The 72,089-nt window shown below is 38.3% G+C and overlaps 1 pseudogene; it reads left to right on the top strand.

Annotated features, from left to right (window-relative positions):
- The first annotated feature begins 39,947 nt into the window (after positions 1–39,947).
- On the top strand, positions 39,948–60,343 carry LOC149142668 (cationic amino acid transporter 9, chloroplastic-like; annotated as a pseudogene).
- The last annotated feature ends 11,746 nt before the right edge of the window (positions 60,344–72,089 follow it).

Below are 72,089 nucleotides of genomic sequence, written 5' to 3'. Positions count from 1 at the left end.
TTCCGGGAATCATCCAGGCACCAGCCGCCGGCCCGGCTGGTGGCTCTGCCCAGCTGGTGGCAGGTTGATTCCTGGAATCAACCTGCCACTAGCCGGGCAGCCAGCTGGTGGTTGGTTGATTCTGGGAATCAACTAGCCACCAACCGGTCTAACCAGCCACCAATCGGGCGACTGGTTGGTGGCTGGTTGATTCCTGGAATCAACTAGCCATCAATCGGGTGGCCGGTTGGTGGCTGGTTGATTCCGGGAATCAACCAGCCAACCAGAGCCACCAGCCGGGTGGGCGGCTAATGGCTGGTTGTTTCCGGGAATCAACTAGCCACCAGATGGCTGCCCGATCTGTGTCTGGTTGATTCCCGAAATCAACCAGCCACGAGCTGCCCGCCCGGCTGGTGGCTCGTTGATTTCCGGAATCATCCAGCCACCAGCCGGGCGGGGGAATCAATCAGCCACCCGGTTGGTGGCTGGTTGATTCTGGGAATCAACCAGCCACCAGCTGGCCGCCCGGCTGGTGCCTGGTTGATTCCGGGAATCAACCAGCCACCAGCCGGGCGGAGCCACCAGCCAGGAGGGTGGCTGGTGGCTAGTTGATTCCGGGAATCAACCAGCCACCAGCTGGCCGGCCGGCTGGTCCACCAGCCGCCCGCCTGGCCGGTGGCTGGTTGATTCCGGGAATCACCCAGCCACCAGCAGCCCGCTGGGCGGTGGCTGGTTGATTCCGGGATCACCCAGCCACCAGCGGCCCGCTGGCCGGTGGCTGGTTGATTCCGGGATCACCGAGCCACCAGCCAGGTGGGCGGCTGGTGGCTGGTGGTTAGTTGATTCCGGGAATCAACGAGCCACCAGTTGGGCGCCCAGCTGGTGGCTGATTGATTCCGGGAATCAGCGAGCCACCAGCTGGGCGCCCGGCTGGTGGCTTGTTGATTCCGTGAATCAACAAGCCACCAGCCACCCGCCCGGCTGGTGGCTGGTTGATTCCGTGAATCAACAAGCCACCAGCCACACGCCCGGCCGGTGGCTAGTGGCTCGTTGATTCCCAGAATCAACCAGCCACCAGCAGGGTGGCCAGCTTGTGGCTCGTTGATTCCCAGAATCAGCCAGCCACCAGCCACCAGCCCCCCGCTACGCTAGTGGCTGGGTGATTCCCAGAATCAACCAGCCAATGGCTGGGCGGGCGGCTGGTGGCTCGTTGATTCCCGGAATCAACCAACCACCAGCCGGGCGGATGGCTGGTGGCTCGTTGATTCCCGGAATCAACTAGCCACCGGCCACCCGCCCGGCTGGTGGCTCGTTGATTCCTGGAATCAACGAGCCACCAGCCGCCCGCCCAGCCGGTGGCTGGTTGATTCCGGGAATCACCTAGCCACCAGCCTGGCGGGACGCTGGTGGCTGGTGGCTGGTTGATTTCGAGAATCAACGAGCCACAAGCTGGCCACCCTGCTGGTGGCTGGTTGATTCTCGGAATCAACGAGCCACTAACCACCGACCGGGCGGGTGGCTAGTGGCTCGTTGATTCCCGGAATCAACCAGCCACCACCTGGGCACCCAGCTGGTGGCTCGTTGATTCCCGGAATCAACCACCCAGGTGGTGGCTGGTTGATTCCGGGAATCAACCAGCCACCAGCTGGGCAGCCAGCTGGTGGCTGGTTGATTCCCGGAATCAACCAGCCACCAGCTGGGCGCCCAACTGGTGGCTCGTTGATTCCCGGAATCAACTAGCCACCAGCCGCCCACCCGGCTGGTGGCTGGGTGATCCCAGAATCAACCAGCCACCGGCCAGCGAGCCGCTGGTGGCTGGGTGATTCCCGGAATCAACCAGCCACCGGCCAGGCGGGCGGCTGGTGGACCTGTCGACCGGTCAGCTAGTGGCTGGTTGATTCCCGGAATCAAACAGCCACCAGCCACCCTCCCGGCTGGTGGCTCCGCCCGGCTGGTGGCTTGTTGATTCCCGGAATCAACCACGCACCAGCCGGGCGGCCAGTTGGTGGCTGGTTGATTCACAGAATCAACCAGCCAACAACCGGGTGGCTGATTGATTCCCCCGCCCGGCTGATGGCCGGATGATTCCGGAAATCAACGAGCCACCGGCCGGGCGGGTAGCTCGTGGCTGGCTGATTCTGGGAATCAACCAGCAACCGATCGGGCAGCCATCTGGTGGCTGGTTGATTCGCGGAATCAACCAGCCATCAGTCGCCCACCCGGCTGGTGGCTCTGCCGGGCTGGTTGGCCGGTTGATTCCCGGAATTAACCAGCCACCAACCGGCCACCCGGTTGATGGCTAGTTGATTCCCGAAATCAACCAGCCACCAACCGGTCGCCCGATTGGTGGCTGGTTAGACCGGTTGGTGGCTAGTTGATTCCTAGAATCAACCAACCACCAGCTGGCTGCCCGGCTAGTGGCAGGTTGATTCCGGGAATCAACCAGCCACCAGCTGGGCAGAGCCACCAGCCGGGTGGGCGGCTGGTGCCTGGTTGATTCCCGGAATCAACCAGCCACCAGCTGCCCGCCCGGCTGGTGGCTGGTTGATTCCGGGAATCAATTAGCCACCAACCGGGCAGCCAACTAGTGGTTATTGATTCTCGAAATCAACTAGCCACCAGCCGCCCACCCGGCTGGTGGCTCCGCCTAGCTGGTGCTCGGTTGATTCCCGGAATCAACCTGCCACTAGCCGGGTGGCCAGCTGGTGGCTAGTTGAATCCCGGAATCAACCAGCCACCAACCGGGCGACCGGTTGGTGGCTGGATGATTCCAGGAATCAACCAGCCATCAACCGGGTGACCGGTTGGTGGCTGGTTGATTCCTGGAATCATCCAGCCACCAACCGGTCGCCCGGTTGGTGGCTAGTTGAATACCGACCGGTTGGTGGCTGGTTGATTCCGGGAATCAACCAGCCACCAGCCGGGCGGGTGGCAGGTGGCTGGTTGATTCCGGGAATCAACAAGCCACCTGCTGGCCGCCTGGCTGGTGGCTGGTTGATTCCGGGAATCAACGAGCCACCACCCGCCCGCCCGGCCGGTGGCTGGTTGATTCCGGGAATCAACGAGCCACCACCCGCCCGCCCGGCCGGTGGCTGGTTGATTCCGGGAATCACCCAGCAACCAGCCGCCCGCCCGATATGTGGTTGGTTGATTCCGGGAATCACCCAGCCACTAGCCGCCCGCCCAACTGGTGGCTGGGTGATTCCCGGAATGAACCAGCCACCGGCCGGGCGGGCGGCTGGTGGCTGGTTGATTCCGAGAATCAACCAGCCACCGGCCGGGGAGGTGGCTGGTGGCTGGTTGATTCCCAAAATTAACCAGCCACCAGCGGGGCGGCCAGCTGGTGGCTGGTTGCTTCCCGGAATCAACCAGCCACCCTCCCGGCCGGTGGCTCCACCCAGCTGGTGCCTAGTTGGTTCCCGGAATCAACCAGCCACCAGCCGGGCGGCCAGCTGGTGGCTGGTTGATTCCCGGAATCAACCAGCCACTAACTGGGCGGCTGATTGATTCCCCCCCCCAGCTGGTGGCTGGATGATTCCGGGAATCAACGAGCCACCGTCCGGGCGGGCGGCTGGTGGCTGGTTGATTCCGAAAATCAACCAGCCACCGGCCAGGTCGGCAGCTGATGGCTGGATGATTCCGGGAATCAACCAGCCACCAGATGGCCCATCTAGTGGCTGGTTGATTCCTGGAATCAACCAGCCACTAGCCGCCCGCCCGGCTGGTGGCTCTACCCGGATGGTGGGGAATCAACCAGCCACCAACCGGCCACCCAGTTGATGGCTGGTTGATTCCTAGAATCAACCAGCAACTAGCCACCAATCGGTCGCGCCACCCAACTGGTGGCTAGGTGATTCCAGGAATCAACCATCCATCGGCCGGCCGCCCAGCTGGTGGCTGGTTGATTCCTGAAATCAACCAGCCACTGGCGGCCTGGCTGGTGGCTCGTTGATTCTCTGAATAACCCAGCCACCTGCCAGGCGGAGCCACCAATTAGGCGGGCGGCTGGTCGCTAGTTGATTCCTGGAGTCACCCAGCCAGTAGCCGGGCAGGCGGCTGGTGGTTGGGTTATTCCGGGAATCAACCAGCCACCAGCCAAACGGGTTGTCAGGGCAGGGCAGCCCAAAATCTCCCAACCACCAGCCGGGCGGGCGGGCGGTCCACCGGGGTGGTGCCCCGCTAGGATACGCCACCCCGGCGGCCCACCCGCCCGCCCGGCCTATGGCTGGGTAATTCTGGGAATCACCCAACCACCAGTCCCCTGCCCGGCTGGTGGCTGGGTGATTCTGGGAATCACCCAGGCACCAGCCATGCAAAGGGAATCTCCCAGCCACCAATCAGGCGGGCGAGCGGGCCGCTGAGTTGGCGCGGCATGGGCTGGTGCCACCCTGGTGGCCGGCTCACCCGCCCGGCTGGTGGCTGGGCGATTCCGGGAATCACCCAGCCACCAGCCAGACGGGCTGTTGGTGGCTGGGTTATTCCAGTCGCCTGGGTGATTCCCGGAATCACCCAGCCACGAGTTGGGCGGGCGCGGGCGGCTGGTGCCGGGGCGATTCTCGAAATCACCCAGCGACCAACCAGCAGGGCAGGAGGGTTGGCGCGCCCTGGGCTGGCGCCACCCTGGTCGCCCGCCCGCCCGCCCTGCTAGTCACTGGGCGATTCCAGGAATAACCCAACCACCAGCTGAGCAGGCGGGCAGGCCACTGGGGTGGCACAGCTTGGTCTGGCGCCACGCCGACGGCCCGCTTGCCCACCTGGCTGTTGGCTGGGCGATTTCGGGAATTGCCCGGCAACCAGTCGCTCACCTGGCTGGTGGATGGGTGATTCCGGGAATCACCCGGCCAATGGGCAGGCGGGCCGCCCAGGTGGCGCGGCCTAGGCTGGCGCCACATCAGCCGCCCGCCAGCCTGCTCGGCTGGTGGCTGGGGGATTTCGGGAAACAGCCAGTCCCGAGCCGTGCCACCCCGGCGATTTGCTCGCCCGCCTAGCTAGTGGTTGGTCGATTCCCGGAATTGCCAAGCCACCAACCGGGTGGGTAGGCTGACCGCCGGGGTGGTGTGGCTGTGCTGGCGCCACCCCAGCGGCCCGCCCGCCCACCCGGCTGGTGGCTGGGCAATTCTTGGAATCATTTTTCTTTTGTATCTAGCATGTTATGGTTGAAAACATGTTGAATTTATACTTAGGAAAGAAAAATGATATCCTACCAAAAACATTAATGTGTTTTTTTCCTCATAAACAACTTTGTTTGGCACATAAAAATTTGGTTTTACTAGCATTTTTTTAAAAATTTGATAATTGACCCTAAAAAAAAAGTCATTGTTCCAGTATCATCACTTTCGTTTTTAAGCTATATTTTGCATGAAAATTTCGTAGTAAATTTCGTAGTCACTGCCATTTTTAAAACATGTTCAAAATTGACCCCTAAAAAATAAAATCATCGTTCCAGTATACACACTTTTCATTTTTAGCACTGTTTTTGATGTTTTTTCGGGGTTTTTTGGCCAGAGTTCCCATTTTGAGTTTATAGTTCCCGTTTCAAAGTTTACATTGTTATTGATACAAAAAATATTTACATAGAGGTGGCAGCCTCGAGATTTCTAGCCCAGAGAGGCGGCATACTCACATTACATAGCTGAAAATTGACCAAAAAGACTTGTTGTAGACTGACTAGAAGAGCTTCTAGGACCAGGACCATGATTAGTGCATGGACACAGAATACAACATTGTCAAAACTGTAGATTGACTGGAGGTAATTCAGGGACCAAAACGGATTGTCTGGGCTTATGCATATAAGCAAGGAAGCACTACCCAGGTCAAAACTGTAATCTGATCCAAAATGCAACTGTACCCGTAACTTTGAGCAACAGGGAAACAAAAACCAAAGAGCGCAGACCTGTTTATGCTTCATGAGTGGTGGAAGGCGACTCTTCAATGATACAACACCCATAATTGAAGGGGTCATCATCATCAGAGGGATGGCCCTCTTTGCCTAAAGAACCTCCAACAGTTGGGACACTCGGACCAGCTTGAGTTTGCGTTTCCTAGGTAGCAGTACCACCTTGTTATAGACATTTTTGTGCCTTACAGCTCTAAGCATGAAATGTCCATAAACCAAGGGATCCTAAGTCCCTAAAAGTGTTGTTCTGACCCCTAAAGGAACAAGGTCAACAAATTACAGCTTCTCCCAGAAGTTTTGCACCAGAAACTGCTCAGAATCAGTCAAATCAGGATCATATCAGCTGCTCCACTGGCTAGCTGCGTTGCATAGCACCCAAATACACTAGCTAGGTGCGTTGCAACGCACCTAAATGCACTACCAGGGTGCGTTGAGCGGGGAATGACAAATGGCAGTGTCATTCCGCGAGGTGGACAGACAATGGAAGCTTCCAGAATCTTCCCCAATGACACTTGCCTCACTGAGTTCGACCAAGGATGAGTAAGAGGCTCTCAGTCTCCAAGTGGAAGCAAGAACTGACAGAGAAAAGGCAATAGTCAAATCATAAGCTGACTCATCCTCTTTACATACATCTATATATGGATCCCTCATCCCAGAGATCCAGAGGCTGGAATTTTGTACATTGCAGAGAATTGTTGTGGGTTTTGAGATAGATATCAGAGTATTGGGTGATTTATGCTTTGTTGGAGGTGAAGAGGGGCTTCTTTGCTGGGAGGTTGATGCTGGATCAGGAATCATGGGTTGTAATTCCTCCTGGATCTTCTTGTTATATCAATAAAACTATTTGAGTTTCTCCTACATGCTTGTGTATCATTGATGTTTGTTACATTTGTATGTTTAGCTTAAATCTGATCCTAAGCTACTTATGAATATAAATCCATGTCTTTGTGTAGTTTTCTTCTTCTGTGATCTTACAGGAACTTGGTGAAGCTGGGCAAGTAAGGGAGCAGGTAGCTGGAAGCTGTCAAAGAGGAGAGAGATTGGATCAAAGGACTAGCGCAAGACACAGGTTGGTTCATCCTATTCCTCTTCGTTTATAGTTCATAAAGAAGAATACGAAAGTAGTTTTCTCTGTTTGTTTCTAAGGTCACTGTCACACCTTAGTGGGATAGGGTCGTTCTGAATAGACACTTTTCCCGTTAACAAAATGGCGACTCCGCTGGGGATCGTGTCTAATTAGTTTGTTTGTGTTTCTCTTGTTGTTTGTTTCATAAACTTAGAAGTAGCAATCGAACTGCATTTGCCATTAACAAATGCAAAGTAGACATCTGCTACTTCAATCCATTCACTGGATCTGTTTATGATTTGAATAGCTGATTCACAAATGATCTGATTGCCCTTTGTGATAGCTCTTACACCTCCTTTAAATCTACCCTCTGATTGTGCATTACTGATTTCTTTTACTCGGCCAAAAACCATAGATTAAACTGCAAACCGTGACCCAGAACCCGGATAGAATTCTCGTTTCTGCCCCAGTGCAGGCTCTGTGAAGAGGTTCTGCATTTCAACGCACTTCCCGAGAGGGCTACCTACGCTGAAATGCAGTTTCTCTGTGTAACAGGTGCACTGATCAGCGTAGCCTTGTGCAGCTGAGGTTCTGTGCTTCATTTTTTTTCAGTTTTGTCTCTGATTTTTGCAGCCTGTGATCAGTATATGTGTCTGTTTAAAAACCCCTTTTCTTTGCCTTAATTCCGCCTCCTTTGTACAAAAAGACTGTAGATGTTTTTGTGTGTTTGTTACATCATTTACAGTTTTCCATTGCAAAAGTAGAATAGTCATACTGTCGTCCTTTGATTTAGATCTGTCGTAACTGTCGATTTTGATCTTAGGAGAAAGTTTATTTGTTGTTGACAGTTGATTATACTTTTACTTTTGCCTTTGGTTTGAATTTGTGACTTTCTAGTGTCGAAACGAGTATTTATTTCAAAATCATAAAGTGTCATAATCATCTCTACCTTTTGATTTCGAAAAGAAGCTTGTTTGTGTTTGTCACTTGAAAGCAAATTCAAATTTGTACATCAACTTTCTTTTAGGCATCAATATTAAGAAAGTGAAAAACAAATACATGCACATGTGCATTTGCATATTGACAGTCTGTTTGGCTTGATTTAGGAAAGTGCATTTACAGTGTGCTCTTTGCTCTTTGTGAAAAGATTGTGTCTTTCTTTTCCCCTTGTAGCTAGGATTTTCATTGCTGAAAAGAGATAAAAGTTTGCTTATCATCTTTAGATTGCATTTTAGGAATTACATCTACATCTCGTGGTGAACCCAAAAGGCAAACTTCATAAGAAATATCAACTTAAAATAAATTGAATGAATCTAACAACACTTTGGAACTTAACGCACAACATTTAGAGGTCTAGGCTAGAGACGTATTCCGGCGTCGTAAAGCCTGGTAACTGTTGTCCTCACTGATGGTTGGGTGATTCCTCCACTTTGAGACGATAAGTGCCAGTACGGACTTGTGCTCCCACGTACCGTCGAGTATATATTGGGAGACCCCTATAGGCTTAAAACCTTTTATCCATAGGAAGCCATGTCAGCCGCCCTACTGATCGCAATGCACCGAACACAACATTCGGGAAGATTGACTGCCGTACCGTAAAAAGTATTCTGCAATTTTGCGATTGGTTTGGTACTCCCTCTACCTAGATCTCCAGAGCAGTCCCTTTCATTCCTTTTCAGACTCCTTAACGGAAAAGGTCCATCTGAGCACTTGTCACTTCAGGCTCATTAAAAATCGAATGAGACTAGAGTCATCTTTTGTTTTTTCTCGACTCTTAAAAATTGAAAAAACAAGTTGTGTCAAAGCGTCTAAAAATTTATTTTAAACGGAATATTCATACCCTTTTTCTACGTTGATCTTAGGTTGAGAAAATGGAGTCTACCAACCAAGGAATTCCCCTTGGTGGAAATCCTAGTCCCTTCTCCTCTTGGGGAGATGTTGGTGCACCCCATATGGCCACATTGTCGCTTCCAGGACTGACAATTGGCTTGCCGGTATGGCTCTTCTCAACCAATGTCGTTCAGAACACCACCATCCCTGAACAATCGAATCAAAAATTAGGCGAGTCCAGAGTTGCCCACCAACCTTCTACTTCCTCTAATTCTTCCTCTCCTCCTTCCTCTTTGCTTGATGGGGCTGGCAAAGCCAAAAGTCATGTTCCTAAGGAGAAGAAGGAAAAGAAGAAGAAAGAGAAGAAGAAGAAGGACCCAAAGACAAATGGGGGAAAACGAGTGTTGTCTAACGAAAATCCACACACTGCACCGACCAGGCCTAAATCGCCATGTGTCATTTGCAAAGGAGACCACTTTCACAGAGATTTTCCTTGCATCCCCGGATACTAAGGGACTGGTCTCCTCATTTGCACAATCCGGTGTCATCAACCTCTGATGATCATGTTGAAAGCACACCATCAACTAGCGAAAGTGAAGCCCCAGGACAAAAAGGGAAAGCTAGATTTCCTTGTAAACTGTGCAAAGGCAGTCATGCCATCCACCGTTGTCCCTTCTTAGACGAAGCTAAAAGAGTTTTGAATGATCGTCCGGTTTCACCCTTACGACTTCCTCCTGGATATAAAAAACTCTTGCCGAGTCCGTCGTTAGTTGAGAATCCAGCTGGCCTACTCAGGTGGTCGGCTGAAGCGCCTATCATTGAAGATAAACCAACTGAATCCATACTAGACGAAAGTCAAAAGGTCGAGGCGGCAGTTGACCTGGTCTTGCCTTCAGAGGTTTTATCTTCGAATGATACAGTCACTGAAGAGAACAAGGATGACACCATCCAGATTCTCTTCATCAACACAGACTCCGACGAACATGGGGGCAATCTACCCATTCCCTTACCACAGGAGGGAAGTTCGTCAGAGCCGTACCCGGCCGTCTACTCGGTCCCACCTCCAAGCAACCTAGTTGTCTCCTTCGACTGGAATCAACTAGGCAGACCCCATTTACCAGCAAGTGTACCATTCCGAATTATCGTTCAAATATATAGAATGGTCATGGCTAGTACCATCATAGATGAGGGGGCTTTTGTGAGTATCCTTTCGTCTATTGCTTGGAAAGCACTTGGTTCGCCATCGCTTTTGCCTGAGATGAGAAATCTGACAGGCTTTGATAAAGGAACCAGTCGACCTTTAGGGATCCTTCCCGATGTGCCCATAACATTGAGAAGGAAGACAGTTCGCATGAACGTAATGGTAGTTCAAGGACCCTTGGATTATAACCTACTCCTTGGACGAGACTATATTTATTGCATGGGAGCCATCGTCTCCTCACTCTTTAGAGTAATGTGTTTTCCGCACGAAGGAAGAGTGGTCAAGCTCGTGGACCAGCTTTCATTTCTCGGATCATGCATAGCAAATAGTCATATACCATCCCTAAATGGTCTCTTCACGCAAGAAATGTCTCAATCCCCAGTCCGTCCTCCCGATGAGCGCGAGTAATTCAGAGGGATATGACTGAAACCCAGGGGGCATGCGTCCTGGTCTGCTTCAGCAGGAAAACTTCAGGTATAGGGTAGGTTTCCGCGGGAGAATATGACTAGTCTGTACCCCGTCCATCGGTGGAAGAGGGGTTATTCTAGAATAAGATTCTCTTGTCAAAGTTATGTGAGTTGGCGGACGTCATCACTCACCATTGTTTATCTCGGTAGACATCGCCGAAGAAGTGTTTTGTTTGCACCGCGAATAGAACAATCTTTGGGTAACCTGTAAGAGGTAGGCCTTTCCTGATAGAACAAATGTTTTGTCTGCAAATTGAGGGGTAACCATGAAACCATATTTTATACCTGGGGGCATGCAAACCTTTTGGAGTGCAAGCGAGGGATGGCTATTTATTTTTTAAATTTTTAGGACCTCTAACCCTTTAAACTCGTAGGATTAGTCGTCACCTAACTTGCATAAAGAAAGGATGTGGGGAAAAAATCTAAAAATTGCCATTTTCATATGAGAGTTTCTTATCATATGACTGGATTAATCAAGCAGTTTTAGCACATAGTTCAAGCTCGTTAAAAAATAAACATAAGACATGAGCAAATGTTTCCACCCGCGTTTAAGCTCGTTAAAAAATGAACTATTCCCCGATAAATAACCACCATGAATGTAGCATTTCAGCCATTAAAGCCTTGGTCGTGTTTGCACCGTCACCTCCACTTTTCCATTGGCCGATCATTCACCTCCATTTGATTGTTTACCCATTTTGAGGAACAGCTGCGAAGAATGATTTCACTAGCCATCCTTGTGACACTGCCGTGATTGGAAAATTCCAACCCTTACCTAGAATCAGCTGCTACCCATTTTATCACTCGTTCCTCAAAAGACGAGTCTTCTTTAAGCTCTTTTCAACTGACTCGTAAAATATGAAAAGATTGCCGAGTTTTGGCCTTCCAGCTCGTTAAAGCGACCGGAAGTGCTATCCCTCCTCTAGATTTTAATCTTTTTGGACCTGAGGGATTATTGCACAAAAAGATCGAGCGCTTGTTTTGTTCGGCTCGTTAAAACTATCGAAAATTCATCCCTTCTGTATTGTTTTATACTTTTCCGGACTTAAGGGATTAGATGACGAAAAAGGAATTTTGGAGTTAACTTTACATACCTTTTCAGACTCTCTAAAAATGAAAAGGACTGAGTTATCTTTGTCGTTAGACTCGTTAAAAAGATTAATAGCGACAAACTTGTCTTTAGACGAGAACAAGTTTCACTATCGCTAGGCTCGTCAAAACATAGCGATGGGTTTGCCCGAAGGTCAAATTATAGAACAAGCGTATGTTATCCTCCTCAAGCTTGAAAAATATAAAGAGGTACTGGTCAGCAATAACTGGGGAAAAATTGGGAAGAAAACTCAAAGAATCTTTATTGGTAGCAAGTCGCTCTTGAACATGACACTTCCACTCCGTGTCCAAATCGGGTTGGGTTGTTTCATTCACCGGTCACATCACCATGGTCACGCCATACCATCCACATTTGGGGTAAATGCTACCAATCTATCACATAAGTGTCACCGACATGTTCAAGAGAAGTCATCCAGAGAAGTCACCTGTGTCCCATCCACTACCATACATTATACTTCATTCTTTCATGACCGCCATCCTGAACCGTATATCATCAGATTGTTTTCACCTCCATCAAAATCATTTGCTCCGTTCCATGTCATTGATGTGGGATTCATTAAGGCCCTCCTTTGACGGATCGCTTCTTGTCAACATCAGCTCATTATCCAAGAAGTTGATCTAGGAACACCCCATTCAGTACATTGAAGCTTGCATGCCTCAATGGCAAGTTTCTCACTTCCAGTGACAGGTATACATCAATGACCTTCGACCGGAATATTTTGCGTGGTGTTCGACGCCAAGTCCTTTATTCACACCACGTGAATTGTACTGCAGTACCTTGAGGGTCATCATCATTATCGGTGATACCTCTCGTGCTTGTTAACGGTTTACATCATTGACTGGTAATCAAGCGATGTCTTTCCATGTTCGACTTCAAAACATTTCTCAAATGGATCGACTTGTACTTCGAGTGAAGATCGGACGAGATTGAAGACCCCGGATCTAGTTTCATCCATCTGGGCTGCGATATATATTCAGGAAAAATAAAGACATTGAAATGTACAGCATTGCAGCACAGACAATCATCCTACCAAAAGGATGATGGCTCTATGAGAATCATCAGTCTACTATCAGACGATTGTCTGTCCTATGTACATGAAAATGAATTTATAAAGCTAAGCATGGGAATGCCCGCCTCAGCTAGATCATGAAAAATAGAATGAAGATAATGTATTGTATTGTATCCTATTACAGGTCTCCTCCCAGCATTGAAAGAACTTCGGATCCTCCTAATAAAGCATTTCACCCGATAAACGGCCTCATACTTTAGGGGGCAACTGTTATAGACATTTTTGTACCTTACAGCTCTAAGCATGAAATGTCCATAAACCAAGGGATCCTAAGTCCCTAAAAGTGTTGTTCCGACCCCTAAAGGAACAAGGTCAACAAATTACAGCTTCTCCCAAAAGTTCTCCACCAGAAACTGCTCAGAATCAGTGAAATCATGATCATTTCAGCTGCTCCACTGGCTAGCTGCGTTGCATAGCACCCAAATACACTATCTAGGTGCGTTGCAATGCACCTAAATGCACTACTAGGGTGCGTTGAGCGGGAAATGACAAATGGCAGTGTCATTCCGCGAGGTGGACAGACAATGGAAGCTTCCAGAATCTTCCCCAATGACACTTGCCTCACTGAGTTCGACCAAGGATGAGTAAGAGGCTCTCAGTCTCCAAGTGGAAGCAAGAACTGACAGAGAGAAGACACTAGTCAAATCATAAGCTGACTCATCCTCTTTGCATACATCTATATATGGATCCCTCATCCCAGAGATCCAGAGGCTGGAATTTTGTACATTGCAGAGAATTGCTGTTGGTTTTGAGATAGATATTAGAGTATTGGGTGATTTATGCTTTGTTGGAGGTGAAGAGGGGCTTCTTTGCTGGGAGGTTGATGCTGGATCAGGAATCATCGGTTGTAACTCCTCCTGGATCTTCTTGTTATATCAATAAAACTATTGGAGTTTCTCCTACATGCTTGTGTATCATTGATGTTTGTTACATTTGTATGTTTAGCTTAAATCTGATCCTAAGCTACTTATGAATATAAATCCATGTCTTTGTGTAGTTTTCTTCTTCTGTGATCTTACAGGAACTTGGTGAAGCTGTGCAAGTAAGGGAGCAGGTAGCTAGAAGCTGTCAAAGAGGAGAGAGATTGGATCAAAGGACTAGCGCAAGACACAGGTTGGTTCATCCTATTCCTCTTCATTTATAGTTCATAAAGAAGAATACGAAAGTAGTTTTCTCTATTTTTTTCTAAGGTCACTGTCACACCTTAGTGGGATAGGGTCGTTCTGAATAGACACTTTTCCCGTTAACACACCTGGAACCTTATTTGGCTTGCTGTGAAGCTGAGAAGTGCCAATTGAGTCTTCTGCCCTCGTCTCCATCGTCACTCCTAGAGTTGTGGCCACTAGACCCACAGTACCCTCGCGCAGCTCAATTGTGATAGAAGAAATGAAAGAGTGATTACTGAGAGGGTAGGGGAATTGAAAACGAGTAGTGTGAGGGTGAGAATTGTGAGAGCTCGATGCTAATCCATGCTGCCCACGACCTCATCCATGACCGCTCCTGGTAGCGGGATAGCGATCAGAGCCGAAGCCCGAGGAGTAAGACGAGGAATCTGTGGTAGAGGAGGAGGGTTGGCAGATAACTCGCCCATGAGAGCTTCCCCTCCTGCAACCCATTCTTCGGCACAATTTAGGCATGTTGAAAAGAGCAGTAGGAGCTAAACTAGTAGCAGGACTGTGCAGGCTAGGGGAGACAGGAAGGGGCAGAGCTTCAGCAGGCAGAGGAGTGCTGAGAGTGATAGAGGCCGAGCGACACTTAAAATTGTAGGAAGGACTTTGGAAAGCATGAAATCCCGGCTGAGAATCAACACTACAATCCTGAGCACAATGATTACCTAGTCTGGACCAAGAGCAAGGCTCCATGGCAGCAAGGGAGCAATACATTCGCAGGGGAGGAGCGTTGAGGAAATGGAGGAGCATTATAATAAAAGGACGAGACAACAGGTATGGAGGAATGAGCTGTATTAACACAGCATTGAAGGAGCTTGCAGAGAGTATAAAGGTCGGCAACGTGCGAGGCCAGAATGCGGTGGGAATGAGCCGCGTGCCAACCCACCAAGTCGCCTTCGTACCATATGCAATACTATACACCCGCATCCGTGAAAGATAGATCTTGTTACACCAGAAGAGTGCAGTCTTGTTTGAGTTGCGCATCATTAGAACTACTCAAAGAACCAGAGAAGAAAGGGAACTGCTGATCAGCGCCTTGATTAGCCAATCTGTCCACTACCTTGTTGGCTGATCGCCGAATGTTCTTGAAGGTAATGCTGCGGGGAGCCTTGAGCCATTCTTCAATTTGCTCCAATCTGCTTAGAAGCTGCCAGCTCGAAGCGATCTTTCCTGCTGAGGTGCCTGACTGAATCTGAATAGCTGCCTCTATTAAGATTTGAGAATCCCGTTCTACCTCTAGAGGGCAAAAGTTTTCAATTTCTGCTATATAGATGCCCTTCCATAAGCCTTCAAGTTCAGTAGCATTGTTGGTCTCTCTTCCATGTGAACCATGATATAAATGCAAAGTCGAGCCTACAGCATTTCTGAAAATACCACCATAACCAGCCAGCTCTGGATTGCCCTTAGTAGCTCCATCGAAGTTCAATTTATAATAGTGGGGGGTACGAGGAGACTAGAATTAGGGAGAATCAGTATGAATGGAGGAGCTGGGCTTGACTTGAGCTAAAATAATGAGGTTCAGGTCCCAATTTTCCAGAATGAGGCGTTCTTGCACAGTAGCTAGCAAATCCGAGTTTTGCCACTGTCTAAGGGCTAGATATTCTTGAAGGATTTTTTTGAGAAGAAGCCATAGGGTGTCAAGGGTCAAATTTTGATTTTTAAAGATCCTATTATTTCTCTCCTACTAGATGATCCAATAGACGAAGCCTGGTAAGAGGTCCCAGAGGGAATTGAGTAGAAGATTTTGGAAAGGATGCTGAGGCCAGTTCTGGATGGTGTTTAAAATATCTCCCACATGTCTGCCCATTCTCCTGTTGCACTGTGTTGTTCTCTCCCAGAGTTGTGCTGCTAATGGGTAGGTATCCAAAAGATGCAAGATGGTTTTTGTATGAAGATTGCAATTGGGACATTTGGAAGGCCCAATAAATCCTCGCTTTTGTAGATTGTCCCAAGTGAGGATCCATTGTTTGCTTAAAAGCCAAAGGAAAGTAGAGACTTTAGGCCAGGTGCTTGGTTGCCAAACCTTATCCCATAGTTGATCCTTAATTATCTGCATGGGATGATAGAGAAGATGGTATGCTTCCTTGGTAGTGAACATCCCTTTGGGAGTGTATCCCCATCGTACTTTGTCCTTCTGATCAAAGAGCTTGATTTTCCTTAGTTTGAGCTCTTGATCGATCTCTTCATAAGTTTCCTCCTGCCAGTTAGCCTGCCAGGTGCCGGCTGATCTCCAGAGTTAAAAACCTTGAGGGGATTACTGTTGCAAAAATTGATGAACATGGATTTGATCATTGTGTTGCATAGTAGCCTGCCACTTGGGTTTGTGGAAGATTGCGGCAAGTTTGGGAGGTTATTGCTAGGAGTCTTCCCAAAATCTTGTTGTGGTGCCTGAATGAATTTCCCAAAAGCTGTGCACTTGAATAAAGGCACTATGTTGCTTAGCCGCATTCCAAATTAACGAGCCAGGGGTGGTCATGCTGATACGGATGAGCTCCTCCAGGGGACTTCCTAGAGCATATTTGGCTTGCCAGAGACGTGCCCAAGGAGAGTACGGTTTGGAGATCCAGTTCCACCAGATACGGGCACCCATGGTGTTATTGCTATGAAGGGGATCCCTTAGACCAAGCCCACCAGCTGACTTTGGAAGACAAACTTCAGTCCATTTGACAAGTGCCCATTTTCTGTTGAGGCCCGAGGAACCCCAGAGGAAATTTCTTTGAAGATTGCGAATTTTTTTAAGAACCCATTTAGGGGCTGCCAATATGGAGAATAAATATAGAGGCATGGCTTGGAGAACGGATTTGATTAGAATGAGCCTGCTGGCAATGTTGAGTGAGCGGTAGGTCCAGGAAGAGAGCCTGGTTTCTAAATTGTCAAGGAGGGTTCTCCAAGAGGCATGTTTGATGGCTGAGTCAAACAGGGGAGCTCCAAGATATTTTGAAGGAAGCACAGCTATCGGGAAGCCCAAAATCCTGGCTATATTTCTCTGAGTGAGGATGGGGGTATGGAAAAAGAAGAGTTGGGATTTGGAGGCATTGATGGTGGTGCCAGAAGCTTCTGAGAAGAGATTGAGCAGGGATTTGAAGGCAGAGGCCTCTTGAACTGAAGGATGGCCAAAAAGCATATTGTCATCGACAAATTGTTGGTGAGAGATGGGGGGTTGGCCATGAAGAGAAATTCCCTTTAATGAATGAGAAGAGATGGAAGAGTGAAGAAGGCGACTGAGTCCTTCAGCCATGAGAACAAAAAGGAACGGAGAGAGAGGATCGCCTTGACGAATACCCTGGGTAGGACGAAAAGGCGAGGAAGGAGACCCATTAAGAAGGATGGAGAAACAAGGGGGAGGAGATAAGATTCATAAGCCAGTGTGTCCAAGTACCATTGAAGCCAAATTCTAATAACATTTGATTAATATAAGTCCAACTTAGTTTATCAAAAGCTTTAGAAAGATCTAACCTGAGAATCATACCTCGCTTTTTTAGAACCTTGAGACAGTGGATCACTTCATGTGAGAGAATGATACCATCCAAAATCTCATGCCCTTCTACATAGCTGTCTACTCTGGAGAGATGAGGAGAGGGAGAAGAGGTTTGAGCCTGTTCACCAAGACTTTGGATATGAGTTTGTAGATTACGTTACAGAGAGCGATGGGCCTGTATTTATCCGGAGTGTTGGATTCTTCCACTTTAGGTACTAGCGCTATGAAGGTCGTGTTGAGGGAGGGAAGGATCCAATGCATCGATCTCGATTCTTCCACAAGTTCCCAGACCTCTGTTTTGATGTGCTCCCAAAAAGCATGGAAGAAATTGGTTGTGAAGCCATCTGGTCCAGGCGCTTTGCCATCTTTAAGTTGGGCCATAGCGTCCTCCACTTCCTGCATAGAGATTGGCTAGAGAAGCATTTTGTTATGGTCCTCCATGATGATCTTTGGAATATGCTGCGTGATAGAACATATAGCCTGATTTCTGTAGCCCGGAGGCTCTCGAAGAATGTCCTGAAAGTACTCTCTGAATTCTTGTTCCACTTCTTCATGCACCTCCAGACGCTCTCCTTGCCTATTATTAATGAAGGCAATGTTATTGTGCATTCTCCTTTGAATAGTAGACCTATGAAAAAACTTTGTATTTTTCTCCCCATCCTTAAGCCATCTAATCCTAGATTTTTGATGCCACAGGGTCTCTTGTTGTTGCCTTTGTGCTTCAATCTTTTTCAAGAGGGCCTTCTCCTATTGTGCATAGTCTTCCATTCTTCCCTCAGTGATAATGCATTGTTGCAATGTATTCATTTGCTGCTCCAACACTTTCTGATGGTCAAAAATATTACCAAACTGAGAGCGGTTCCAAGATTTGAGAGCTTGTTTGAGGTGTTTTAACTTTTGTTGAAACTGGAACATCTTGGCTCCTTCTGGGGGAGTGAAGGATTTCCAGGCATCGATAACAACATCTTTGAAGTTAGGATGTGAAAACCAAAAAGATTTGAAGTGAAAAGGTCTATTACACCTTGCACCCAGACGCGACCATTGTAACATTATGGGCCAGTGATCAGAGCCCACTTGAGGCATGATGGAGGCATGAAAGTCCCCACCCAGATGAATGGCATTATCTGACATAAGGAATCGATCTAGCCTGGAGGCTATATGCTGTGGTCCCCTTCTTTTATTGGTCCATGTATACATACCATTGGAGGTCTGTAGGTCCATTAACTGATTTTTGTGGATGAAGTCTTTGAAGCCGATGCTATCTCCTTCCAGCCTCGATCATCCTCCTGACTTTTCCTCCAAAGCAGTGATGATGTTGAAGTCACCACCACAAATCCAAAGGGGAAAGCTCCTGACAGAGTTGAGAGCTGAAAGAGTGTCAAGCAGATCCAACTTTTTTTGTAAATCTTGTGGGAAATACACATTAGAAAGATGTCCATGGATATTGGTCCCGATTAGGTGGAAAGTAGTCTGAATAAAGAAGTGTGAGGCATGAAAATCATGAAGGGAGAGCACTTGAGGGTTCCAGATGATTGCCAACCCTCCGGAAGCCCCTGAAGCATCCACTGAGACTGAACGGCATCCCGACCAGGCTTTATTTAGAATCTTTTCCAGAACAGTGCTATTGCATTTTGTTTCTTGTAGGTAGACTAATGAAGGCTTATCTTGCTGGATCATATTTTTTAACATTCTGTGTTTTGCAGGGCTGTTAAGCCCTCTCACATTCCATGAGATGAGCTTCATGAGGAACAGTGGGGAAGAGATTTGAAAAACTTGGTCAGCTTAGGGAATCTACCAGATTCCACCAGCATTTCTCCAATAATGATGGTCCTCTGTAGATCCGTTTTATGCCCGCATTTCTTCATGTCCTTCAGTTTTTTTTTTCCATCCCATGGACTGCCTGCCTGAATACCAAGGCTTTTGTTATGCTATGCTCTGGCCAAAACCACTTCAAGACGTTCGATTTCCCGGGGGGGTATAGCACTGAATTCTTTTTGTCGACACGCTGTTTCCAGGCGGAGAATGTCCAGACCTCCCAGATCTACACTCTCTGGTTCCTCATCCATGTGTATTGGTATGTTCTGTTCTTCCTCGTTTAGCTTTTGATGGATACTGAGAGCTAGAGCTGCATCTACCTCCATATTGGCAGTTTGAAGGGCTGTATCTTGATCTTTATTATCAGAGGAAGTGGAGGCAGTGATGTTGGTGAAGTCGGAGGCTGAGGGCGGAGCTGAGGGTTTTGAGAAAGGAGGGGGTGAAGTAGGAGGAGGATCTGAAGAAGGTGGGAATGAAAGGTGATCCTCCAAGTTGTTTTGAGAGGTAAGGATTTCGAAGCTGTTCCATATTTCAGGATTTTTGAGATTATCTGGGGCGGCTGGAGATTTCTTGGCATGCTTTCTTCGACTGGTAACTTTTGTGAATCCTTCAGCATCTTTGCTTGACTCAGTGACAGGGGTTTTAGATTGAAGATTCAGAGGGAAATCCCTGAAAAGGTGGCCATGTTCATGGCATTTCCTACAGCGAAAAGGAACATGCTCGTAGTCTATTGTTTGAACCCATTCATAGTCGTCATGAAATAAACTTACCGAGTCCGTGAGAGCTTTGGCCAGATGCATGTGAACACAAATCCTGGCATAGGAGGTGTATCTTCGATGCTTAGTTTCCTCAGTGACCTTGATAAAAACCCCCAGGCCATTGCCTATGTCCTTTAAGGTTTCCTCATCCCAGTATTCCAGGGGAAGGGAGTACAATCGGATCCATACTGGAGCCCAGTTGAAATCTTCTTTGTCTGGGTTGAATCGCTCTATCCAGTCACGAAGGTACAGGCCTGCAGAGTTGAAGAAGTATGGGCCTCCTTCAAAGATACGGGTTCTGTCCTCCAAGCAGTTGAATATGGCAGTGAAAAAGCCTTTGGGACCGAGCTGCAGGGTGACTTGTCCCTTTGGCTTCCATTTGGAAGCGATCCATCCTTGCAAGGCCTTTTCAGTAGGCCAGAGTCCTAAGAACTTGCCTATGAGTGCATGATCCCTCATATATTGGATTTGGCCGTTGATTCGTTCACTGGGGAGATCTATTTTGGTTCTTTCTGAAGCCTTGGGGATGCATGTAGCAGAGGACGCCTTTGGCTGTGACGTCGAGGCATTCTGATCTTTGCCCTTGTCTCTAGTGGCTGCAGAGCTTGTATCAGAGTTGCCAGCGCTGTCAATGACAGGATCGGTAGCTTGGACGGCCAGACGGGTAGGACCGGGACTGGCGTTTGCATCTGCACTTGCAGAGTTGTCAGAAGAGGGTCTGATGGGGGGAGGGGGGGCTGTGCCCACCCCTCCGGAAGGCGGTTCCATGGAGTTAGTGTCAGCAAGGAGGCGGAGTCAAGAAACTAGTGTGCTCAGTGGAGACGGATGATAGGGTTTGCGCAGGAACCCTAGCAGGAACATCCATCCTGATTCGAGAAGCACTATCAGCTTTGGCATAGTTAATTATGATTATTTTCCTTTATTTTTTACGAATTAGAAAGGATTATTCCTAGTTTTACTAATAACAACTTTTTCATAGTTTAGTTCTATAACTCCTATGTAATCCTATAGCTGACCTCCAAGGTTGGCATATCTATGTAGCTCTAGGTGGAATTAAAAGATATGGTTTTTCTTGTTGGAGTTGATCACATGGATTCATGTTTTATAAAACGTACCCAGGTTGATTGTACAAAACCTACTGATGATCAATGTCTCAATCAAAGTGTGTCAAGGAAAAAGGAGTAATGAACTTCAAATGTGATTTTCAGAGGAATGTAAAATAATCCAAAGATTCTATGAAATGTGTTGTGTTTAGAACACCCTTAGTTATACGACTCGTGATTTCTTTCCCCAAAACATTTGAGGATAGGATGATAAATGCATTTATTTAAAGGGTATATTTTTGGTTGCAGGTGTTGTCAAGCCATAACCAAAACAAAGCAATCAACCAGCAAAGGAACCAACTCTAAACTATTCTTAGTTGATAGTTTGTCAAATCGATCAAGTGTAATCATACCTTTAGTTTTTCTATAACTATGATGTTCCGAAAATAGGAAAACCATAACATTTTATATTTTGTGAAGGAGAGAGTCCATATAGGTGGGATTTTTTTTAAAGAATATTTGGAAAAACCTATTTATGATTTTATTAAGCGCAAAATTTCACACTTCAAAGTGGCTCCATCATGAGGGGATCACAATTTATTATTGAGATGCTTTTAGACATAGTTTTTTTGGAGTTATTAATAGTCATGTGTTGGAATATTTGATTTGTGTTGTTTCATCATGAGTATTATTTATTTTCTTTAGTAATGGTTTCCATGTATTGCTAACCTTTAAGCCATCATCCCAATTCATTGTGCTTTTTGTTTTTTCTATTTCTATAGATTCTTTTATTCTTCTCTTAAGATAATGGTCTTCCTTCTGAATGAGTTTGGCATTATCCATGTAAATGTAGTGAGAAGAGGATCATGCATGTTCCAATAGGGAAGATTTTGATGCCATGTCCCTTAATATGTCTTCCATATGTTCTTTTAATCTAATGCCAATTGATATTCTTGTTTCACGTATGTAGCCTTTTATGCATGAGCATGGAATGAAATGAACTCCTTTGTGTTCCATTTGGTCAATTGAATATGCTATATAGCCAATCATTTTCCTTATGTAGTTTGTAGGGGTGAAAGCAACATTGGTGTTATATTTATTAGAATTTGGGGTATTTTTTCAGTGGAGCCTTTGATGTAAGTTAGGGTAATTTTAGGGATTTCTATAGGGTTTTTTGTTTTTTTATTTTATTGTAGCATGTTGTATGGATTTGTTGATGGTGCTCCTTTGGTATCCATTCTTTTCAATAGCATTGCAAATATGGTCAAACTCATGTTTCAATTTTTTTTGTATCACATATTATGGATGCCCTTGTTGCAAGGGTTTTGATAATGCCAACCCTTTTTTTGGGATGGTGATGGGAGTCACCATGGAGGTTTTTATCAGTGTGTTTTTTCTTTCTAAAGACCTGGTGTTCAATCTTACCATTTTTCTTAGTGAGAAGGATGTCAAGGAAAGGAAGTCAGTTTTCTTTCTCTATTTGAATGGTGAATTTAATGGGTTTAAGAGAGGTTGTTGATCTGTGTAATAAATTATTCAAGCCTATTTCTCACATTACTCCATTTGGCAAATATGTCATCCACATACCTTTCCATTCTCTAGGGGTTATTAGGAAGGAAGTTAGTGCCTTTTGTTCAAAGTGTTCCGTATATATGTTAGTAAGTATGGGAGATAAAGGTGATTCCATAATTTATTTTAAACTTTATCCAGTGTTTGAAAGTCCATATATAGGGGAATTGGTTTGAATTTTACCCCTTGCTTCTTTGTACAAATATATGAAAAAAAGGGTTTTGAGAGTTACATTTTCTAGGAGTTACATTTGCTAGGAGATCTCATTGTCAAGTCATCTTTTTAACCTTGTAATTTGATCATTTAGAGTTGTTGGAACTTATGAAACTTTGATTTTATGTCTTAATTAATGAAAAATTGTCAAAGTTGGTGCCTAAGAATTTTAACTATGTAACTTAAGCTTATATTAATTTATTCATTAGGACATGTGGTGCTTGTTGGGAGTTTGCACAAACTTAGGCCATGTTTTACTATCTTCCTTATTGTCGTAGAATATATTATAACTTTAGTTTAGATTGCAATCTATTTCTCCTTCATTATCATAAATCAATGTGTGCTTGCTTATTAATTTTTTAATTTTTCTACTTACTTGGTTGAATGAGCAAGATTGATCTTTGAAGGGCAATGATGCATGTTGAAACGCTCTTGGTTGCATTACCATTTAGCCCAACCAAGGTGACAAATTTGCAGTCTATCAAATAGGGGTTTCATGTGCAACCTAAGTGATCACCATATCACATAGCTAATATCTCCCCTTGCTTCCATTTAAATTTTTGTTTGGCAGAGGTAATATTTCTTTTTGAAGGGGAAATGATATGCATTTTAGCTTTTTCTCGGTTGCATGAATGCACCGTTAGGTCATTTTGAAAGATTGCAACCCTGGTGAAGGGACCCTATATTTCTGTCTAAGATAGCACAAATCTCTTAAATTTCGCCTTTCTATTTTAATCCTATAGTATATGTTACAAATCCTACCGATGCTTTGAATTATACACATATTATGTAGCATCTCTAATTTTACAAACCCTTTCTCGATAATTTATGTCAGAATTACTAATAAATTAGTTTTTCAAACATTTTCACGTGCATGATAGGGACGTGCTAAAAGGGTTATGAAATTAATAGTATAGATTTATCCTTTTTCAAATGATTTTTTATTTATTTCCCCAACACTTAATACTATGAGGAGCGAGAAGGTAAGAGATGATCTATTAATTTGTGTGACACCCTTGGTGCATCTCTATGAGCCCCTATCGTGTTTGTACAATGTGTTTCTTTTATGAAAGTGTTTTTTTCTTTTAGTTTGAATCATGGAAAGGAAGAATCTAACTCATGTCAACAAAGATGTTGGTGTCACAAAGGTATTTATAGTGTCAGGGCTTCCAAGTAAATGATAAAACCAGCTTTCAACATTTTATTTTAGGATATTGCATTTATTTCTATAAACTCTTTATTTCAAAGTTGTTGTAAGAACCCCCTTGCCACCCCCCATCCCCCCCAATGTAATAATCCCTGTGTAAGACATTGCCTTCAAGCCAAAGGAAAAAGGATACTAAAGAGCTTGTGGATAAAAAGAGGAAATGCTACTCCAAGAAACATTTCTAATCTTAACAGTAGTTGGAAACATCTTTGTATCTTAGGAGGAGAAAATCTTCACAATATTTTGAAACATACCTACACTCTAGGAAGTGATAGAAGAAAAACGTTCCATGAGGAAAATTAAGAATAAGAACTAAAAAAAACCAAATAATCACGGATTTCATTCGATGGAGAGAAACTAATAGACCCAAGACCGATGAGTCCCTAACATACCTATCACCATATCCTTTATGTTTCCAAGATACTAACCATCCAATAATAAAATATCTAGATGGCATAGTAGAAGAGGACATGGAAAGTATTCTAGATGAGCAAGTGAACCACAACATTACTAAATTAAATTATGCTTATATACAACTATCAACAAACAAAACTCCTTTAATCTTCAAATTTTCTTGACGTCATCATCAGAGTGGATGGTTTCTCATGTTTTGGTATACATTAAAGTATATACTTTGAACTTCAATATGAGTATATTTGTAATCATGTTACACACATGGCTTGATTGGAAATATGCCTACACTTGAGAAGATTCTTGATTTTCATGTAAATTAACATCGTCTAGGAGAAAAAGAAAATATAATAGTAAATATAAAAATAAATACTAACTTTCAAAACTAGTAAATCGGCATAGTTAGACAAGGACTTTGCTTGAAAATCATGTAATTGGTTAGAGAATTTATCAATAATTTATACATCATGTTGTTAGGAATCTAAAAGTATTTCAAATTTTTATATATATGCTCATGTTAGTTGATGTGGGATGCATTAACTCCCTCCTAGTAATGATTATTAACCCATTATCCTCAACACATTGACGAGGTTCAATATTAGACAGTTCATCTAATAACTTGGGGCTTGCATACAACAATGGTAGGTCCTCTCATTGAAGAAAGTGGTAATACATCAATGTCCCTTGATTGTCATAACTTTTAGGTGACTCAAATTCAACACCTTAATTAATACCTAGAAAGAGTAGTAAGTACCTTGATGGTCACTGAAATCAATGGTGAGTCATCTCACTTTTGTTAATGACACACAAGAATTTCCCGTAATGCAGTGATATATTTTCATAGTCGAATTCAACACTTTCATTTGCATAATAATAGTTGTACCATGGGTTATGGATTTGATGTTTATTATGTGGAGTACCAAATAGCATTTAGATCCTCCCATTTTTTCCAATAATAAGGGTAGATTGAGCATTGGAGAATTGGCGAAAAAATAAATTAAACATTCATTCTTTCAAAATCATCAACAACCATTTTGAATTTTCCCTACCAATCAAAATTTGATTAGAAGCCTTCAATGAAACATACTCAGCTTTCATATTTCTTTGTCATAGCAATCATCTTCATAAAATCAACATACATCAACATTACTCTATTTTGGATCAACTTTGTGGTACATATTTGTTAGGATCAATTTATTTTCATCATCATGCATGTAAACTTTAGCATATATGTAAACCGTGACGTAAAATCCGCATTGAATATTTTTAATTTGTTAAAAGCTTATGGATAATGATAAGGATATAATAGAGTCTTTCATTCCAATCCTACCATTTAATTTTTTCTCCATACCTTTCCAATATGTTTTTTCCCTCATATTTTATCATCATTCTACTATACCATCATTAAACTATTTCCTTAATCCATTAACCATTCCATTTGTATCTAGCATGATCGAATATGATTATACTCGATTTTCATCAATTTTTATGGTTTTATTGTTGGTCATGTTCAAAGAAATTAAGGTACAAATGTTATGATAATAATAAAAATCAACAAGAAAATTTCACTCTACGGAATTCCAAAAACTACTTGAGAAATGGGAAAATGAAATGGTTGTTTCCAATCACTTTCTATCATAAAATATATCACAGAAAATTTTATTATAGAGGTTCAACAAGGAAACGTATGCTTAACTCGTGAAAGAATAACATAATTATGTATGAATTGGATGGGATAGGAGGACTTGCATCTCCTTCAAATCGACTAGTAGATAGAACATTTTGGTGAAGTAGGTTCATTGGATGATAGTGTTGGGTCTTTTCTTTTCCTCAATATGATGATGTTGGCCACATGAATGCATCGTTAGGACAATTTTTTACTTTACCTTCCACTTATTTACTAGTTATTCCTGTACCACTACATTACCATTTTGAAATAAAAAACCATCAAAGCCACATAAATAAGCAATAAGGGAAATTTTAATATGCTCTCAACTATATATGTTTTCCTTTGTATATTTGATTCTATTTGCATGAATTATGGAATTTGACACTTTTTGTAAGCTCACTAACATTCTACAGTTGAATCCAAGGTTGAAATAGGTCCCATTGGAGATAATCCAGCCAAAGCACATGGGAAGGTGGTGGAATTCCACCTATTAGTTGTGGGTACAAGAATCCTAGTTAACCATAATCTCATAGTGAAACATATGGTCAAACAGGGACATGGAACATTTGGATACACCAAGCATCAAAACATAGTATTAAGAAAGATTGAATCCTGATTAAGTGAGCAAGATCATGAAGAATTTTAAGAACAATGATGTGTTTGTCACATGACGCCCTTGTGAGTAGGAGTCTTAAGAGAATTTCTAGGCTAAGATGTTGATCTGTAGAGTTAGCCTTCAACAATAAGTTTCACATAAGTAGTTAAGTTAAAACTATATAAAATTCTTCACTGAGGAAGTGAGCCGTAGTGTTGAATGTTGATGGTTTCTGAATATGCTTGGATGTCATCATTACTTCTTAATATAGTTGAAGTTCATGCACATTTCAGTTAATACAACCCTTTTATATGGTTATGCCTTCGTGGCGAAATTTGGTGATTATTCAATAGTTTCCTGATTTTTCAATGTTTCGTTAACCTTAAGAGGGCTCCCTAATGAGTACGAGTGTATTTTAAATTTTCTTTATGTTTCATTTATAAAAGACTAAATAATCTCCTTTATGTTTGTTTTCTAAAATATTTATTCCAATTATTTTGTTTAGATGGTCTGTTTTGTATGCACATGCTCCTTTGTTTTTATTTCAATTTTTTTTTTTTTTTTTTTTATATCATGAAATTGAATCAATATTTGAAAACAAAAAAAAATTGTTAGTTTCTTCCTTATTTAAGTATTTTACTTCTGCATTTAAATACTCTCAAATTTATAGATAATGCATAAACTCTAAACTCTAAACATGCACATCTATAATCATAGTTTTATTTGATCTCATAGTTAGATGTGATTTCGATTCAATTTATTACAATAATCTTATCTTTATTTTCATAGAATAGGTTGTCTTTGTTTTCTGTTAGCCTAGAATTCATTTGCTTTCCTAGAATCAAACTTTTTAATTTTTCCTAGAACAATGTTGTCAATTGAACTTTCATAAAATAGGTTTTATGAATTTCATAGAATAGATGTATCTTCATGTTCGTTAGAATAAAATTTAAGGATTTTTTCATAGAATATACATAAGAAGATACTTTAAAAAGTTTTTATAATATAGGTTTAGAATGAGCTTTTATAGCATAAGAATTTAGCTTGGGAAGCTTATTACTTTAATAGTATAATAATCTAGTTATTTTTCAAAGTAGAGGACTGATTTCATATAATAAAGTTTTATTTATTCTTCATATATTAAAATTTGTACATTCATTTCAAATAGACTAAAATTTCATTGCTTTCTAGTTTATAATTCATTTCTTTCCATATATCAAATCCTATTTCCTGTCTATAATCTTGTATCTTGCACTCCTATGCTAAGAAAGTGTGTGTTATCATTTTAGATATCTTCATTATCAGGGTTTTATTTTAGTCTTGCAATATTTTTCAATAGGTTAGATTTCCTTTTAAATTGAAATTCATTTTCCAAGCATATATTGCCCAAGTGTGCTTCACAAGTGTACGAACCTAGATGGATAATTTAATGCAAAGTAACTTAACCCATAATTAAATTACATAACATTTTTGGTTCCATTATTGGGGAAGTATACATAGGTATTTAATTTAAATTTATACTGTCTTTTTACTTACATAGCTTTATTTAGCAGTAGTAAGAAGAGAGGTAAGAACCTTCACATCAACATTGTGGGGTTCTTTCTATCCAAAATTGTTGCAATTGAATCTCATTTTAGTTGAATTCATTTTTAGACGCATAGTGAAAATTCATGTTAAAAGTAAATTAAGATGAATGTATAGGGAACAAGATTCTAGGGGTATTTTGGTTATAGTATGTAGTTAAATTCCATCGTCACCATTACCCCTACTAGACAAAGTGATTATGTAAGAGACACATCACCATTTATATCATGCACTCCATATTTTGCAAGTAAAATAAGACTTTCAGAGGTATATATATTAGAAATTATACCTAGATAAGAACCAACTTCATCTACAAAAGTAATTGCAGAAGAGCCTACATCTACAACTAAAGGAGTCATATTCCCGTCCTCAATAGGTGAACAACTTGTTGGACAACAATTAGAAGTAACTAGAAAAAAAGAAGAAGAAGACGAAGAAGAAGAATTTTTCTTGAAGAACTATTAATAGAGTAATCAGAGGAACCAAAGGAAAGAAACCCAGGTGAGGAGGTCATTTTGGCTTTTAATACATCACCCATAACCCATATAACATTCCATCACCACATCTTATCTATATTAAAAAGTTCTTCTCTTGCATCCTTGTATCTATGCTTTGCTGTGAAATTTCTTACATTAGGATATGTTAACCAATAAAGCTATACCAGGATTGCATCTCTGATGTATGCTTAGATTGATAATATCAAATCCATAAACATGATCAATTCCTATCCAACATCATCCTTGACACCCAAATCTAGAACTAACTACCAACCATTTTGCCCTCATTTTTTAGGAGTTGGAGCCTAATTAATGGTTAAACAAACAATATTTTGATGTACAAGCACTTCACTTAAGGGATCGAAAATGGAGAATTTATTTCTTACACCTTACCAAGGATCACGCCAAATTCTCACTGTCCTTCAACGACCCACATGCTAAGATATCCATTTTCTAAATAAGAGAAATGTCCTCACTAGCTCTTTCCACACATTTGAAACTATAGAATATTTATTTAGGAACTAGAAACACTAACCCATAGACATCCATAGAAAGTGTATTGATTGCAAAACTCGAAATCATAGCGAGGAATCCTGAGTAAGTCTACATACATACATACCAGATAAATATCTAGAAAATAGATGTATTTATTTAGTCCCTGATTCTCCTAGCTCCTTCATAGCTAGAAGACGAGGTCATTGGATAAGGGAAATAACCTTTCTGTTACCATCTCCAGCCCATAGGAAATGTAAACAATATTTCCTTATCAATGTAACAACTCCTTTAGAAATAACCACAATATATGTTTAATATGTTGGTATACTCTCCATTACTGACTTCAAAAGAATAAGATACCCAACATGAGAGAGAAAGTGAGAGGCCTAGTTAGAGATATGGGCCTCTACATTTTTCATCACCCATAGCCAATCCAGTATTTAATACTTATTTCTCTTAATATAAGTCCACGAATATTTGAAGCCATCTTATAAAAAAATTGTAATGAGGGGCACAGTTTGTGTAGTCAAAGTGATTGAGGGTTCTAAAACTCCATTTAATATCATACATGATTTGTTAATATTGATTTCCATGGTTGTGTCTTTGCAAAAGAGATCTAAATAGTTCCTAATGAAAAAGAAAATCATTATATTTCCCAAGATTCAATTAATAACATCATCCAAAAATAATAAATGGAAGATGATAGTTGACTCATAGATCTTGATACTATGGAGAATCCCCTAGAGTTAAGATCTTCCAACAATCTACTCAGAGTATTAACCACTATCAAGAAAAGATGGGGAGAAAGGGTAAAACCTTGCTACATCTCCCTAGAAGGTTAGAAAAACCTCGAAGGGATCTCTTGATGAACATTATACATGAAATATATTGAATGCACCTCATAATACAATTGACAATTTATAGAGAAAAACCCATCTGAATAAGAACTAAGCAAAGAAAGGTCCAATGAACTCGATAATAAGCATTGGAAAGACAAAATTTGAGGATTGATATCAAATTTGACACTTTAACAGAATGAAAAAAATGTTGTGGTAGGATAATGACATCGTTAATATTCCTATTTTGAAAGAAGTTGAATGGCTCCTTAGAGATGAAATAATTGAGCATCAATTTCCGTCTTCTTGCAATAATATTTTATATGAATTTGTAGAGGAGATTGGTTCAAGAAATATTGATGTAATATATGAATGATGTAACTTCATAAGACTTCAAAATGAGACATAATAATGTGTAATTAAAGAAACCCCAAACCTTAACCGAAACTTGTGACTATTGAATAAGTAAGACCAAATTATCCTTGATCAAATCATAAAAACCCATATAAAATTCGATTGAAAGGCCATTAGGACCGAAGGCCTTCAATTTATACATAGATTTTAGTATCTCCAATTCTTTCTACTCAAATAATCCCTCTACCATAATCTCATTCATATTTCCATCGACCACATAATTTACGAAATTTTGTGACAACTTGGAGAATTTCCTGAATGAGGTAGCCTTGAGGGGATTTCAAAATAGCATGAACATATTAAACCACTTCTTGTATCTTATCATTGAAGGAGAGGATATAATTTCCATTTGAGTAGATTATACTCAGAATAATGTTTCGCTTCTTCTTTGAGTTCAGATAATGATGAAAAAGTTTAAAAATATTATCTCTAAAATAAAGATAAATGGTCCTACTTTTCAACCACCATAACTTCTCTTATTCCAAAAGGACATAATACTTTTTGGATTCCAAGGAAATAAGAGTACCCAAAAAATAATTTGTGAGAGGGTAAGTCTCCACAAAATATTATATTTCAACCATCATGCTCTTCACTTTAGCAAGTCCATCTTGTTTTTATGCATACTACTCCTTATCCCCAGACCTGGAGACCTATTTAACATTGGCCAAATTATCTCAAATTTGAAACATCAGGGAGGAGGAGGACTATAATGTATATGACCCTAATTAGAGAATATCAAATCCTAATAGTCCTCCTTTCCCAACCAAGGATGGTTGAATTAAAATGGAATAGATTCCCCTTCCCCCACCCCCAGCCACCACAAGGCTAAAAAAAATAAAGAAGTATGGTTTGTGATCAAATACACCTGCAATGTCCATTAATGATTTAAAATAGAGACCAAATATCATATAGGACTTTTACAAAAATCCATCTAGCATTTCAAAGATTGATTCATCACTAGAATGACATTTTGACCATGTTGGATGAATTTTAATTAGCTGCAAATCCACTAGGTGATTATTAACTAGATACTCTACAAAAAACAATGTTGAGGGTCCATACAAATCCTTTCTTCCAAAATTTTTTTAGGGAAACGATGAAGTTGACATCCCTTTTGATAATTGTGTATGATTTTGCAAGAGCCCTTGCCTTTGCCTAATGTAGCCAAATAGTCTAATGATTAGAATACAAGCCACACACACTGGGAATGGAAAAGGGAAAGGAAAGATAATTGAGGATCAAGTTGGATAACATGTTATAGGAAACATGGGAAGAATAAATGGTTTTATGCTCTTTGCTCCAACTCATAATAAATATTTCTAAAATATTGTTCAGATATAAATGATGAGAGGACAGATTTTGTAGTAGCCACTCAATCAAGTAGCTTGCTTTCTATAGAGAGAACATTGTTTCCTATAGCATGATGTATAGGGATTATTTGATGAACAATCCCTCTTGAGGGCTAGCCTTTTATAGGAACCCCCAATACTCCTTGAATTAAAAGAAAGAATGATCATAATTCACCATTAGGAAGGGTTATGTTTACTCTAAGGGCCTTTGAAATGGAAGATTATTTCCATTTTATAATCTCCAAATTGGTCTCCTCCTAAGCATTATGTAACATGGATTTCCTACCTATTTGGCCAGTCAAGGAAAACTCTAATTCTAAACCACTAGAAAGTAGAGGAATTTCCCTTAATGTTTCCCTTGGGGATAGAGCATATGTTTTCTTATCTTCTTGAGCACAAGGAGAGGAGTATGAGGAGTGTAGAGGGCTTGATAAAGTGGATAAAAGGGGCTTCAATGTAGAAATATTCAGAGAAACATGAAGAAGAGGGATATGGTAATGGGGAAAACTAGTAGGGATTTGTAACCCATGGAAAAGGGGAAAGGAGGAAGTGTTGAAACCATAAAAGGAAGGAATTGATTCCGAATGAGGGTCAAAAGAAAAATAAAGAATAAAAATCAAAGGGAAGCCATCTTAACAGATATCCAATGAAGACTACTCTGTTGTCACAACCTGTGGAAGATATTTTGAACAAGACACAAAATCAATGTCTCCATGAATATCTATAGAAATCTTATGAGGGGACAAGCCAATGTAAAGGGACCTATGGTGAAGAAACATCATTTAATATGCCCAAATTCATGGCACGTAAAACATATAAAATTGAGCTTATAGTAATAACCATTTTGATGCCATGAAAAACTGTCCATAACTAGCTCCAAGTCGACTACAAGGCCACACCTTAAACTGACATCAATTTGAATCCATCCCATCGACTAAACGTCCTAACTTTTGCATCCTTCTTCAACACGAAAAATGAACAAAATTTGTATGCAATGTATTTAAAGATATCCAAATTCCAAAAATGTAGTGAAAGCCTAAGAAAAATGGAGCAAACCCTAAGCTCGTTGACAAGCTCCTTGACTTGGTTGAAGGAAATAGTATATGGTTTTAGTAGATGCCATGTTTTTCCCAATTCTAGCACTAGGATTGAATCTAAGTACAATTCAATATAAAGTGAAAGAAAAAAATGATCTAACCCCTAACCAGAATATGAAAGGTGGATAGGTATCCAAGGATAGACTCCTAGAAACTAGGAACACGTGACTGAAGTAATGAGTCCTTGGAATATTTCACCCTCAAACTTCCCACTATGTTTCTCACGATTAAATCCATAATGTGCTCAATATTTATATTGATTCCAATGAAAATATTCACTGAATCATAGCACATACAAATACATTTTCCCTTACCCATCTATCTCAACAACTTTGGGCACCTTGGAGCAGAAGGGGTTTCCTATCGAACTCCAAAGTAGCACAGAGAAGGAAGGGAACCAGAATACGAACAGAGAGATAATGTATGAATAGAAAGAGTATGGGGAGAAAGTTGAGGGAGACAAAGGTGATCGATAATACCACCTTTCCTAAGAGAAAAGGAACTTTTCATTCTTGTTGAAACCTATGAGAGCTCTAACAAAGCCCCCATATTAATAATTGTAGATATGAAATGCAAGGAAGAGTATTAATCCTGGATACAAATGATTAGGACCCAGGGGGGCTTGATATCATAGTCCATATGTTCCTCCTACTAGCTCAACATTTGGCCATCGATAAGACCACCATAAGTTGTCAGTGCACTAGATGGAGAAACTATAAGGACAGGTTGAAGCGATTATTTATAAAGAATTGGATAAAAAAGAAAGGGACGAATGAGAAAGTTAGAAGGTTGTGACCATAAAGGAAGAATAAAAACGCATGAACATGCAAAAAAATCCATTAGAAAAAAAACACAACAAAAACCTTAGTAATTACATAATGCCTGAGAAAACTTCAAAACTCATCCTCCTCCACCTTCATCATTATTATTATTATTATTACTAATATATATATATATATATATATATAATATAGTATAACTTAATCATAAAAATTTATGCATATAAAAGGTAATATTTATTGAACATTTGAAAGATTTGATATGAAAAGTAAATGATTTAAGTCTAATAAAAATCAAGTATTTAAAAACATACAATTTTGTTTTATATATAAATTTAACATAATATAGAATTAATTTTATATATATATATATATAATAAAAAAATTACAAACCTAAGAGAATATCGAAATATATAAATTTAAAATAGACATTCTGAAACTATATTATTTTAATGATTTATACATTTCAAAACATATCAAACTATATCAATTTAATGGCATAAACTTGTCTGTATAGAAATTTACAAATTCAAAACATATCAGCTCAAACATTCAAACTATATCAATTTAAATATTTCATCGACAGGCGTCTCTATTTCGATCCGAGGTATAGATGTATTGAGGTTGACTTTTAATTAATTTATTTCTTTAATCGACGGCAATGATTGACTCTGAAACGAATATGCTTCGTCGAAGTCATTGTTCCACGTTTGTTGTGATGGGAGGGCGAAGTAATGAAGCCAAGTGTTGTAATTTCAATCATAATAATAAATGATTTTGAATGTGGGAATTGTTGTTGGTAACATGGCGTCGTTGAGAGAGTGGACAGGGCAGAACCACCACTTCTTCTGCAACGAGTTATAGACAGTTGCTACAGTTCATGCCTCTGGATAACAATTATAGGGATACTAAAGCTTAGGCAGTTGCTGCTTTATTTTATTTTGTTAATCATTGCACTGCCTATGTGGTTGGTAGATAGATGCGGGTAGTGGAGACTAATGAATAACAATGTTACAAGAGAGGGATCCTTGTGGTCACGGAGAAAAACAGAGTACAACTGTTCGGGAGAAAAACAGAGTGCATTTTCTGTCTCGATGATTCTGAAAACAGGGAGTGGGTTGCATTTTTGTTGCCTTGTTTTCATTATTTTCACACACAATGCATTGGTCCTTGGATTCTATCTCATTGCAATTTCCCTATCTGTACGAAGCGCATACTGAGAGCGGTAGACGATAATTCAGGAGGAATATAAGTCGCTGCGTTGCGCACGGTATACCTGCCAAAGACAGTTTAATACCTGCGATCTGGTGCAAGGACTGCACGTATACAGATGGTGATCCAGTCTTAAAGGTATCATGCAAATACAAGTTTTCAGAAATAGATTGGAAACATCCAAGAGAGAGGGAAGATTAATCACTTTTAGAGGTTTATTAGTTCAGAAGGAAGGCATTCAACTAAAATACATTATGATTTTATGTATTAGGTGGTCTGCTCAAATATTAAGCATTACAGCTTAATGTAGTGACACACAACAAAAGTATGGATTTTGACTATGATTCCATTGTTGCAGTGCAGGAGAATATGATTATTGCCAACGTAGTCTTGTCATCGTCCATTAGATGAGACTGCATAATCTTGCCTTGAATGTGTGTGTTTTCGCTGGATAGGACTTGTTTCTGTACCCATCAACTTCTATCCACAATTCTTCACTTCATGGAGATGCCACATAAAACCGTGAGAGATTAGATGTATATGTGCTAAGGTTATTTCATGAGGGAAAAAGTTGGTTCTATTTCCTTCAATAATATAATCGAATTAAACGAATTTGAAATAAGTGCACACAAGGCTTTTAATATCTTGAAATTGCTAGTTTTCCATAGTCAACAAAATAATGCGGACACATAAAATATAATTAAAGTGACAAAGGGAATTACCCAAGATTGTTGTGCCATGCCTTCTACAACTGAATTTCCAACCAATATTGGAAAATAAAAATTGAGTTCTAAATCCAATTTCAGTGGATTAAAAACCATAAGCCAAGGTAGCGTCAGGTTAATTGTATGTACTAATGAATTATACAAGTGAGCTTGTTAATTCTAGAGTCCATCCAACACGTGGTTGAGCAAGGGAAGGGGCAAGTGCGTTGTTGGATAAATAAAACTTGTAGCTTCATGTGGAAGCCTAAAATTTGCAACTTTATATGTCAGCCAATTTTTGTAATTTGGTCGTTGTGCTGGTAAACAAAATTTACAAGGTTATGTTACCGCCACCAGGTGTAACACATGCCGACATCATTTTATTAAGTCACCAAATATGTTGAGGGATAAGTGTCTAATCATTCTGGTATGGAGCTCACATGAGGGATAAGTGGTGATTTAGCATTCCATTGTTAACGGAACGCGCGTCCACCCTGAACCCCTGACCTCTCTTCTCTCTGCCTCATTCTGTCCTCCACCTCATGCAGAGGAACATCATCCCCTGTAAAATGAAAAGAACTAGGATGCCCTGTGGGTGGGATAAAAGAAAAAATGTTGTCACACTGCACTATAGGAGAGTCGTGGAAGCACCGTACATCATTTAAAAAAGCGCATCAACCTCCAAGGGTCATCTCAAATGCAAAAAATAAGTATAGTTGGTGTCAAGGAGCTACATTCTCTATTGGAAATTTCTTTCACTCTAGGTTAATCTCTGAGTATCTCTGTTGCTTGGGTAATATAAATTTCCTTATATAAAGTTCCTTACAATAAAGTAGGCCACTGAGTATATCTTTTTCTAATGAATTTCATCTCTTTAATCAATTTCAGAGGTGAATTCACTCTAAATTTTGCGATGCAGTATTTTGTGAGTCGTGGTTCTTGATTTGCAATTGTTCAACTTTGTTAAATTTGACCTATTAAGATGGTTTTTCAGTAAACAGTAGTTGGGTTTTTTCCAGAAAATATAGGTGTTTCCATCCTTCTTTGTATTCATTAGAGATTTTCCAATGACCCTGAAAATGATGGATGAAAGGCCTTAGCCTGGCATGTCATTGTGAGCAAGATTTTTGACATTTGGGTTAGTTGAATCAATAGGGTGAGTTCGACTAGTTTGCTTATTCATGCTTTTTCATCTCATTGGTATTCATGCAATTGCATTTGATACAAAGAATCTTCTAGGTGTCTAGAAAATGAAGGTGGCTCTTTTGCATGCATAACATGGTTAGTTGTGGAGTTCCGCTCTCATTCTTGTTAGTTTGACAACATTGCGAGAAGATTTGTGACTCTTCTCAAGTGGTTCTTCTATAATTTTGTTTACCAGTTGCTCGCTAAGACATCCCAGCCAACAAGCCATCCAACCACCCATTGCCAGAAAGCCAGTCAAAAAGCCAGATATAAAGCCCCCTTTCAGTGCCTTTGTTCAAGCGTGGAAGGATTGGATTTCCTCTTCCATTATATATAATATCAGACATTATTACCCTTACTACTAAAAATTCATATTTGTTTTTACTTTATATCTTGACCAATTGGAATTTACTCCAATTTTTATTATTATTCAGTTTTAGTGATCACATTTTATACCCTAAAATTGATATGCTTCCTGTATATCCCTCATACCGAGAAGTTTGAATGCCAGTTTCTGAATGACTTACCTACAATATTTCTAGTCTCATAGGTATCATCACATGCTGCTTCTCTTTCAGTCCTATTTGGAGTTTACCTTTTCCATTCCTTTTTGGTCCTATTTGAACTTTACTTTTTTCATTCTTTTTCAATCCTATTTGAACTTTACTTTTTTCATTTTGTAATCGATAACAACAAACAAATAAATAAAAGCAAATTGGAAAATTTAGTTGAAGGAAATCCCCAGTCAGGAATTTCATGTCTAAACAATCTGCAAACGATAACATTAAGCAATGAAACATATTTTAACAATCTCCAAATGATATTAATAAATAAATAAAAGAAAATATGATTAAATATGAAAATAATCCCGAGCAGGAGCTTAGTTTCGTGACCAATAAATATGTCATCAATAACAAGAGTTTCCACATTCAATAATGAGTAATAATAAAGAATGAAAAAAATAATGATTAAATGACTAAATGTAAATATCACGAAAAACAATTTGATATTTGGTTATCGGGCATTATAGAATATCTTGATCGAGACAAAGCTCCTCCCTCCAAGTGTTTGTTTTAAATGGATTCACATGCACAGAATGTTTTGTATGTCAATATCTTACCCTTCATGTGATTATTTTATTTGCTTCAATATCGGATATGTTGCCTCATCTGGGCTTATGTGTTAGTATGATGCTATCTATATTCATGTGATGGATTCCATTCTTATGTGTGTGGATGAGTACGATATCAAATGAATCAAATGGTGATCTTCATTATGTTAGTGAATAAACCCTTAATGTTATATAAAGCCTGTAATTAACATGGAAAATAATGTTAGGTGGTTCCAAATCATTATGGTATAATGTAAGTAACGGAATGGTCTATGATGGTCGGATTATCTATTGTACAGGTACTCAATGAGGCTAGATTGCATTTTTTCTATTGTTTAGAAGTTCTCTTATTATGGAACTGATGGAATATTACTATGCATGTGGATAAGTGATTTAATAGCTTTTATATAGTTTATGAATGCATATGGAAACTAGGCATGAGATATAGATGCGTGCAGAACCATTAGGATTTAGCTTCTATATAATCTGATAGACGCGAATTTTGTTACCATGCATGTCATGAGAGGTTTGATGGATGCATGTTATAGCTTCTTCTTTCCTTCCAACTCTAGTTGTGTTATAGAAATCGTTCGATGAAGATGAGGTAATGTGTCTATGGTATACAACTCCTTCCTGAAGATGATATAGCAATTTGACTAGGGGAAAGGAACATGGAACCTTAACTATGTCTAAGAAAATTTTAAAATTTTTAGGGGATTTGGCCTTATTTTCGAGATAGGCCATCGAGTTTGGTTACAAATTGTATCATAGAAAGTTCAAACCCAGTGACCTATGGGCCAATACGCCTCCATAGGGTATGGACAAGTTTAAGTCTTAACTTGGCCCCACTACCACAAACTTAATAACGAGGCTAAGTGTAAGTCTGGACTCCTTAAGGTTTAATCTAAATATTAAAAGCATTAACAATAGAATTGTAAAGTAAGCATGGAGGAACCCATACATATATATATGAGAGGAGTTCAAGAATTGGAATTTAATTGTATTATAAATCGCATGTCAAGATCAATGACTTAGTATGCCTAATCTTTAGAGGAACCATTCTCGAACATATGTCATTGGACTCTATATTATACTACATTGGGTATATGGTTTAAATGAAGATATGAGTCGAGATGTCTCATCCTCACAAAAGTGGCGTAAGATGCCAGAAAACCTAATTTCTGTAATAACAAATACAAATTATCTTACAACCCTAGTCTCGGCATATATAAGTGTATTTGTGCTATACTTCACATATTCTAGTGCAGTGACATACTTGGTTGTAGGAAGCACCTATTGGCTGAGAATACTAAGTTATTTATGTTTATAAAGAGAAGGTAGTGTATATTGTGAGTTAATATTGCCATTAATAACATAACAGAGAGAAATTTGGCTAACCTTCAAAAGTTTCAAAGAAGCCTAGGAACCTGTTTTCTCTGACCAAAATGATGCAATAAGGTCTTCTTCACTTTAGTCGCATGGGAGGACATATAATATCATTATGGGAAATAAATTGTATTTATCCCTACCTCATATAATAATGAATTGTGGAGACATTAGATAGGGTTAAATAAGCTGGAATCTCAAATATTATTCATGCGTGGGCACACCTTGCTGTGGGAGTACAATGGAGAATGATGAGCAGCCTCAGTAGGTATATTGGATGCAAATTAAATTCCAATAGCAAGAAACTGATGCCATCGAAGCATTCACCATGACCCTTGCCATGTTGAGAACTGGCCTGACATGGAAGCCATGTCAAAAACCCACGTTGTTCTTCATTTCTTCCTCCCCCTATTGAATCGAAGGAAGACATGAGTCTTTTGAAATAAACCATAATGGCTAACCTATATCTTGGCATGTGCATACAAGCTACCAGTATCCAGGAAATGAAGCAAGGGAATTTTTATTGGTTGTGCGAAGTGATAGCGTTAATCAAGGTGTTGTTTTACCCCTACGTGACTTTTCGATGAAGTTAGAAATTGTTGTTTAATCTACATGGCACGAAAGATACATTGATCGGTTTAGTAACATCACCCTTTAAAATAAGAGAAACATAAATTTCCCTTCCAATATGACACTCTTCGATCATGTTGATTGTCGAGCTAAAGGCGGTTGGAAAATTTAGCCTTTAAAAACGCATGCAGAGAGGCACACATGAGATGTTGGGAAAAGCTGTCACGAATCACAGTAACATTCTACCAACCGTGGGCTATCGCCAAGGAGGAAAGTAATTAGGATAAGAAACTATTGTTTCCCTTATCTGTTGGCTTTATGATTGAAGACAAAAATGCACTGAATAAATAAGGAAACTTTTCCCAACACAAAACCCTGGCTGATTGCGGTTTCTAATTGCACTATGGAGAGGTAGGAAAAGCTGGATTCCATTTCTTTCATGTTATTTACCATGGGATAAAATTGTGCAATGGTTATAAAACACTGGTAAAAACGTTGACTATCTTAGTGTATGAGTAAAAGCAATCGATGCATATATTTTCTAGCAAAATTTTTAAAGCTATTTCTTTCATTAAATGGGGTAGCTATCCGTGGTTGTAGATGAGGATTAGCTAAGGATAAAGATTACCATATAGCATTATCTTTTCTTTGAGTAACCAATGGATAAGAGAGGGATTGACACATCAGAATTAATATGGAAAAAACATAAAACCTTTATTCCCGACAAAGCCTCGTGCTCACCTCGGTGGTGGTTACTATTACAACTACCTTTTACAGTGTGCCACGTGATCACAAAACCAATATTGAAATTTCATGTACTCCTCAAAAATGTAACCTTCCTCTGAAATACCCATATTCTCATTTCTGCAATATGTAAACCCCCCTCTTTTCATTAGTCTCTCATGATATAGAAGAGATTTTGTTTATCATCTTCAAAAGGGCGAAATCTATATGAGCATGCCACTGAATTGAAGTAATAAAAAACAATGGTAGACACCAGTTGTTTGAACAAGTCCTAGAATGGATCAGGTGGAAAAATCCTCTGTATTTGAAGGAAACAGATTATGAGGGTTTTATAGAGGAGAAAAATTGGAAAATAATCTCTACTTGGATGGTGCATTTTGAAAGGTTTTTTATGTGGGTTTCTTTTATGTGGTTAAAGTGCAATCGGAGACATGAGGTCTTTGGAAATTCTATTGTTAGGAAGCCCCTTTCTGCACACATTTTCAGCTTCACTAGGTGAAATGAGCGAACTAACAAAGTTGAAATTCAAGATAATTGTCGGCTTCTATTGAGGTAGTTGATAGACTTGATAGTATTTGATTATCCGTTATGCAAGATTCCTTTATAAATGTTTGTAAGCTTGCAAAGATTCGAAGGTTAGACATTTGTTGGTACAATGAAATAGAGCTGTCGCCAAGAATTGAAATGTGGGTATCTTTGGAAGCGTTGTTGGCATCTCCATGTGTAAGAGTGAAAAACCTAAGGAACTTAGTGCAGCTAACAAAGCTTGGACTGATGTTCATCAATGTTGTGAGATCGAAGGTTAGAGGGGGTTGAGCATTATATATCAATGGGGTGGAATATTAGAATAGCTACAACAATGACCAGAGGAGCTTAATATATGAAAGGTAACTTATAAATTCATCAAGGCGAAGGTTATATATGAAAATCAATATTGAATTCTTATCACTTACATAATCATGTATATGTAATAAAATGAAATAATAAATGAGATCTTCATTAACGTTATTCTTAATATTATAGAAGTCATTGTTCCATTTTGTTCTCTGCCTGTATACAAGTTTGATGTACAGTTATAGTTATAAGTAATACGATGGAATACTCTATCTAAACTATAAATATTTGAGAAGTCCTCAGAATGAATTTTTAATTGGACAACATAGGAAGTTGTTAACAATTTAATTTTTGGAGCGAGATTGGTCATATTTTACAACCAGGTAAGTTATTTTACTCGGCTTCCACTTCAAAGCTACCTAGAGGATAATGAATGCTGATATCATTTCAAGGAATGTATAATATTTATGCCATTAAAAGTACCTAAAGAAAAGAGTTTTCCTTGGTTCATTTACTATTGTTAGAGAATCAATTGATGTTGGTTACCCTGACACTATACATGCCCTCTTAGTCCAAATTTTAGAATAGATAAAATAATTAAATTTAAAGACAAATTGGGATGTATTATTTTTAACATCATTTCTAGGACGAGTGTGGTGATATTGAGACCCTCTCTGGGAAAACCTTCTTGAAGCGTTGAAGTATTCCTTCGGCAATCTTGCTTCCGTCGAAATCGACCTAAACAATTTGATCACCAAGCTTAAGTCCTGAGAATATTTTTTCCATCCAATGATTCTTGAATTCATATTTATGTTCAAGTCCATATTAACTTCTCAACAATTTTATTACCCTTGGACAAGAATCAAAATTTGTTGTGGTGAAATAAATTGCCTGTGGTACTACTTTAAATTATTATATACCATTTGAATTATGTAGTTATATCCAAGATGGTGTAAAGGAATTGGGTAATAGAGGAGCACAATATAGTAGTACCATGAATATATATAGGAGTAAAACTATTTAAACCGGCTAAAATTATGACCAATTACTAAGACACCATGATGTTGATTATTTAAAACCGTCCATACTCTTTGATTATATACGAAGATATGATAATCATGGATTAGTTATTGCAGTAATATTCAAATCAAAAACCTTGAAATGGTGTAGCTGTTTTGAATCCAATCAAAGAAGTTGGGAACCACACTTATGCTTTGATTCGATTTAACCTAAGCATTGTTGTTATAGGCAATCTGTGATTGATATGCCACGCTCGTATTTTTTTTACCTCCTCTGCCTACAAACATTCCACCATTCCGACATTTCAACATATTCTCCTTGCTTACACGTGTTATTTTTAAATATTGGTGGAGGTCACATTTTTTTCTTTATATTTGCTTTTCCAGAAACCATGTACACAGCGACCGACCTGGAGATGGCATAAAGATGTTGGAGGTAAACTGCATAGAGTTATATTTTAATAAAAATGGTTTGACCATGTGTGGTAAGTTAGTTGGAAAAGATAAATTCGGCTAGAATGTAATAATACTTACCATCATATGAAAGGTTTTAATAACTATGTTATGTTTACAAAATTATATAACATAATATGCCTTTTTGTAAATAAACATGATTATGGATAAGAAACCATGTACACATACACTATTAACATTAATGTAAATGAGCATATATCGTCAGGATAGTGACAATTAGTTTCATACTAGCTAGAGCAGCTTGTGTTCTTAATGCCTTGTGCTATGAAGAAGTCTCATCGTGTTTTCCTGTACTTGTTGGAGGAGCATATATATATGCATATTCATCTTCTAATGAGCTAACTTCATTTCTCCTTTTTCGTCAACTGATGCTTGACTAACATATGGGTGTTACTAGCATAGCACGTAGTTTGGCAGGTTATTTGGTGACAGTTTTGGAACTCTTCCTTTTTATAAAAAATCATCTACCAATGGTTTGGTTCTGGTGGCATGGAGATTTTTGAGGCTTTCTATCAATCAATGTTTTGGCTCCAATATTGCTGATAGTGTTAACCCTTGTGTTGTGTCAAGGTGTAAGAGAGTTGTCCATTGTGAATGTCATCATCACTATGACAAAGATTGTGATCGTTTTGTTGGTAATTATTAGTGATGCTTTTGAAGTTGATGTGTAAAATTAGACTCCTTTTACTCCAAATGAATTCAAAGAAGTTGTTGTAGCTGCAACAGTGGTGTTTTTTGGTCTATGTTGGATTTGATGTTATTGCTAATTTTGCTAAAGAAGGAGAAAAATAAAGGCATCATAGATGTATGATTTTTCCAATCACTTTTGTGTGTTGCTATATAATTAGATTGTTTTGCAGTGAAGGACCATATAATTATTTCAGATTTGTCTAGATTCACTTGCAGTTTTTTTGAAGATCTTAAAATTGGATACAAACAACATTGCTTCATTAATTGTGATATTCTTTCAGCGTTTTACTCTACAATACATTCATGAAATTTTATCCAATAATATGTTGTATTGATTTGAATACTTTACTTCAGAGGGACTTTCCAATAGGCATAATGGTCATCCTACTTGCTTGTGTAGCCTTGTACATTGGTGTTTGGTTAGTGATAAAAGGCATGGTTCCATACAAATCATTAGGTGGAGATGCACCTTTGTATGAAGCACTTTCTTCCAAGGGAGTAAAATTCATGGTCGTCCTTATCAGTGTAGGTGTTGTTGTTATCACTACCACACTTCTAGTTGGATTAATAATGAGTCATGATTGTACCTTGGTCTTGGACGGGATGGTTTATTTCCATAATTTATTTTGCAAAGATTGACACAAAAAGAAATCGCACCCTGATTGATGCACAAGTCTACGGGGCTCTGTTGCTGGAATAATGGCAACTTTATTCAATGTCAAAGAACTTTCTCATATTTTGTTAGTTGGTACACTGACAGGATACTCACCTATTGTCATAGATAGTTGGTATATTGTTATCATAAGCTTGGTTGAATGGTCATCAAGATAAACATGTCATGGAAAGAATCATGCTAAACTCTACACATAGTAATGAGGCACGTGAATCTTCCATGTTAGCACATGAGGTACAATATTATAGCCTTGTAACAATATTGTATCTATCATTTGGTTCCTAATACATGTCAAGGATCCATGGCATTAAAGAGTCTTGAGTTTAAAGGATTGTTGGAATTGTCTTGCAACTCATGTTGAATCTCGATATTGGTCTTCGGTTCGTTAGACAACTTATATAGAAATCATTAAAGATGTTTGCTACCCCAATGCCTATAAAGGGGAAGTATGTTTGCAGAAGGGAAGAACATGATTGACATAATGATCATGTTGGTAAAGTATACTCGGGAGTTGTTAAGTTGTTGAAGCATAAAAAGGGAAATAGTATATCACCCTATATGAATTATTTAAAAATCATTTACACTTAACAAAACTTTCTCTGGTTATAGAAACGAACCATGCTCATACAAATTCCTTGCCAACTTAGAATAGTTTTTTTAATTGCTAGAAAAAGATAAAGGAATGTTTGGCATGATACTAACATGGTAGAAAAATATGTGGACAAAGTTTTTTTCATGTAGGTGATACCATGGGAATGGTATGATGGGTTATAGCACAGGTGGTACTATGTACATCAATACATACGGTACCCATATGACTACATATGTTACATGTTTGAAATATGATATGTATATCATTGTGTATAATACACATTATGTGTAGGTATGCATGAAGACATTGGGTAGATGTATGGCAGGACAACCAACTTGGTGGTTGCATAGAAGAAGGAAAGTAAGCAGTGGTTCAAGGATAGGTAACCATGGTTAAGTTTGGCATACATACGATTACAAATAATATATATGATGAACATATATGATAAATATATATATTGTTATGTGATGTAATATGTTATGACATTATAGGCATATTGAAGTGGAAAATATGCTAACAAATGTGTTGTATACCGAGAAACTACAAGAAGCAGATGTTCAAAAAAGAAAAGAAAGGCTTGGAAGAATGTGAGGAACGAACATGCATTCTTCAAATAAAATGGAAAATAAGGAATAGTTTCTTTAGTAATATTAAATAACAGATTATGATATGTATCACAGTTAAAATTATGCATCTATAAATTCACACAAATGATTTGAAAACAATGTTACAGGTAGCTATGAAAGGAGAACACTCCTTGAGACCGATGTAGATATGGAAGAGGAGCACTCTTTGTGACCAATGTAGCTATGAAAGAGGAGCACTCTTCGTGACCAATGTATCTATGGAATAGGATCACTTGTTGTGACCAATGTACATAGGAGAAATTGCATCAGATGGCAAAGCCATAAGAGCTATTGATTCATAAACCATCTACTTTTGAACGAAGACATGATGTAGCGATACACCGATGATGGTGTAAAATTTAAGGGGGGCAGTATGTAACAACCCTCCCTTGTGTGCTAAATTATTGTAAACCTAAGCTAAGTTAAAGCTAGGTGGGATATCATCCCTTATGTGATAAATTATTGTAAACCTAAGCTAAGTTAAAGCTAGGTGTTATATCCTCCCTTGTGGGCTAAATTATTGTAAATTTAAGATGAGAAAAGCTAGGTGTGATACCCTCGTTTCTTGGTTAAAGTATTCTAAACCTAAGCTGAGCAAAGCTAGCTGTGATATGTAATATGAAAAGAAAATATGTTATTAAATAAATTAATAAAATAAATCACGTGGAGGGTCGAGAACCAAGAGAGAGGAGATTCTTGCTAAATCCCATTGAGGAATGGGATAGAGATGAACCTTTCATGATAAATCTTCTAGATGTGATTCTAGATAAGATTGGATGGATTAGAGATCCTTCAGATGGATGGCAGATAAATATCCATCGGACATAAAAGCTTTGTGGGAGATAAAGGCAAGATTTTATGAGGAAAAGTCGCGTGGGAGATAAAGATGAGCTTTTCTGTAACAGACCTATGAAAATGGAAAAGTCCGTAAAAGTGAGACACCACTAGTGGAAAATAAATCATGAAAGAGGGTATTAAATACCTAGTGCATTGATCAATTGAGGACAGTTGATCCTTGGCAAGAACTTTAGCTCGGGGGAATAAAAGGTGATTAATGGTTGGGTGGTGGTGCTTCTCCCTCCAAGTTGTTGTTTTAGATGGATTCACATGCATGCAATGTTGTGTATGTCAATATCTTACCCTTCACGTGACTATTTTATTTTCTTTACGTTGGGTCCCTATAATACTAGTGATTACCCCATTACTATTGTAGTTGCATCCCTTATTAATATTGTTGTGCCCCTATTATCCCCATATTGTTATTATTGTGCCCCATAGAATCCCTCTATTGTTATTTTTGTGGCTTTATATTATTATTGTTAGGTTAGCTAGGTTATATTGTGACAACTTAGACTCCTATATATAGAAGGGAGGTTTTTTCATTTGAATCATCCAAGAATTGTTCATTTATGTAATGTAAAGGAGGTTGCCCCCTCAAAGAGGCTAAATTCTAAGGCGTTGATCTATCTTTTCTTGAGCTAGTTTCATAACATTTGGTATGAGAGCTTTGGATTCTAGGGTTTCGCTGCTCCAAATAAGTCATCATGGAATTTTCGCTATAAATTTTTTTCTGCGAAGTTTTAGAAGCTAAAAAAAAATCCATTTGAGAAGAAATGACACTGAACCTCGGGTCCAGATTTCATAGTTTTTCGCAGTATATTTGTGGAGACATGATCTGAGGAAGTTGGTCTTTTTGCAGACTACTGAGTTACATTCCAAATAGGTGACCTGGGGAAAATCATCATAACTTTCTCTCTAAGCGTTGGATTGAAATTTCATAAGAAGGTACAGAAAGAGGACAGGCTATAGTTTCTTGTATATATTTCTTAGAGCCAAAGGTAAAACAGTGACTCATGGCATGTTGTACAAGTTCGCTCTATTGAACTAGTCTATAATCAGGTCACTGTGGGAGATTCCACATTTATCTTCCTTGGAGAATCCATTTTGGATCAGACTGGTGGCATTGGAAAGAGGACATGGAGAGCTACCGCATGTCACAATTTTAGAGCTAGATGATCTGAAAGTACAGAGATACATCAGTGGCAATATCGAGCTCCTACAAAGTGAAAAAAGGTGTGTAGATTATTTTAAATTTTTGCTTAAGATTGGTTTGAAAATTTATCTTGAAGGAATTCAAAAGGCATAGTAGAGCATTATTATTGGTAACTGATGCCATGAGGTAAAAAAATTCAAAAACCTAGTAAGAAACCTGAAATCTCTAGCATGACTCATGAAGAAGAGAAAGAAGTACTACGTGATATATCAAAATTACAAGAACAAGTGCAACAAATGTCACTCTCACAAAAGCTAATAGAAGCTAAGATAAATGGCGTGGAATCTAAGATAAAGGGCGTGGAAGCTAAGATGGATGATTGAAGATAGATTGGAAGAGAGACAGGGCATATTTGAAGACAGATTTGACAAATTTTCTACAAGAAATGCTTACTAATGGTGAAAAGGTAGTAAAGGAAACTCATGATGTGAACAAAAGAAATGTTAATCATGATTTCATAGAATCTAATGTGGGATTGAAGACCCACCATATTCCAAAAATTGATATGAGGAAGTTTGATGGCAAGGATCCCGAAAGATGGATATTACAGATGGAGCAATTTTTCGATCTCAATATTGTGCAAAACACACAAAAGGTATGTATTGCAACTTTATATTTGGAACCAAATCAGTTTGTATGGTATCAATGGCTTTTCTCTCGTAAACAAATTATCACTTGGGAAATTTTTGCGGAAGAATTGACAACACATTATGAGGATACAAAAAGCAACACTTTTTTTAGCCAATTGATAAGTCTCAAACAAAAGGGTTCAATAATGGAGCACATTGAGGAGTTCCAAAAATTGAACATAAGGGTAAAAAATATTCTAGAGGAGCATAGGATTGATGTGTTCATAGGGACTTTAAAGGATAATATCCAACATGATGTTTGCCTGTGGGAACCTGATTCATTAGAAAAGGCATTCAGGTTAGCAAGAAAAATGGAAAGCAAAATTATGGCAACCAGGAAGCATACCACTCACAACTATAAATATGGAAGTGTTGTTGCCCCTAGTCTTCCACAACCTATAAGGTTGACACCACAACGATTGGAAGAAAAAATAGCAAAAGGGTTTTGTTATAGTTGTGATAGCAAATACACTAAAGGTCATAAGTGTGCTAAGAAGAAATTATTCTACATAGATTGCGAAGAGGAAGAAGAAAAGGAGCAAGTAAGGTCAAAAGAAGAGGATATACTCCAGGAACAAAGCCTAGATAAAGAAGAAATGAATCTGACCAAATCTTGTAATGCATTGGTGGGAATTGCCACTCAAACCATCAAGATAGAAGGACAAATCAAGAAGAAAAAGGTAATAGTGTTGATTGATTCAGGAAGTATCCACAATTTTATTCATTGTAAGGTAGCAAAAGAATTGACTTGCTTCTTATATCCAACACTAGAGAGTCAAGTGATGGTTGCAAATGGAGGAGCAATAAATTGCTCTGGAAATTGACATAATATCAAGCTATCGATGGGAGAATATGTATTGACTAGCCCAATGCTTTCCATTCCAATGGGAGGTGTTGATGTTGTACTAGGAGTCCAATGGCTACAATCCTTGGGTACAATAGCTTTTAATTTTCAAGAATTTTTCATGAAATTTTCTGTCGAAGGAAAGGAAGTTGAATTAAGGGGTATTGCAGGGGAACCAAAAAAGATAATCACCTCTAACAGTATGACAAAGCTTCTAAAAAGGGAACAAAGGGGTGTAATTTCACAATTATGTTTGCTAGATGTTTCCACATTGGAATCATCTATTTATCCAGATCTCCAAAAAATCTTGGACAATCATTCCAAGGTATTTGAGACTCCCAAAGGTCTCCCAACTATTCGTGATCATGACCATGCTATTCATCTGATTCCAAGAAGTGTTCCTCCGAACATAAGGCTGTACAGATATCCTTATGACCAAAAGAGTGAAATTGAACGTATGGTTGTAGAAACGCTAGAGGCTGGTATAATTCAACCAAGTCAAAGTTCTTTCTCTTCTCCAGTAGTATTAGTGCACAAGAAGGATGGATCATGGCGTATGTGTTCGGATTATAGGGAGCTCAACAAGCTCACTATTAAAGATAAGTTTCCCATTCCTGTCATTGATGAATTACTGGATGAATTGCATGGATCAATTTACTTCACCAAGTTGTATCTTCGTTCAGGATATCATCAAATCAGAATGAAGACTGAAGACATTCCAAAAACAACATTTAGAACTCATGAGGGTCATTATGAATTTTTGGTCATGCCTTTTGGCCTTACCAATGCACCTTCAACATTTCAAGGTTTGATGAATTCCATTTTCAAACACTAGCAAAATTAAAGCCATTAAGGAATGGAAAATCCCCACATCCATAAAGCATCTGCGAGGATTTCTTGGGTTGATAGGGTATTATCGCAAGTTTTTTAAGAATTATGGCAGAATAGTAGCACCTCTAACAACATTACTGAAGAAAGATGCATTTTCATGGACTATAGAAGCAACAAAGGCCTTCGAACATCTTAAAGAGGCAATGTTCCAAGCACCGGTTTTAGCTACACCGGACTTCACAAAAACCTTTATTGTGGAATGTGATGCTTCAGGAAATGGAATTGGTGTTGTTTTAATGCAAGATGAAAAACCCATTGCTTTTGAAAGTCGTCCAATCAAGGGAAAGTTTTTAAACAAAGCTATTTATGAGAAGGAAATGTTAGCAATACTCCATGCACTTAAGAAATGGCGACCCTACCTAATGGGAAGACACTTCAAGGTAAAAACTGATCATGATAGCCTTAAATACCTTTTAGAACAAAGATTATCCTCTGAAGAGCAACAAAAGTGGGTCACAAAGATGTTGGGTTATGACTTTGAAATCCTCTACAAAAAAGGGAAGCAAAATGTGGTGCCAGATGCACTCTCAAGAAAGGATGAGGATGTGGAAGCATTGTTGTGCGCCATTTCTATTATCCAACCAGACTGGATAAACGAAGCAAGGCAGGAATGGAAGAATGATGAAGAACTGTGGGCACTTATTCGGAAGTTACAACAAGATTCCAGTACGTCTGATACATTTAGTTGGCAAAATGATTCTTTATGGTACAAATATCAATTATACCTCTGTAAGAATTCCCAACTAAAACAAAAGATTCTTATGGAATTGCACACTTCTCCCTTAGAAGGGCATTCAAGATTTTTAAAAACTTACCATAGGGTTAAGAAGGAAATTTTTTGGGATGGCCTTATATCGGATATTCAAAAATTTGTGGCGGAATGTTTAGTTTGGCAACAAAATAAATTTGAAACAATTGAGACACCAGGTCTATTACAACCTTTATCCATTCCAAGCCAACGTTCGGAGGAGGTTTCAATGGATTCTATCACAGGTTTACCCAAGTCTGAGGGAAAGAGTGTCATCATGGTGGTAGTTGACAGACTTACCAAGTATGAATACTTTTGTGCATTATCACATCCATTTAAAGCCAGTATAGTTTCTACTACATTTATGGAAACAATTCAAAAGCTACATGGAAACCCAAAGATTATTGTAAATGACAGAGATCCCATTTTCACTGGAAATTTTTGGAAAGAATTATTTTCTTGTCTTGTTACTCAGTTAGCTCATAGCTCATCTTATCATCCTCAATCTGATGGGCAAACTGAGATAGTAAACAAATGTTTATAAGGATATCTTTGTTTCTTTGTATCTGATAAACAGACACAATGGGTTAAATGGTTGCCTCTGGCTGAATGATGGTATAACACTTCCTTCCATACAACAACGAAAATGACCCCATTTATGGCACTTTATGGATATCAGCCACCATCCATCACATCATATTTAAGAGAAAATTCTAAGGTTCAAGCAGTGGAACATCACATCGAACATCAACAACAAGTCCTCCAACTCTTAAAGGATAACCTCGTGTTGCCACAGAATAGAATGAAACAATAAGCAGATCAACATCACAGCGAAAGAAGTTTTGATGTAGGTGATTGGGTATTCCCATGGCTACAACCATATAATTAAATGTCCCTCAAGAAAGCTAAGAAGGATAATACATTACCACCAAAGTATTATGGTCCATACAAGGTGTTGCAAAATATTGGTACTATGGCATACAAATTGGAGCTTCTTATAGCTTCTCGATTGCACCCAGTTTTCCATGTTTCATGTTTAAAGAAGGTTATAGGCAACAAGCTCCTAGTTCAAAAAATATTGCCAGAACTTGATGAGGAAGGAAAAAATATATTGGAACCAGAAGCAGTCATAGAAATAAGAACTCGACAGCTACGAAATTGATCAGTTTCGTAGTATCTTAACAAGTGGAAGAACTTATTTGCTGAAGATTCCACATGGGAAGATGAGAATTTTATATAGAAGCATCCAGAACTACTCAAGCATTGAGGGCAACACTTTTTTGAAGGAGAGGGGCATGTTGGATCCCTATAATACTAGTGATTACCCCATTACTATTGTAGTTGCATCCCTTATTAATATTGTTGTGCCCCTATTATCCCCATAGTATTATTATTGTGCCCCATAGAATCCCTCTATTGTTATTTTTCTGGATTTATATTATTATTGTTAGGTCAGCTGGGTTATATTGTGACTCCTTAGACTCTTATATATAGAAGGGAGGTTTTGTCATTTGAATCATCCAAGAATTGTTCATTTATGTAATGTAAAGGAGGTTTCCCCCTCGAAGAGGCTGAATTCTAAGGCGTTGATCTATCTTTTCTATCTTTTCTTGAGCTAGTTTCATAACACTTTAGTATTGCATATGTTGCCCCATCTGGGCTTATTTGTTAGTATGATGATATCTGTATTCATGTGATGGATTCCATTCTTATGCGTGGGAATGAGTACGATAGAAAATGAATTTAATGGCGATATTGATTATGTTAGTGAAGGAACCTTTAATTTTATATAAATCATTAAATTAACATGGAAAATCGTGTTAGGTTCTTGCAGATCATTATGGTATAATGCAAGTAACAAAATACTATATGATGCTCGAATTATCTATTGCACAGATACTCAATAAGGCTAGATTGCATTCTTTCTATTGCTTAGAAGTTATCTTATTATGGAAATGATGGAATATTACTATGCATGTGGATAACTGATTTAATAGATTTTATATAGTTTATGCATGCATATGGAAACTAGGCATGAGATATAGATGCATGCAAAACCGTTAGGAGTTAAGTTTTATATAATCCAATAGACGAGGATTTCGTTACCATGCATGTCACCAAAGGTTTGATGGTTGCATGTTATAGCTTCTTCTTTCCTTCCAACTGTAGTTGTGTTATAGAAATTGTTTGATGAAGATGAGATAATGTGTCTATGGTATAAAGCTCCTTCCTAAAGGTGATATAACAGTCTGACTAGGGGAAAGGAACATGGAACCTTAACTATGTCTAAGGAAATTTTAAATTTTTTAGGGGATTTGGGCTTATTTTCCAGATAGGCCATGGAGGTTCGTTACAAAAAAGGAATTATAAAGAAGGTGAGTAGTGCTTAGAATTTTAATTTAAAGTGACTCGTGATAAAAAAGATATATATATACATATGTCTTCTAGAGATCCTTTAAAATTTAGGTGTAGTGTTTAAAAAAATGAAGGTAAAAAGAGAGAATTCTGGAAGGGATGTTACAGATATAGTATGTATATTTTTGTAGACTTTAATATCAAAAATGTAACTTGATTGTGACTTTGAAATTAGATTATAGATTTATTGCAAGTATCCATAATTAAAAGATGGAATTTGATAACTATTCAGGGGTAAAATATGGAATTGCATTTAATTGTGCATTTTAGGTAACTTTCCTATTGGAGTTGTACTTGAACATTCTAAGAAATTTGTTTTTCTTCATGGAGATGTACTTGAATGACTCTTTCCAAGTGAGTGTATTTTTAATAAATACAAGAGAAAGGTTTTTGACAAATGATTAGAGTAAAAGTAATATATTGTTTTGATGTGTTTGCAAGATGTAATGGCTTAACATTAAGTCATTGTCTAGCATGTTAAGCCATCTACCTGCAACAATATTGATTATTGTTGTAGTTTTATGAATATTAGGTGTTCTAATAAGTTTTCCATGCTAGAGAATTTTGCAATCTCTGTTACTTAATGTAACTGCATTTCTATACCAGATTAAATAGTTATCATAACAATAGTTTCCAGGTATGTTCTTATAAGTTGGAAGGTATATGTATCATAATTTTGCAAGTTGAAGTACAATGTGTGACTCCATTTCGATGGACTAATTGAGGTCAATTTTATATTGAATTCACTTTTAAATGCTTTATGAGAGTATCAAAACTTAAATTAACGAGTTTATGATCACAAATTTTGATAATGTATTGTTAGACTCTATCAAAGCTTCTACATTTTTATAACTTTTAACTTATCTTTCATTACCTTCTTTATAATCAAAGAAGGAATTATTAAATTATATATATTGAAAATGATAAGATTTATCATAAGTTAATTACCAATTTATATTAATATAAATTATTATTCATCGGTATCAATAAATGATATTGATAAGTATTACTATTGAATGAGAATTGATAATTATTATTAATTAATTAAAGTAATTTTGGTTTTAATGAAATACATAAATATCCTTTAATATAAATAATGGGAAACAATTTGATTATTAAAGTTTACAAAAGCATATACATATACTCTATTTCCAATATAAATTTATATACTACTTCCAATATAAATTTTAACTTTTAATCTTTTGTGGAGAAATATAATCAACGTCAACCAATTATAAGTGAGAAAAAAACTGACCATAAGAAAAATCAATCATGGTCAACCATTGTTAATCATGGTGAATAACCATGGTCACATTGTGACAAAGGCTTTCCCTTTGTCAGAGATCAAATTTTTACAACCATGGTCATCTATAGTCAACAATGCTCCAACATCACATTGTGACAAAGATTGTCTCAATATGAAAATAAAGAATGGTCAATAGCCATGGTCACATTCTGACAAAAAATGTCTCTGTGTCCAACATCACATTGTGACAACAAGGTCATCCATGGTTAACCATGGTCCAATGTCATATTGTGAAAAATATTGTCCCAATATGAAAAGCAACCATGGTCAACCATGGTCAACCATTCTCCAACATTGCATTGTGAGAAAGATTGTGTCAACATGAAAATCAACTATGGTCAAGCATGGTCAACAATGTTTATTTTAGAGTTTATAATATTTATCTTAGGGTAAATATATCTTGGGTTTATAATATTTATCCCTCGGGTTTATCATCCCTTCGGTTTTTAGTATTAATCCATTGGGTTTAGATACCTTGAGTTTATAATATTAATCGCTTAGGTTTAATATTATTCCCTTGGGTTTATAATGCCTTGGGGTTTTATTATTAATCCCTTAGGTTTATAATATCAATCATTTTGGTTTATCAATCTAAGGTTTCATATTCTTAGGGTATATGAAAATCGACCATGCTCAACCATTGTCATACATAATCAATCATGGTCCAATGTTGCATGAATAGAAATATTGTCTGAATACGATAATCAACAATGCTAGACCATGGTTAACCATGGAAAAACATGGTCCAATTTTTCATTGTGACAAATATAGTCTTAATATGAAAACCAATCATTCTTAACCATGTTGAAGCATTGTTCAATGTAGTATTCGGACAATGATTGTCCCAATAAATAAATAAACCATGATCAATCATGTTTATTTTAACATCTATAATATTTATCATAGGGTTTATATACCTGGGTTTATATTGCTTATCTTATTGTTGATCATAGGATTTCTTCAATATGAAAATCAATCATGGTCCATGGTCAATCATGGTCAACCATGGTAAGTAACCATGGTCAGATTGTGACAAAGACTATCCGTTGGTCCAATGTCAGAACATGAAAACCATGGTCATCCATGGTCAACCATGTTCCAATGTCGCATTGTGACAAGTATTGTCTCAATATGAAAATCAATCGTGGTCAACCATGGTGAATAACCATGGTGACATCGTGACAAAGATAGTCTCTTGGTCCAACATGATGTTGTGAAAACATGGTCATCCATGTTCAACCTTGTTCTGATGCCACATTGTGACAAAGATCACCACAATATGAAAATCGACCATGGTTAACCAGTGTCCAACATCACACAATGATGAAGGTTGTCTTAATATATAAGCCAATCATGGTCAACCATAGTCTAATGTCAAAGATAGTCTCTTGGTCCAACATGACATTGTGAAAACATGGTCATCCATGTTCAACCTTGTTCTGATGCCACATTGTGACAAAGATCGCCACAATATGAAAATCGACCATGGTTAACCAGTGTCCAACATCACACAATGATGAAGGTTGTCTCAATATATAAGCCAATCATGGTCAACCATAGTCTAATGTCGCATTATGACAAAGATTGTGTCAATATGAACATGAGTTATGGTTAACCTTATGAACCATGCTTATTTTAGGGTTTATAATATTTATGTTAAGATTTATATACCTTGGGTTTAATATTATTCCCTTGGGTTTATAATCCATTGGGTTTTTAGTATTAATCCATTGGGTTTATAATATTAGTCTTTTGGATTTAATATTATTCCCTTGGGTTAGGGGTATTCGACCTGCTCAATCTGGATATCAATATATGGGAGTATATTTTATTTATTTACCTCAAGCGAACCAAGGAATTCATTCCCCCTTCAAGCCTAGCTTATCCCCTTCCTTCAAGCCTAGGTACATTAACCCTTCAAGCCTTGCTTATACCCTCATGGACCGATACTATGCATCATCATTTGGCTATTGCAATTATTTTCCTAATAGTTGGCCAAAGCTTTAGTGAACCCATGGTTTCCATCTACTCTCCCCTAGAATAATACCTAGTTTCCTTCCTACTTCTAGGCTCGCAAGCTTATTCCATCGGTTCGCCTAGTTCGATACAATACATAGGGGTTTCAGAATTAGTCCCTTGGGTTTATAATATCAATCCATTGGCTTTATCAATCTAAGGGTTCATATTTTCAAGGTATATGAAAATCAACCATGGTCAACCATGGTTAGCCATTGTCAACCATGGTCAATCATGGTCAACCATGTTTAGTTTAGCATTTACAATATTTATCATAGGATTTATATACCTTGGTTTTTAATATTTATCTTAGGGTTTTTATAATATTTTCTCAATATTAAAATCAATCATGGTCAACCATGGTCAACAATTATCCAATGTCACATTGTGTCAAATATAGCCTCGTTATGAAAATCAACCATGGTCAACCATTGTCCAACATCACATTATAACAAATATTATCTCGACATTAAAATAAATTATGGTCAACCATGGTCCAATGTCACATTGTGACAAGGATTGTCTCAATATGAAAATCAACCATGGTTAACCATTTTGACATCACATTGTGACAAAAATTGTCTCTATATGAATTCACCCATAATGAATTATGATCAACGATGGTTGCATTGTGACAAAGATTGTCTCAATATGAAAATCAACCATGGTCAACCAAGGTCAATCATGGTCAACCATGGTTGTGAGAAAGATTGTATCTTGGTCCAATGTCGCATTGTGATAACATGGTCATCAATGGTGAAGCATGGTCTAGTGTCACAATGTGGAAAATATTGTTCCAATATGAAAATAAGGCATGGTAAGCCATGGTCAACCATTGTCCAGCACCACATTGTGAGAAAGGTTGTCTGAATATGAAAATTAATCATTGTCAACCATAGTTTAATGTCACATTGAGACAAATACTGTGTTAATATGAAAATAAATTGTGATCAACTATGGTCAATCATGCTTATTTTAGGGTTTATAATATTTATCTTAGGGTTAATATACTCTGGGTTTATAATATTTATCTCTTGGGTTTGATATTATTCCCTTGAGTTTTTAGTATTAATCCCTTGTGTTTTAGTATTAATCCCTTGGGCTTACTATTCCCTTGTGTTTGTAATATTTATCTAGGGTTTATATACCTTGGGTTTATAATATCAATCACTTGTATTTATAATGTTTATCTTATGGTTTATCATAGGATTTTCTAAATATGAAAATCAATCATGGTCAAACACTGTCCAATGTCGCATTGTGTCAAATATTGTCTCGATATGAAAATCAACCATGGTCAACCATGGTCCAACATCGCATTGTGACAAAGATTGTCTTAACATTAAAATAAATCATAATCAACCATGGTACAATGTCGCATTATGACAAGGATTGTATCAATATGAAAATCAACCATGGTCAACTATTCCAACATCACATTGTGACAAAACTTCTCGCTATATGAAAATCAACCATGGTCATATTGTGACAAAGATTATCTCTTTGTCCAACATCGCATTATGACAACCATGGTCATCCATGATCAACCGTGTTCCAACATCGCCTTGTGAAAAAGATTGTCTCAATATGAAAACCAACCATGGTCACATTGTGACACACATTCTCTCTCGGTCCAATGTCACATTGTGATAACATGGTCATCCATTGTCAACTATGGTCCAACGTCACGTTCTGAAAAAGATTGTTCCAACATGAAAAACAACTATGGTTAACCATTGTCCAATGTTGCATTGTGAGAAAGGTTCTCTCAATATGAAAATCAATCATGGTCAGCCATAGTCTAACTTCTAATTGTGAAAAAGATTGTGTCAATATGAAAATCAACCATGGTAAACCATGATCAACCATGCTTATTTTGGGTTTATAATATTTATCTTAGGGTTTATATACCTTGGGTTTTTAATATTTATTGCTTGGGTTTAATATTATTCCCTTGGGATTTTAGTATTAATCCATTGGATTTTAGTATTAATCCCTTGGGTTTATTACTCCCTTATGTTTATAATATTTATCATAGGTTTTATATATCTTGCGTTTATAATATTAATGACATGGGATTAATATTATTCGCTTGTGTTTATAATACCTAAGGTTTTAGATCTAATCCATTGGGTTTACAATATCAATCCTTTTGGTTTATAAATATAAGGGTTCATATTCCTAGGGTATAATGTTATTTATAAGGTTTATAATATTAATCCTAGGGTATGATGCTAATCATGAGGTTTATAATATCAATCCTAGGGTTTCATATAACTCCCTTGGGTTTATAATCATGGTCAACCACACACAACCATGGTTCAATGTCACATTGTGACAAATATTATGTCAATATAAAAATTAATCTTAGTCAACCATGGTCACATGTCACCTTGTGAAAAGTATATTCTCAATATTTAAATCAACCATGTTTATTTTAGGCTTTATAATATTTATCTCAGGGTTTATATACATTGGGTTTATAACATTTATCCCTTGGATTTAATATTATTGGCTTCAATTTTTAGTATTAATCCTCTGGGTCTATAAAATAAATCCCTTGGATTTATTAATCTAAAGATTCATATTCCTAAGGTATGCTATTATTCATGGGGTTTATAATATTAATCTTTGCATTTAATATAAATCTATTGGATTTAATTAATAATAATAGCAATATTTATATTTAGTTAACAATATTTTATTAGTAAATATTTAATTAATAATATTTGTATTAATAAAACAATATATTATTTATAATGAATGAATAAATTATTTAATTAATTATTCAAATTTTATGAATGAATTATTAATAATGAATCAATTAATTTTATTAATATTTTTTAATTAATAATGTTATTTTATTAAATTAATAATAATTAATAATATTAATTAATAATAGTAATAATATTAACTATTTTTTTTTATGTAGAACTAATCTATTAATAAAAACATAATGTATAGTAAGGCACCAACCTCTGCGGGTCTAGATCAGCCATATGACCATTTTAAACATCAATTCTTGACATCGAGACTGGCCTAGTTGGGGAAACCACTCTGAGAATGGGATAAAGATAGGTTCATTCTACCCACGCAAGGGCTACAGTTCCAAAACTCAAAATTTTCTACCAAAACTAACATTATGAAAATACTGTAAAATTTAGAAAAGACTGCCAATATTGCCCACTGTAAAGTTCAAAATTAACCACTGTAAAACAAAAAAAAACTTGGAATCGGAGAAGGACATGTGACCCAAAATTGACCACTGTAAAATGAAGAAAAAAACTTAACTCAGAACCCGGGCTGGACACGTGACCTATGGCATGTAGCTGCAAGGTGTCTTATAATGGTCCATGATCGGAAACCATCCATATTATTCTGAACCTGACCGCTTACCACCTGTAGTGTGTTGTGGCTTACGGTCTTCCACCTATATGCCTTTGTCTTTGCGGGTGGCGTTGCCTCCCAGAGTCTTCTATCTGTTGCTGGACGGATGGTCCATGTCTCTCGGCACGTGGCTGGAGCTCGGCTCCCCCTGAATGCTGACGAGTGACGAAGGGACCTACTTCATCTCAGGGCTGAGATCTCGATCTATGCACGAGCCAGTTACCTCTCTAAAGTCCATCGAGATGGTAGCAATGATTACCGATCTGTCCATGGAGTAGAGAAACTGAAATTGAGCCTGCTAGGAAGAAGCTGTGGAATTGTTGTGCTGGACGACTCCACTAGAACGTTGGACCTCATAAGTACCAGCTCAACCTCCGCCACTGCGAGTATCCAGATATCTGCCAAGGAGGCAGGAAGAGGAAGGGTTGGTGGGCAGGAAGGCGAAAGGGGAAGTCGAGACAAGTGGAGCCAAAGATGGGGGGTGAGTGTCACCACCACGACTACCACCTCACTTGCATCACGTTCGATGGTGTCAATGCATATTTCTCTGGGTAGGAACCTGCAACGAGTATTGAGTCTCAGGGGCAAGAAGTGGGGTGAGAACTGCAAAGGGGAAATTGAGAGGAACAAAGGGAGTTAAATCCAAGCCAGAGAAAGGGGCCGAGACCTCAATTTGCAGGGTGCAATGCATGGACTAAGAGAAGTGATGAAAATTACCCAGGTCGGCGTACAGAGGTGTCTGCAACGCCTACCCATAGTGGTGCAAAGGCTTGGCTCTGCTGCAGTGGGGTGGCAAGAGAAACCCAGAGGCTGAATGGAGAATTGTAGGGGGTTACGCTCCATATTTTTGTATTTGCGGGGAATATCTTGATCTTGAAAATGGTTTGATGGCACCGGCCGAGGAGTAGTGACCTGCCTTAAATTCCCATAAGGGAAAGTGGAGGTTACCATGTGGTTTAGCCACCTGCTTGTCCGGTGGAAAATTTGCATTAATTGCTCATCTAACACCCACATCTGGGGGTGCTTCATCCATTTGCAACAGTGTGGTGTATTCCTATTGGTGTGTGGCATCTTTTATAATTACAAGCGAACCTGTGTATAGATTTCTATCACTTGTCACCCCTAAATTGGCTAAGAGGTTAGCCACTTTGTTGTCGTTTCTCTTGATGTGTTTGAACATGATTGCTCTATTAGTTGCAAGCCAATGCTCAATGTGTTGCAAATGAGCTACAAGTCTCCAGCTACAGGATAGCCTATTTACTAGAGTTCCCTGAATAATTTGATGGGCCATGTTGATGAGTATTTGAGAATCTCCTTCGATTTTCAAGGGAAAGTAGCTATGCTGTTGAGCGAGATTGAGACCTTGCCACAATCGATCCAATTCAGCCGAGATGTTCGTGTCCCATTCTGAAGTTCCTAGGTAAAGTAGCAAAGGATTGTCATAGTAATCCTTGAAGATTCCTCCATGCCCGACTTGACCTGGATTGCCTTTAGAAGAGCCATCAAAGTTAAGCTGGGTAAATCCTAAAGGTGGAGGGCATCATTTTCTGGAAGAGTGATGAGAAGGGACGGATCTATTGAATGGCTCTTGAGTACGGATGAGCCAAAGGTTCAAATTAATCCATATAGTCTGTTCTTGCGGTTCGGTGGGAAAGTCATCATCGCTCCAAGTTTGGAGTGCTAGAGTTTCCTAAAGGTTGCTACATATATTGCTCCATATGATCTCTATGGAGGTGGATTGATTCCTAAGGATACGCCGATTCCTTTCCTTCTAGATTGTCCAGATGAGGAGGCTTTGAACGATTCTCCATAAGGAGTTGAGTAGGGGACTTTTGTATGGGTTTTTGGCCCAGTGATGAATGGTTTTGGTGATGTCTTTTTTAACTCTACCATCTTTTTGACATCTAAAGGTTGTTTTTTCCCATAGTTTGTTTGCCAAATAACAGAAATCCATGAGATGCTGTATAGTTTCCTCCTGTAGCTTGCAGTTGGGGCATCTTCAGGGGCCATGAATTTTTTTTTTCCTTAAGTTGTCCCAAGTAAGAATTCTTTTATGACAGAGCAGCCATAGAAAAGTGGAGATCTTGGGCTAGATTTTAGGAGACCACAATTTGTCCCAGAGAGGGTCCCTGTTAGTATGAGTATTGATCATATGTTTATATTCCTCTTGTGTGGTGAAGGTTCCACATGGTTTGTATCCCCAGCATAAGATGTCCTTTTCTTCAGAGAATCTGATTCACCTATTGATTATCTCTATGTCCAACTCCTTACACATTATCTCTGTACCATTCCTGATGATGTTTTCTGCTTTGCGCCATTGTTTATATCCCTGATTGAGTGTGGGAATCTAGTACTGGTTGACCATTTCCCACCAATGAGCTTCCTTTGTGGAAGTTAGATTAAGTTGTTGAGTCTGGGTCTTTGCTGCCATGAATCCATCCAAAAGAGAGCACTATTACCATCTCTTATTTCCCAAAAGCTATGTTGATGGATCATATTTTTGTGCAATCTAGCAGAATTCCAGATTAGGGATCCCTTGTTCGTGTTTGTGAGCCTGATTAAGTCTTCATTCGATCTACAGTTAGCATACTTGGCTCTCCATAGGATCACCCATGGTGTGTGCGGGGCTGAAAGCCACTTCCACTAGATTTGTGCTCCCATGACTGCGTTACTGTGTTTAGGGTCCCCAAGAGCGATTCCCCCAAGGTCTTCCGGGCGGCAGACTGTCGCCCATTTGACTAATGCCCATTTGCGATTATGTCCCACCGATCCCAATAGAAATTTTCCTTGATGATCTTTGCTTTTTTTGAGAACCCCTTTAGGAACTGCTAAAAGAGAGAAGAGATAAAGATGCATAGATTGTAGTACAACTTTGATGAGGATTAGCTGGCTTGCCATGTTTAGGGCTCTAAAGGTCCAGGAGGTGAGGCGGGCTTCAAGCTTGTCGAGGAGCAGTTGTGACGTAGGTTAAACCTGCCTAACCCAGAATCTTTCCCAATCTCATGCATATAAAAATGCATCTTAATAATTGTTCAAATAAAAACTCCAATTCTGGGCAGTAACATACATTACCATTTGCGGAAGCTTCATCTCACAATCATTCCACTATGATTATAAAACCATTACATAAATAGAGAAATTCTCTTTCAAATATTCTCTTATGGTTATGGGACCATACACACCCAATGAAAATCTTTCCCAAAAATCCTAGGAAAATATTAAAAACCCCATTGGTTTTTCATTCGCATATCAACCATAACATATATCTGCACTCCAAGTCTGTTGTGAATATTTAATAAGCTTTTAAAACTCACCATTCAATCCATGACCAAACCCAATACCTCTAATTCCTCAACTTCCATTTAAATCCTAACATTCACATATGACTCGATTTTAAAATCAAAATTCAATAAAAAGAATGCGCCCATGCTTTAAAAGCTCAACCTGGCAAATTCATACCACTTCACATTGATTTCAAGCAGCATAATATAAATGAGATTCGAACTTGTTTGAATTAATGCCAGTGAGATCGTTTAAAAAGAATGCCAGCACTCCCAATTTATATTCAACCAGAATTCAAAAACGAACATAACAACAATCTTCATTATGGTACTCATCCTGTACCAATTTTCCCCAATGTTGAATTGTGACTTACCATTCGATCCTACATGCAGAGAATTGCCATCGATTTCCACCAACGAACTTGCCATCGATCGTTCAGCAACAAATTTGCCATCGCTAATTAATAAATTCTGACTAGTGTTAGATTCGACAGTCCACTTCCAACGCATTTACTGAATTCAACAATCTGGATCAGCGTATATAAAGACTGGTAATTAATGCTGGACCCCTGCATCCTTCAGTTCAACCACAACATTATATATATAAATATGATTTAAACAACCAATTACTTACATACCGGTTTCACTTCCTTCACTTGACTCTGGAACCCAACAATTAAAATCATTTTAATTGAATTCCAAATAAATAAATAGTGTTTAAAAACAACACCTTATGCCTTCTCTCATGTCTGTCCATAAACGCAATTGAGATCAATTTATGTTCCCACATGGATTTAAACATTGCGTTATCACATTACGACTTGTCAACTTGTTTGATCAAACACCTCATTCGATGGCACATCCAGCTACACCTTCGATTAAGCCAACGCTACTCCATTAGCCTGTTCTACGTGTCAATGATTCAATCTCAAGCCAGAAATTAACTTATCAAACCAGATTTAAAATGTTGTTTAACCTTTAACAAAGTTAACACATTCCACATCAATTTTCCATCATTCGATTTCCAGATCTGCATTCAACTTAATAACACTGTCAACAACCAACCAAATTCAATCTAACAGAAACTGAGTTCTACCAGTTCACCACGAAATCATAATTATCTTTGGTTCTTCTTCACATTGTTCTTTAACTCATAAATTCAGTCTTAAAATGTTTCTAACAAATGCATTAGGCGATTCGATTTCCCAATTACAAAAATTTAAACACCCAATTTCTAAATCCACCAATAAATCTCTAAAGCACACTTATCATATTAATAATGAAAATACTTACAAACTTTTCTTCCTGCCTAAATATTCAACATTCATGGGCCTTGCAATTTGCCTAGTGGCTTACTGCCTTGGCTATTCAAACTTGCTCTCAATCACTCTAATTTCACCTCTCCAACTTCTCATCTATTTACCTTAGAGGCATATCAATTTATACAAATTCCAAAATGATCTAATTTGAGTTCAATCCCTTTAATATCTCAACAAAGTCCTCGAATATCTCAACACCCCTACAATCAAGATTTTATCCCTAAAATCATGAAACTAAATCTAACTTAGGCTCCATCATTAATTCTAAATTATCTCAAGGCTAGTTTCTCTCATGTTTCCCAATTATTTGGAAACATTACAAATCCTCTCATATAATTAATTAAAAATATTATTAATCACTCGAAATCTCATAAATTTTTACATAAAATTAATAATTTCTCAAAAACATGAAACCCCTAGATTTAAATAAAAATACAAAGTATTTTCCCGAGTCTATGCTCCTGCTTCAGACTCCCAAGGTAGAAAATGATCATGATCTCCAGATCATGCATTTTAAATCTTTGTTCGCCTGGATCCCACATTTTGTTTTGTAACTCATCATCTATATCTTTTGTTTGCTTCTTTTCTCCAGGTCTCCATATCTTATGATGTCCTGTTCCACTTGTTGCACTTTCATAATCTATCTCCGCCTTCATTTTGTTGCTGCTGCTTCTCTTTCTTGTTGATGTCTTCCTCTGAGACACTTTCAACATGATTCTTCTGATTAATTCAATTTCTTGGTCCCATAAATCTCCAGGCTGTTGATTTCTTGTTGTCGGCTGAGCTGAGATGGCTTCCTCAGTTCTTACTCTCTCTATTTGTACTGTCACTTGCTGAATTCTTACTAATACCCAATCATCTACGCCCTCTTATTTTCTACTTCCTCCTATCAACAACTTATTGGACTGGTACATTGTGTACTTCTTTCTGTTTTCTTCATCTCTCTGCATCTGCAATTCCCAACTCTGAAATTGAGATTCTTTCTGAAATGAATTATGATTATTCAGCATCCTTTCCAGCAACATAACATCCTCATCCCATGGATTAGATGTTTCCACAGAATTCTCGTATTTCTCCTTCATTTGACTGCTCAACTGAGTCAAATGTCCTTCAACACCTGCAATAATACCTGCATTCACAAAACACTTGTTAAAACAAAAATCATAAGGCATCAGTGCCTTACTTCCCTCTGCCAGCACCTCAGTATGTTGTTATAAATTTTCCATCTCAATCAGCACATCAGTATGCTGATCCTCGCTGCCCAAAGAATCCTCTAAAGAATTCTCAAGACTATCAATCAGTCCTTCCTTCACGCCATCTGTCTCCATGATGTCTTTCTCCTCTTGTTCACTGTAATGAACTCTACCTTCTGCTACAATTTCTCCTTCATACTCTGAATTTACCAACAAGAATTCCAACAATGCAATTTCCTTGTGGCATTGCTGAAGTATATCATCATCATGTACCATCTTTGCATTCATACACAAATCTTTAGTTTGAAAATCACAAATTTCAACAGTCTCAACTGTTGGTTTATATACCATCTCTTCAAGCTGATCCTCTTTTTTATTCAGAAGAACTTCCTCTTGTGCTGTAATAGCTTCAAGTACAAACGCATCGCTGCTTTCTTCTTTCGAGTATTTATCTCCTGAAAGAATATTTTCCATACTTGTCACAGCTTCACAAGATTGCACATATTCCTCAGTAAAACCTTTAATCACATCACAATTGTCAGCTATAAAAACACAAGAGTTCACATTATCCAGCTGATCTGGATCTGCCCAATAGTTCAAGAAATCATCAATGATCTCCTCCTCTGTTTCACCAATGGAAACCTCCACTTTCAACTTAGCTGCGATGAGTTCTTCACGACTCAACTGTATACTAATCATCTGCTCGAGCTTCCTCAGCTCTTCTGTCAACTGCATGTTTATCTGTCGATCTCTTTTCTGTTGTAGCCTCTGCCACTTCACTCTCTTCCTCATGAGCCAAGCATGTCTCTGGTATTTCATATTTTCCTGTAGCAATTACATCAATAACTCAAGATGAACTGTTATCTCAGCTTTCTCTTTCTCATACTCTTCATCAGTCAACTGTTGTCTTATGCCATTTGCCTTGGCATCTTCTTCCTCCCTCTTTCTACTGTGGCCTCTTTATCAACCTCTGCTCTCTCCTTTATGACTCTCAATAGTCATCTTATTTGCCATGAGTTTCTCACCAATGAGTTGCACCAAGCCTCTGCAATAGTAAACTCTTCTGCTGCCACTTATCTCACCAATCCCCTCCTCTGAATCTGGTCTTTTGGTAATCACCCGGTCCTCTACTAGAACCCTTCGAGCATTTCTCCTCTACTCCTTCAGGCTTCACTCATCTGCAACTTTATTGAACCTCTGTTGAATCTTTAGGTTCTGCCACATTCACCTGGAATCCCTTGCTAAACTACTTCATCACTGCACTTCAGCTGTGATCTGCTTCTTCCCACTGAGACTTTCTTCAACCTGCTTGCAACCTGAACTTTGCAAACAACTTTCAAACCAAAGTCAAATATCATTTGACAACTCACCTTCAAGATCCTGTTGATCTTGCTTCCCTTCTTCAACTGCACTGCATCTCTGTGTTGCAATATTCATCAGTTCCAAAATCTGATCTTAACACATGCAATTAATTTAACTGAAAACTTAAATCTCCACACAAAGCTATTCCAGCTCTGATACCAAAAATGACGCAGGTTAAACCTGCATAACCCAGAATCTTTCCCATTCTCATACATATAAAAATGCATCTCAATAACTGCACAAATAAAAACTCCAATTCCGGGCAATTACATACATTATCATTTGCAGAAGCTTCATCTCACAATCATTCCACTATGATTATAAAACCATTACATAAATAGAGAAATTCTCTTTCAAATATTCTCTTATGGTTATGGGACCATACACACCCAATGAAAATCTTTCCCAAAAATCCTAGGAAAAGACTAAAAACCCCAATGGTTTTTCATTCACATATCAACCATAACATATATCCGCACTCCAAATCTGTTGTGAATATTTAATAAGCTTTTAAAACTCACCATTCAATCCATGACCAAACCCAATACCTCTAATTCCTCAACTTCCATTTAAATCCCAACATTCACATATGACTCGATTTTAAAATCAAAATTCAATAAAAAGAATGTACCCATGCTTTAGAAGCTCAACCTGGCAAATTCATACCACTGCACATTGATTTCAGGCACCACAATATAAATGAGATTCGAACTTGTTTGAATTAATGCCAGTGAGATCGTTTAAAAATAATGCCAGTGCTCCCAATTAATATTCAACCAGAATTCAAAAACCAACATAACAACAATCTTCATTATGGTACTCATCCTGTACCAATTTTCCCCAATGCTGAATTGTGACTTACCATTCGATCCTACATGCAGAGAATTGCCATCGATTTCCACCATTGAACTCGCCATCGATCCTTCAGCAACAAATTTTCCAACGGTAATTAATAAATTCTGACTAGTGTTAGATCCGAAAGTCCACTTCCAACTCATTTACTGAATTCAACAATTTGGATCAGCATATATAAAGACTGGTAACTGATGCTGGACCCCTGTGTCCTTTAGTTCAACCACAACATTATATATATAAATATGATTTAAACAACCAATTACTTACATACGGGTTTCACTTCCTTCACTTGACTCTCGAACCCAACAATTAAAATCATTTTAATTGAATTCCAAATAAATAAACAGTGTTTAAAAACAACACCTTATGCCTTCTCTCATGTCTGTCCATAAACGCAATTGAGATCAATTTATGTTCCCACATGGATTTAAACATTGCGTTATCACATTACGACTTGTCAACTTGTTTGATCGAACACCTCATTCGATGGCACATCCAGCTACACCTTCGATTAAGCCAGCACTACTCCATTACCCTGTTCTTCGTGTCAATGATTCAATCTCAAGCCAGAACTTAACTTATCAAACCAGATTTATAACGTTGCTTAACCTTTAACAAAGTTAACACATTCCACATCAACTTGCCATCATTCTATTTGCAGATCTGCATTCAACTTAATAACGCTGTCAACAACCAACCAAATTCAATCTAACATAAACTTAGTTCTGCCAGTTCACCACGAAATCAGAATTATCTTTGGTTCTTCTTCACATAGTTCTTTAACTCATAAATTCGGTCTTAAATTTTTTCTAACAAATTTATTAGGCGATTCGATTTCCTAGTTACAGAAATTTAAACACCCAATTTCTAAATCCACCAATATAGCTCTAAAACGCACTTATCATATTAATAATGAAAATACTTACAAACTTTTGTTCCTACCCAGATATTCAACATTCATGGGCCTTGCAATTTTCCCAGAGGCTTACCGCCTTGGCTATTCAAACCTGCTCTCAATCACTCTAATTTCACCTCTCCAACTTCTCATCTATTTACCTTAGAGGCATATAAATTTATACAAATTCCAAAATGATCTAATTTGAGTTCAATCCCTTTAATATCTCAACAAAGTCCTCGAATATCTCAACACCCCTACAATCAAGATTTTATCCCTAAAATATTGAAACTAAATCTAACTTAGGCTCCATCATTAATTCTAAATTATCTCAAGGCTAGTTTCTCTCATGTTTCCCAATTATTTGGAAACATTACAAATCTTGTCATATAATTAATTAAAAATATAATTAATCACTCAAAATCTCATAAATATTTACATAAAATTAATAATTTCTCAAAATCATGAAACCCCTAGATTTAAATAAAAATACAAAGTATTTTCCCAAGTCTATGCTCTTGCATCAAGTTGCCAAGAGGAGCACTCGAGGGCAGAATCAAATTTACACATTCGGACTAAATCAATTTATAGACTTGAGCATCTGAACTACATTAATTTAAACACTAACGCACTTCAAACAATCTTTCTAGGGGGGATATTGTTTTAAATATTCATATTGAAGGGCTAAATCGATATGTATGAATTTTATAGGTGCAAATTGATATTGATATGCGTGAATATTTAAATTGATAATGATAAATATTAAATTATAAATATATTAATTATGAATATACAATCCTAAATCATGACATATTTCCATCATGATTGTGTTACATATTGGCTTTCATATGTTTTTGTTATTTTAATTTCTGTGAGATGTATTCACGGCATGAAGGAAAAAACATTAAAAAATGAAAAGACAAATAAAAATGAGTAAACTTATATATAAATTTATTTATAGGTTAAAATAGTAAGAAAGTTGTGTAAAAAGATTGGCTTGGCTTGTAATTTGTTATTGGGATTTGGTAAAATTTGTAAAAATAATAATATAATTTTGATTATTTTAAAGTTTTAAGTCGTGTGATTTTTAATAAAATGATATAGTGCATATATTATATTTATTTATAATATATATATAAGTAATTTTTTTGATTTATTTATATAAATATATTATTATGTTTTAAATGATTTAGATTATTATTTGATATTAAATGTAGGGTTTTAATACTGTAATGATAAATTTTTGATAATATATAATTATTTACTTTTTATTAATAATTTTATTGAAAATTTATTATGATTGTAATATAATAGAATATTTATATCTATATTAATTGTGTTGATTTAGTGAAAACTAATATATTTTAGAAAATGTGTAGTTAAATAAACTATTATTTTATAGATGTTATTTTAAGATTCAAATGTTTTTAATAATAATAATAATCTATTTTTAAAGTTATGATTAAGCTAAATACTAAATAATATGCAAAAACCTATATGTTTTTATTTAAAGTCCATTATTGATGAGATAAGAGATATACCTCTAGATATCAATTATAACTATTGAAGTAAAAGAATCTAAAAAATTGTTTAAATAAATTATAAATATTATGTAATTATAACTGTATTATAAAGATTTATTCCTTTAAATTATTGTAAATTAATAATTATAATTATTAAATTGAAAAGGTAGAGATATATTAAAAAAAAAGAAGGTGTTTTTGTGAGTTATTATATAGAAAAACAAAAAAATATGATATTATAATATAACTTATAAAGTTTTGATTTCTTTGAATGTAAAATTTAAAAATTAATTAAATTTATTGTAAATTTATTGATGATGATGATGATGGTGGTTAACGTCCACTGAGACCAAATTGGTCTATCGGACCTACAATTTTCTTAATTTTTAATTATATGGCTCCTCGTCTTTCTTGGCGAGATTGGTGTTGTAGCTTTCTTTTTTTTCTCTACGGTCTTCCAACTTCCTTTATCTTGCATCTCCTTCATCTCTTCTGGTTCTTGGGACATTGGTGTCTTAGCTTCGCAATCTATTGTGTTCGTTCTTTTGAAGATAGTCGGAGAAGAAGTTTGGTCTAGGAGATCTGCTTTGCTATTAAATGAAGATTTATTTTGTGCAATATTCGAATCCTCATAACTGTTGATTTGTTGGGGCGGGCTTTCTCCTTGGTTGTCTTGAGAGTTGTTTCTTTCTTCCCTGATTTCTTGTGATTCAGAGTTTTCTCTAGAATATTCTTCTTTGATGACAGTGTAGTGTTCTTTTTGTGCTCCTTCCCACCATGTAGATCTGTGGTGGTTTTTTCTAGCAAAATTTTTCTCAAAGGGTTTTGGGCAATTTTTGGCTAGATGCCCTGTCTCAAAGCAGGATCGACATCTGAAGAGGACACTTTCATAATCAAGTTTCTGGTTCCACACATAGTCTTTACTTGTTAGGTTTATTTTAGCTGGGAATCCGGTGATGAAGTCCATTTCCACACAAATGCGTTCATAGGTGGTTCTGGCACATTCCTCTGTTTCTGGGCATCTGTAGTAAAATTTCCCAATTTCATTTCCGATGGCTTTTAGCGAGGAGAGATTCCAGAGATGCAAGGGTAGGCTTGGCAATCTCACCCAAACTAGTGCTGAGGTTATCACTCCTGTAGAGGGATCGAATGATGGGTTCCATGGCTTCATGAATAGGCCTGATTTTTCCCAAAACCAAGGGCCGGAATCTAGAATACATTGTCTGCTTTCAGGATTTTCAAAATCTACTATAAAGAAACCCCTAGCACAGGGGTAGATATTAATTTCATCAGAAATGACAGGCTTCCATACCTCCGAGATCCAATTGTGGAGTGCTGTCAGCCGCGGCCAAAAACCATTGAACCGGCAGATTAGGGCACTTTCAGAAAACTTCAAAGCTTCATCGAGTGAGGCCTGGACCACTTGGATAGTGGGAGCTGGGGCTTCACTGACGATATGGGTAGGAGATTGCCCTCCAGAGGCGGATGAGCCACCAGCTATTTTTGCGAAGCTAGGAGCCATATTTTACTTGCCCGTAGAACCCAATGGCAGAAAAATAAGGCAGAAGATAAGATTAGATCTAGATCTGGCCGCAGAAGATTAGATCTAGAACCTAGCCGCCTAAATCTAGATCTAGCCACAAAAAATTAGATCTAAAAACCTAGCTGTGAAGGGAAATGGAATTACCTTCAAAAATACAGTTGGACCTGCAAAGCATCACGCAGTGGCCTGCGCGTTGGATCAGATCTTGCGGCTCGAAAAGTAAGATCTGATCAAATTCAATATTAAGTCTCTCCTCTGCTGCCGCAGGTCTCGCTGACTTCAGATCTACGTTGTTGTTCTTTCTTAGTCTTTCGAAAGCAAACCCAAATATGTCTTTTAAAATCTGGTCACGAGAGCTGTTAGAACCGCTGAATCAAAATGATCTTTTTTTTGTGTTTAATCTCCAGAATAATGC

This window comes from Pinus tabuliformis, chromosome X, assembly GCF_031772625.1.
Source record: "Pinus tabuliformis cultivar Carrire ecotype Pingquan chromosome X, CPIR1, whole genome shotgun sequence".
Classification (NCBI taxonomy): domain Eukaryota; kingdom Viridiplantae; phylum Streptophyta; class Pinopsida; order Pinales; family Pinaceae; genus Pinus; species Pinus tabuliformis.
This window is presented reverse-complemented; position numbering and strand designations above follow the sequence as displayed.